A 72,089-nucleotide genomic window follows, 5' to 3' on the forward strand; every position below is an offset into this window, starting at 1 on the left:
ATTTAGTTCCAGATTATGAGGATTTAAATACACTTATCCAAGTCTATTAGGTTCCTTTGTTCAACTAGGAAGGGTTTTGATAGCTAGGATTTATTCATTCTTTAAAAAAAGAAAACCTAAATTTACAGCTTCTCTAGCCTTTATTTCAGATAATAATCACCTAAATCAACTAAGAGCATTGTCCGACCTACTTAAAAACTTTACAGTAAGATTATGTCTTGCTAAAGAAACATCATGCAATAATTTATTCTCTGATTCCTTATTCTTAACCCAAGTCTCTCTCTTTTTTAAAGACAAAGCAAAGTTTCAAAGATTTCTTTCCCAAGTAGCACAAAATGACTCTAGGTCTTCTAACTTACATATTAAGAATTAGTGTTGGTTATTCATCAGTGGCATTCATCAGGGTCAATTTTTGTAGAAGTGTCTTGTATTGAGATAGATATTTTTATATGATAAAAGGAGCTGTGCATTCGTGCCTACTAAGTCACTTCAGTCGTATCCGACTCTGTGCAACCCTATGGATTGCAGCACACCAGGCTTCCCTGTCCTTCACCAACTCCCAAAGTTTGCTCAAACTCATGTCCATCAACCATCTCATCCATCTTGTCCTCTGTCATCCCCTTCTCCTCCTGCCTTCAATCTTTCCCAGCATCAGGGTCTTTTCAAATGAGTCAGTTCTTCGCATCAGGTGGCCAAAGTATTGAAGTTTTAGCCTCAGCATTGGTCCTTCCAATGAATATTCAGGACTGATTTCCTTTAGGATTGACTGGTTTGATCTCCTTGCAGTCCAATGGACTCTCAAGAGTCTTCTCCAACACCACAATTCAAAAGCATCAATCCTTTGATGCTTAGCTTTCTTTATGGCCCAACTCTCACATTCATACATGACTACTGGAAAAACCATAGCTTTGACCAGATGGACCTCTGTCGGCAAAGTAACATCTCTGCTTTTTAATATGCTGTCTAGGTTGGTCAATGGAGAAAGAAATGGCAACCCACTCCAGTATTCTTGCTTGGAGAATCCCATGGACAGAGGGGCCTGGCAGGCTACAGTCCATGGGGTCACAAGAGTCAGACACAACTTAGCGACTAAACCACCACCACCATGTTGGTCATAGCTTTTCTTCCAAGGAGCAAGTGTCCTTTAATTTCATGGCTGCAGTCACCATTTACAGTGATTTTGGAGCCCAGGAAAATAAAGTCTGTCACTGTTTCCATTGTTTCCCCATCTATTTTATGAAGTCTTATAATTATGATTTTTTTTAAATTATTTTATGCACTTGCTTGATGATTTTTCTGAAAGATTTTTACTACTAACTTGTCAAGTTGTATAAAATGTTCCATACAGGCTCTTAATAAATATTTACATTTAGTCTATGTTTACCTTAAATGCTATTTTCATGTTTACTATTTTTAATCTCTGAAACTATGAGTGTCTTCCTTTATTTTTCCTAATAAGCTTTTATTATAGTTCTTTAATAGATGTCATATGTTAAAAGATAAATGACTATCCATTAATGCAAAGCTTTTCTTGCTATGTTATTACACATTTTATTTTCTAACTCTGTTGTTACTACATATATGAAATCTATTTTTTGAAAATTACACAACTTAAAATTAAAATCTTGCAACTTTGGTGAACCTTCAATGTCCTTGGTTTTCTGTATATTATACAGTTAGTAAAAGATGACTTTCTAAAAAGATATCCAAGGACTTTATTTGAGGCTCTCCTTCAAATAACTTCTTATACAGATTTTTACAGTTTTTTTTTTAATCAAAACTACAATTTAATAGAAAAACCTGTAATCACTTTTTTTTCAATTTATTTTTATTAGTTGGAGGCTAATTACAATATTGTAGTGGTTTTTGCCATACATTGACATGAATCAGCCATGGATTTACATGTGTTTCCCATCCCGATCCCCCCTCCCGCCTCCCTCCCCATCCCATCCCTCTGGGTCTTCCCAGTGCACCAGCCCTGAGCACTTGTCTCATGGATCCAACCTGGGCTGGTGATCTGTTTCACCCTTGATAGTATACTTGTTTCAATGCTGTTCTCTCAGAACAACCCATCCTCACCTTCTCCCACAGAGTCTAAAAGTCTGTTCTGTACATTTGTGTCTCTTTTCTGTTTTGCATATAGGGTTATCATTATCATCTTTTTAAATTCCATATATATGTGTTAGTATACTGTATTGGTGTTTATCTTTCTGGCTTACTTCACTCTGTATAATGGGCTCCAGTTTCATCCATCTCATTAGAACTGATTCAAATGTATTGTTTTTAATGGCTGAGTAATATTCCATAGTGTATATGTACCACAGCTTCCTTATCCATTCATCTGCTGATGGGCATCTAGGTTGCTTCCATGTCCTGGCTATTATAAACAGTGCTGCAATGAACATTGGGGTGCACGTGTCTCTTTCAGATCTAGTTTCCTCGGTGTGTATGCCCAGGAGTGGGATTGCTGGGTCATATGGCAGTTCTATTTCCAGTTTTTTAAGAAATCTCCACACTGTTCTCCATAGCGGCTGTACTAGTTTGCATTCCCACCAACAGTGTAAGAGGGTTCCCTTTTCTCCACACCCTCTCCAGCATTTCTTGCTTGTAGACTTTTGGATAGCAACCATCCTGACTGGCGTGTAATGGTACCTCATTGTGGTTTTGATTTGCATTTCTCTAATAATGAGTGATGTTGAGCATCTTTTCATGTGTTTGTTAGCCATCTGTATGTCTTCTTTGGAGAAATGTCTGTTTAGTTCTTTGGCCCATTTTTTGATTGGGTCATTTATTTTTCTGGAATTGAACTGCAGGAATTGCTTGTATATTTTTGAGATTAATTCTTTTTTGCTTGGTTTGCTATTATTTTCTCCCATTCTGACGGCTGTCTTTTCACCTTGCTTATAGTTTCCTTTGTTGTGCAAAAGCTTCTAAGTTTCATTAGGTCCCATTTGTTTAGTTTTGCTTTTATTTCCAATATTCTGGGAGGTGGGTCATAGAGGATCTTGCTGTGATTTATGTCGGAGAGTGTTTTGCCTATGTTCTCCTCTAGGAGTTTTATAGTCTCTGGTCTTACATTTAGATCTTTAATCCATTTTGAGTTTATTTTTGTGTATGGTGCTAGAAGGTGTTCTAGTTTCATTCTTTTACAAGTGGTTGACCAGTTTTCCCAGCACCACTTGTTAAAGAGGTTGTCTTTTTTCCATTGTATATCCTTGCCTCCTTTGTTGAAGATAAGGTGTCCATAGGTTCGTGGATTTATCTCTGGGCTTTCTATTCTGTTCCATTGATCTATACTTCTGTCTTTGTGCCAGTACCATACTGTCTTGATGACTATGGCTTTGTAGTAGAGTCTGAAGTCAGGCAGGTTGATTCCTCCAGTTCCATTCTTCTTTCTCAAGATTGCTTTGGCTATTTGAGGTTTTTTGTATTCCCATACAAATTGAGAAATTCTTTGGTCTAGTTCTGTGAAAAATACCGTTGGTAGCTTGATAGGGATTGCATTGAATCTATAGATTGCTTTGGGTAGTATAGCCATTTTGACAATATTGATTCTTCCAATCCATGATCACGGTATATTTCTCCATCTATTTGTGTCCTCTTTGATTTCTTTCATCAGTGTTTTATATATAGGTCTTTCATTTCTTTACGTAGATAGATATACTCCTAAGTATTTTATTCTTTTTGCTGCAATGGTGAATGGTATTGTTTCCTTAATTTCTCTTTCTGTTTTCTCATTGTTAGCGTATAGGAATGCAAGGGATTTCTGTGTGTTAATTTTATATCCTGCAACATTACTGTATTCATTGATTAGTTGTAGTAATTTTCTGGTAGAGTCTTTAGAGTTTTCTATGTAGAGGATCATGTCGTCTGCAAACAGTGAGAGTTTTACTTCTTCTTTTCCTATCTGGATTCCTTTTATTTCTTTTTCTGCTCTGATTGCTGTGGCCAACACTTCCAAAACTATGTTGAATAGTAGTGGTGAGAGTGGACACCCTTGTCTTGTTCCTGATTTTAAGGGAAATGCTTTCAATTTTTCACCATCGAGGATAATGTTTGCTGTGGGTTTGTCATATATAGCTTTTATTATGTTGAGGTATGCTCTTTCTATGCCTGCTTTCTGGAGAGTTTTTGTCATAAATCAATGTTGAATTTTGTCAAAGGCTTTTTCTGCATCTATTGAGGTAATCATATGGTTTTTATCTTTCAGTTTGTTAATGTGGTGTATTACACTGATTGATTTGCAGATATTAAAGAATCCTTGCATTCCTGGGATAAAGCCCACTTGGTCATGGTGTATGATTTTTTTAATATGTTGTTGGATTCTGTTTGCTAGAATTTCGTTAAGGATTTTTGCATCTATGTTCATCAGTGATATTGGCCTGTAGTTTTCTTTTTTTGTGGCATCCTTGTCTGGTTTTCGTATTAGGGTGATGGTGGCCTCATAGAATGAGTTTGGAAGTTTGCCTTCTTCTGCAATTTTCTGGAAGAGTTTGAGTAAGATAGCTGTTAGCTCTTCTCTAAATTTTTGCTAGAATTCAGCTGTGAAGCCATCTGGTCCTGGGCTTTTGTTTGCTGGAAGATTTCTGATTACAGTTTCAATTTCCATGCTTGTGATGGGCCTGTTAAGATCTACTTCTTCCTGGTTCAGTTTTGGAAAGTTATACTTTTCTAAGAATTTGTTCCATTTGACACCATTTCTTCCAAGGTGTCCCTTTTATTGGCATAGAGCTACTGGTAGTAGTCTCTTATGATCCTTTGTATTTCAGAGTTGTCTGTTGTGATCTCTCCATTTTCATTGCTAATTTTGTTGATTTGGTTCTTCTCCCTTTGTTTCTTGATGAGTCTGGCTAACGGTTTGTCAATTTTATTTACCTTTTCAAAAAACCAACTTTTAGCTTTGTTGATTTTTGCTATGGTCTCTTTTGTTTCTTTTGCATTTATTTCTGCCTTAATTTTTAAGATTCTTTCCTTCTACTGACCCTGGGGTTCTTCATTTCTTCCTTCTCTAATTGGTTTAGGTGTAGAGTTAGGTTATTTAATTGGTTTTTTTTCCTGTTTCTTGATGTAAGCCTGTAATGCTATGAACCTTCCCCTTAGCACTGCTTTTACAGTGTCCCATAGGTTTTGGGTTGTTGTGTTTTCATTTTCATTCATTTCTAAGCATATTTTGATTTCTTTTTTGATTTCTTCTATGATTTGTTGGTTATTCAGAGTGTGTTATTTAGCCTCCATATGTTGGAATTTTTAATAGTTTTTTTTTTTTTTTTTTTTTTTTCCTGTAATTGAGATCTAATCTTACTGCATTGTGGTCAGAAAAGATGACTGGAATGATTTCAATTTTTTTGAATTTACCAAGGCTAGGCTTATGGCCTAGGATGTGATCTGTTCTGGAGAAGGTTCTGTGTCCACTTGAGAAAAAGGTGAAATTGATTGTTTTGGGGTGAAATGTCCTATAGATATCAATTAGGTCTAGCTGGACCATTGTGTCATTTAAAGTTTGTGTTTCCTTGTTAATTTTCTGTTTAGTTGATCTGTCCATAGGTGTGAGTGGGGTATTAAAGTCTCCCACTATTATTGTGTTATTGTTGATTTCCCCCTTCATTCTTGTTAGCATGTGCCTTACATATTGCGGTTCCCCTATGTTGGGTGCATATATAATTGTTATATCTTCTTCTTGGATTGATCCTTTGATCATTATGTAGTGTCCTTCTTTGTCTCTTTTCATAGCCTTTATTTTGAAGTCTATTTTATCTGATATAAGTATTACGATTTCTGCTTTCTTTTGGTCTCCATTTGCGTGGAATATTTTTTTCCAGCCCTTCACTTTTAGTCTGTATGTGTCCCTTGCTTTGAAGTGGGTCTCTTGTAGACAGCATATATAGGGGTCTTGCTTTTGTTTCCATTCAGCCAGTCTTTGTCTTTTGGTTGGGGCATTCAACCCATTTACATTTAAGGTAATTATTGATAAGAATGGTCCCGTTGTCATTTGGTTTTATGTTTTGGGTTCACGTTCATACAAACTTTCTGTGTTGCCTGTCTAGAGAAGATCCTTTGGCATTTGTTGAAGAGCTGGTTTGGTGGGGCTGAATTCTCTCAACTTTTGCTTGTCGGTGAAGCTTTTGAATTCTCCTTCATATCTGAATGAGATCCTTGCTGGGTACAGTAATCTGGGTTGTAGGTTATTCTCTTTCATTACTTTAAGTATGTCCTTCCATTCCCTTCTGGCCTGAAGAGTTTCTATTGAAAGATCAGCTGTTATCCTTATGGGAATCCCCATGTGTGTTATTTGTTGTTTCTCCCTTGCTGCTTTTAATATTTGTTCTTTGTGTTTGATCTTTGTTAATTTGACTAATATGTGTCTTGGGGTGTTTCACCTTGGGTTTATCCTGTTTGGGACTCTCTGGGTTTCTTGGACTTGGGTGGCTATTTCCTTCCCCATTTTAGGGAAGTTTTCAGCTATTATCTCCTCGCATATCTTCTCATGGCCTTTCTTTTTGTCTTCTTCTGGGACTCCTATGATTCAAATGTTGGGGCGTTTCACCTTGTCCCAGAGGTCCCTGAGGTTGTCCTCATTTCTTTTAATTCTTTTTTCCTCTCTGCTTCATTTATTTCCATCATTTTATCTTCTACCTCACTTATCCTATCTTCTGCCTCCGTTATTCTACTGTTGGTTCCCTCCAGAGTGTTTTTGATCTCATTTATTGCATTATTCATTTTTAATTGACTCTTTTTTCTTCTTCTAGGTCAGATTTTTACAGTTTTAGTAGGATAAACAAAGTTTAATCTGTATCCACTCTTAGTCTTCTAATTAAACAAATTGATTAATTAAAACTGAAACTATTTATAAAATTACCTGAATTAAAGAAATATAACAGATTGGAAATCATGTCTGAGGTAATTAGATTTGGAGTCTGATTTTATAGACATTAAAAGAACAAATTAACAATCAATTGATAGCATAAATGAATATATTGGGCTTCCCAGGTGGCTCAGTGGTAAAGAAACTACCTGCAATGCAGGAGACTTGGGTTCAATCCTTGGGTTGGGAAGATCCCCTGGAAAAGGAAACAGCAACCCACTCCAGTATTCTTGCCTGGGAAATCCCATGGATAGAGAAGCCTGACAGAGCTACAGTCCATGGGGTAGCAAAAGAGTTGGACATGACTAAACAACTAAAGTGAATATATTAAATGCAACATAATAAATTTAAAAATGCACTCTTTGTATATAACATTAAAATTTTACTACAATGGCAGAGAATATTTTTAAATATGAAATACTGACTCCTACAGGGAGAACTGCAGTTAGTTACTAGGTTAGTAACTATTTTGAATGTTATAATATCACCACCTACTGGAAAATTAAGGTAGGAACAATTTCTCATCTTGGAATTCCTCATCAATAACAATATTTACTGAATTTAGTCATGTTCAACTCTTTGTGACCCGGTGGACTCCAGCCCACCAGGCTTCTCTGCCCAAGGGGTTTCCCAAGCAAGAATACTGGAGTGGGTTGCCATGCCCTTCTCCAGGGGATCTTCTCAACACAGGGATCAAACCTGAGTCTCTACGTCTCCTGCATTGATTGGCAGGTGGGTTCTTTACCACTAGCGCCACTTGGGAAGCCCTACTTATTATTACTTATGTTAATCCCTTGCTGTGCCTAATTTTTAAACTAAACTTTACTATCAGCGTGTATACATAGGAAAAAACATAGTATATCCAGGGATACACTACCTGTGGTTTCAGAAGGTCTTGCAACACATCCACTGTGTATACCTGTACACAGGACTGTAACGGGACTCCTGTATCCATAAAAATTTTAAGTCACATAGACTTTGATGCCACAATTCCATTCCTAGGAATTTAGTCTACTGAGATTTCTACACAAATAATTACTGAAGCATTACTGGTGATAGCAAAAGTGAAATAAATTTGGAAACAACCTAAATGTTATTAATAGGAGACTGACAAAACATAGGGCATTGATGACAGCCATACCATATGGAACACTGTGCAGTCGTTTTTCAAAATAACAGAGTTCTAAGCATACTTATAAGAAAAGATAACTAAACTTTCTGTTTAAAGAAAAAGGGCCAGTTTTTGCATTATATGTGTACTATCAACCCATTTGCATAAACATATAGACTTTTATAAATGCTTACAATTTAAAAAACATTAATGTATGGTTTTACATAAATATAATTTTATAAATATATGTGATAAATGTGTGTATATATGTGTGTGCTAAGTATATAAACATGTATATATACATGCTGCTGCTGCTAAGTCCCTTCAGTCATGTCTGACTCTGTGCGACCCCATAAATGGCAGACCACTAGGCTCCTCTGTCCCTGGGATTCTCCCTGGGCAAGAATACTGGAGTGGGTTGCCATTTCCTTCTCCAATTCATGAAAATAAAAAGTGAAATTGAAGTCACTCAGTCATGCCCGACTCTTAACAACCCCATGGACTGCAGCCTACCAGGCTCCTCCGTCCATGGGGTTTTCCAGGCAGGAGTACTGGAGTGGGATGCCATTGCCTTCTCTGTATATATACATAGATGCACATTAATAAATACATGCATTTGCCTAATGCATAGAAAGTTCTGAAGGTGATGTGTTACATCTTTTTCAAGTTCTGACTCACATAGCAAAAACACTGTCCTATACTCTGAGAAAAACTAGAGGGGATTTAGAAGCATCTATGTACAACTTGATTTTAAAAAATCATGATTTTTTTTATAGCACAAAATTATTATAAAATCCATATAGTATCTGGAACACTTTTAAATACTAAATTTAAGCTTCAAGTATCATTTTTGAATATTTTATGTATTTCTAAGTTTTTTCTAATATAATTTTTTTAAATATGACTTTAAACTTGAAATGTCTACAGGCAATCGATGATCAAGACCTTTCAAAATGATTAAAGCTACTTCTTGATGACCACCATTGATGAAAAACTTATTTGCCCTTATACAACAAAAAAATTTTATTACTTTACAACTGTGCAAAAATTTTAACATCAATGAAAGTCTGTTTTCAATTTTAATGTCTTTTCTTTCATTGGTAAGTGTGATGAAAAAATTTCTTTGGTGACATGAATGGATTTCCAGTGATCAAACATTTCTATAACAAGTATTTCACCACCTAAATCTCGAATTTGCAAAAAGGTGTGTGCCTTGTTAAAGCAAGGATCCTCAAAGTGATCTGGATGCCCCTAAGAGGGCATGTCAGCCCCAAGCAGACAGAATTATTGTGCATGTGGTATACTGGGTGAATAATGTCCCCCCAAAATTCATGTCTACCCAGAACCCCAGAATATGACTTTATTAGGAATAAGGGTCTTTGCAGATGTAGTTAACATGAGGTTTAAATCATCCTGGATTCGGGGGGTCCCAAAATCCAGTAAGAGTATCCTCAGAAGAGACAGAAGAGGAGAGACTCGGACCCAGAGAAGAAGGTGATGCGAGTTCAGTGGCAGGGACTGAAGAGAGAGCATCTACAAGCCCAGGAGGAACGAGGGCCCGCAGGATGCTGGGAGCGAGGCAGGGAGTGGACTCTCCATCAGAAGCAATGGAAGGAACCACCCTGGGGACACTGTGATGTCAGACTTCCAGCCTCCAGAACAATGAGAATACATTTCTGTTATTGTAAGCCACTCCATTTGCAGAAACTTGTCATGGCAACCCTGGGCATGGATGTACATGGACGCCCACCCAGCGCCCCCACTGGGGTGGGATGGCGCTTGGCCAGGCTGCTCCCAGCTCTCTGCGCTCAGGGGGTGATGGGATGCAGAGAGCGGCAGCCTGGATGAGAGAGAGCTGGACTCCCCATGGGCTGGGGCTGTGGAGCAGGAAGCTCCCTTTCCTTGAGGTGAACCAAGACTGCAAACCATGATGGAAGGTCCATGGGACCTAGTTGTGACTCAGCACCGCACACCCCTGAGTGGATCCACCAGCCCCACACCAGGAGTTCAGAAGACACCCTGCCACAACATTGGAAATCAACTACACTCCAGTAACATGCATAAATAATAAATAAGTAAACAGGGAAAAGAGAAAACAGCATGTGAGTGAACACCATGAGGACCACTGAGGAAAACGAGGTCAGCCCTTCATTCTAGCTACAGTGGGGTAAAATGTCTTAGACTCAAGAGGTAAGAAAACAATCAGACCTTCTCAGAGAAATCAGTATCTTCAACAGAGAAAAGTGTGAATTTCAAGAAAATGTTAAACACAGTGCATTTGAAGAATGGAAATATTTGAAAAATACCTTCAAGACTATCAGTGCATGAGAATCTCAGTCACTTGAAACTGGGTCAGGCTGCGGTCTCCAATATTTGTGTGAGAATCTTCCCCAGCGAGGAGTAATTCATGAAGAACTGGAGATGCTGGTACATCATGAGTTGCAGTCGGGTATTCTGCCAGGGTCCAGCCCCAACAGGATCCAGGGGGTACCCTCAGGACAAACGGCGTCAGCAAGAGATAGAAGACACATGAGACCAGCCTTGATAGGACCAAGTCTGCGAGGGAGGGAGAGAGAGAGAATGACCAGACAGGGGTGCAGAGAGTCTGGCAGAGTCTGGCAATGCTTTATTTTTTACCATAGCTTTTATACCCTAAGTTAGTACATTTCTAAGGGGAAGATAGTTTAACGTTACATCAGCTTGTCCTTCACAAAACCAGGGTGTTTTCTGCATACTTCTTTGTTTATGAGGGTCTTGTACATTATCTTCTGGCCTTGGGGCCTATTAACATTTTTGCAGGTCAGGTGAATGTAAACCTATTTTCTGTTTTTATGGTGACCTTAACTGAAAGGTAACAGTGTCATAGGGAAATAGTACAGAGTAGAATTATATTCTTGTTAATACAAAAATTAATCTTTCTACAAAAGTTGTCAGTTGCATTTATCTAAGAAGTTTCCCCCCCACCCCCCCAAGCGCAGGTGGAGGCCAGCATGTCTTTGCAGAGGATTGTGCGCGTGTCCCTGGAACACCCCACCAGTGCCGTGTGCGTGGCTGGAGTCGAGACCCTGGTGGACATTTATGGCTCTGTTCCTGAGGGCACAGAGATGTTCGAGGTCTACGGAACCCCTGGTGTGGACGTCTACATCTGCCCCAATGTGGAGAGGGACCGGGAGCGTGCGGATACCCGGCATTGGCACTTTGGTGTGGGCTCACAGATCATCATGGTCATGAACTCTCCCAGCAACGAGCTCAACGACAGTCATATATATATAAAAAAAAAAAGAAGTTTACCCCATACTGACTCTGCGACTTTGGTGAGGCAGCTTCTGCCTAGCACTCCTGACTGACGATTAACAACCATCTCATTGTTACCACACTAGGGCTAAGTCCTTATTTCTCTAGATCTTTAACTATATTAACAATGGTTTCTATAACACAACCTTAGCACATTAAAAGCAAAAACACAACAAGCAAAACACAACAAGCAAAACATAGCAAATGTTAACCCAATAACCACCTATAGAATAATTTTTCTTATGTTTTCTAATAGGACTCCTTTACCCCTTAAAAAGGCTCTATGTCTATTAGGGCTTTTATATAACCAGGTTCTTTATGCTATTTTATGATTAGGATATTATAAGCAATCATGCATATTAGTACCAAGCACATAAATGCATTTGGCTAACAAACTACCAGCAAAGGAGTTTGAATTAAAACACTCCTTTCACCTTGAATAATCTCATAAAATACCACCACCTGGGAAACTTATTGATTAAAGTTCTAAATTGATTCTTATTTGGGAAGAGATTGGGGAAGGCCTTCCTGCCTGTGTCAGAGAAATTAGGGAGTAGTCCATTGAGGCAGGCATCAGAAAGACAGATATCATCTTTAAGGTGAGAGCCGGGGGCAGCTTTTCAAAATCCCTGAAAACCTGATCTGCCTTGCCTGCCAGGCTTTCTCTTCGTGACCTTGTCATGGGTGGGATCTCGTGAGCTGGCCTTTTCGAAAACCCCTGAAAACCTGATCTGCCTTGCCCATCAGGTTTTCTCCGTTATGGCCTTGTTAGGGGTAGGGTCTCGTGAGGTGACTTTTTTTGAAACCCCTGAAAACCTGATCCGCCTTGCCCGTCAGGTTCTCTCCGTTATGGCCTTGTTAGAGGTAGGGTCTCGTGTGTTGGCTCCCGGCAGTATTCTGAGAAAATAAGAAACTCAGCCTTTCCCACCTGATAGACCCTTTCAGGTTAGATGACAAACTGCTACATTATAGCAGACATAAAGATGGAGTTATAGGTGCTTAACTCACAATTTTTTCTCTAGAAGACCTTTGACAAAGACAATTTGATTTAAAGATACTTATATATTCTATGGAACTTCCCTGGCAGTCCAGTGGTTAAGACTTCACTTTCAAATGCAAGGGTTGATCCCTGGTCGGGGAGCTAAGAACTGGCATGCCTTGTAGCCAAAAAAACCAAAACATAAAACAACAGAAGTAATATCATAACAAATTCAATGAAGACTTTTGAACTAGTCCACATCAAAAAAGATCTAAAAAAATAAAAATACTTACAGATTTTAAATGGAAGATATAAACCTGGGGCTTAGAGGACAGTATCAGTTTAGGGCACTCTTATATAACTAGATTATAAAGTGAAACTTTGGTATTTTGGGTGAATTTGAAAGTGAAGTGAAAGTGTTAGTCACTCAGTTGTGTTTGACTTTTTGCGAGCCCATGGACTGTAGCCCTCCAGGCTCCTCTGTCCATGGGATTCTCCAGACAATACTGGAGTGAATAGCCATTCCCTTCTCCAGGGGATCTTCCCAACCCAGGGATCGAACCCAGATCTCCTGCATTGCAGGCAGACTCTTTATCATCTTGTCTCTCTCAAAATTGATACAGAAATGTAGGGGGAAATTATGTGTTAAAAAATAATTTGGAAAATTCTGGAAGTCAGTTTTCATAGATTGTTTTGTTCTTATGATAAAAAGTTGTATGTTAAATGTTTTAAAATAGTCCAATCTGGTGAATATCTAAACCTAAACTGGTCCACACATGTCTGCCTTGCTCCTATTTCCATCTGGATGGTTTAGCAGGTAAATAAACTCCTCTATCCAAAATTATAGTAGTTGTAGTAGAATAATCTACATGGAGACTAAATTTGGGGCCACAGCACCAGCCAGAAGCCTATGCCACCCCTGCTCCCCACGCTGCTGTCTCGCGTCACCTCCTTTAGAAACAACTGTTGCAAATTTCACATCAGCAGTTCTCCTTTTCTTTTACTAAATTCAATTTTACATTCTACATAAAAAATAACCACAAAAATATGTTTAACCCTCTCTCAGCGTGTGTTGTATGTAACACTGCATTCCTGAGAATTTCACCTTCTTTTGTTCAACAAAGATGGAGAGGAAGCTGGAGTCAGAAATCTCAATTTAGAGCTGGAATCTGTGGGCTAGTGCTCCCTCTGATGGACATTTTTCACATTACATATGCTTTTTTTATTGTTTGGGATATTTTTGTTGTTTGTTTTGTTTTTTAAATGCAGGAGTACTTCATTCACAGGAAAGAAACATCTCGTAAAGCCAAGAACAATCAGGAAGTCATCTCAAATGACCTCTGAATGATCCAAAACGCATGAGTCTTATTTAGCTGATTGTCTTCACCAGAATTCTTGTCAGGGAACTTGTTTAAAAGGGGTGGCTTGGGACTTTCTCTTCCAATTTAAGGGACAGGGGTTCAATCCCTGGTTGAGGAAGTAAGATCCCACATGTTGCTTGGTTGGGCCAAAAAATAAATAGAGTTAAAAAAAAAAACAAAGAGGTGGCTTGATAACAGCTCAGAGTGGCAGCTAAAACTGCAAAGGACTGATCAGCAGTAATTGATTTTTTAATTTTTTAATGTTTGTCCTGATTGATAAAGGACAGGGAGTTTGCCTTTGGGATGTGGGAAGAAAGAAATTTCACCCTCATCCTGGGGACAGGGTAGCATGGAAGAACAGAGGCCACAGAAAATATGTGCTAAATAAAGAGAGTTCATTTTGAACAACCTAAGATGCTAAGTCCTTCCCTGGACCCTTCAAATCTTCAGCATAGAGGAATCTGTCCATCTCTTGTGGAAAACAGTAAAGAAGCTGAATTCTGGGACCTGGGTGATCTGGGGGTGGGGGGTTGAGGAGGGCAGAGGGCTGTGAGACACAGACACAGAGTCTGAAGGGACAGCTGAATGCAGAAGCCCAGTGTTATCAGGAGAGGCACCGTGGCCCTTCACTGGAGCGATGTGTCAACTCATAAAGCCCGGACACCTCTGAGTCAACACCACAGCACATGGTTGAAAAGAGACCAAAGCAGAGCTATAGGCCAGCACCTCCCAGCCAGGCGAGCATGGGAACTGATGACAAGGATGCCGCTTGCTGAGGGGCTGGGCCAGGGCACCGCAGACCTTGGGCTGCTTCCCACGACCTCAGAGGTATCAGCATCTCCGCACCTGTGCAGCCTCCTGAGGGCACACGGGGAAGGTGTGCTGTAGGGAGACTGCCGATGGGCCAATGGAGCAGCCAGGACCTGCCCTTTAGCATGAGTGACAACTACCTCCAAACAAGACCGAGGTCTCAGGCCTGCACCTGGTCTTTCACCGCAGCTAAAATCGATCCCTCCGGTCCTGCTGTCCGGTGTCATCAGGTCATACTGGCATCTGGTCCTTTATTGAACACTCCCTGGCTGGCCACCACAGAGCTGCTAAATTCTGTGCATTTACTCAGCCGCCCCATTTTCAGGCACGGATGAACAGAACTTCAACTGCTGAAGTTCCAGTGGCTTTTACTCTTCTTTTATTCTTCTCCTTGCTCTACCTGGGGATGCTTTCTTGTCTGAATACTTCACTAACAGTTACGTGTGACACAGCTGAGAACCGGGAAGGAAGCATGAAGGGGGAAATGCCTGTGGAGAGCAGAGCTCATTTCTAAGAGTGATGCCATGCCCTCATAATTCTTTTCTACTATTTTGGTTGCCACTGCGCAACATGCAGAATCTTAGTTTCCCGACCAGGGGCCCACGCCCCTTGCATTGATAGCTCAGAGTCTTAACCACTGGACCTGCAGGGAAGTCCTTGTGTCATGCATGCATGTTGAGTTGCTCAGTCATGTCTTTGCAAGTCCATGGACTGTAGCCCACCAGGTTCCTCAGTCCATGGAATTCTCCAGGCAAGAACACTGGAGTGGGTTGCCTTTCCTCCTCCAGGCGATCTTCCTGATCCAAGGATCCAACCCAAATCTGTTGCATCTCCTGCAATGGTGGGCAGATTCTTTACCACTGTGCCACCTGGGAAGCCTTGCATAATTCTGAAGCCACTATCTGAGAACAATTCTAACTTTTCTAACTGTGATGACAGAGGGAAAACCTCGGTAGCTTCAGATATTAAAAGAGCAGCTTTCTGGGCATCATGTAGTGACTATTACAACACTATATTTCATAGTTACAGCTCCTAGTCCACTGTACAGTGTCTCTGTCACAATTTCAGAACAAGATGCAAGTGATTGTTTACTCCAGGACCAGGAATTCGGAACCAGTGCAGGAAAAGACTTGAATGCTCCCTGCTCTTAACCTGTGAATCACACTGAAATAGTCATTCCTGCTGTCCCATCTCCAGCTCCCCTCCTCAGACCACATGGTGGGACTTCATTCCCTCAAGTCCTGGACAGTCAGGCAGGACCGCTGGATTCACTTCGGCCAAGGACATGAGTGGGAACATCACGTGCCAGATCCAGGCAACAGCTTTAAGATCTGAGCATGATTTGCCAAATTTTCTCCCCCATTGCGTGACAGCAGAGATTGTTCCAGAGGGTGGAGGTGGTGATGTCAGTCGGGGTCTCTAAGTGAGACTAACATGAGACAGAGACATCGCCACTGACTCATCCTCACCCCATGGTCTATAAGCACCATGAAGACCTGTGGACTGTTACCAGAATATCACTTTTCCTGGCTGGCGTGTACACATACATTAATTGTACATTTAGAAGAATTCCCATATCAATGGGTATTTTATCTCACACATGGTCATAAGAAATTAGATTATCTAGTACTCAAGATTACAATAAAATAAAAGGTTGTTACTTCTATAGGTAGATCTAATGATTGTCTTTAAAAGGAACAGCTGGGGAGAATAAAGGAACAGCTGGTAAATAAACAGAATACCTTTGAACAACATGGGCCTGACCTGCACAGGACTGAACTTAGACGTGAATTTTTTTCAATAAATACATACTACAGTTAATTACATGATCTATGGGTTGATGCTCAAATCCAGAACCACCAATGTAAAATTATAGCACATTTTTGACTATGCAGACTATGCCCCCACATTGTTCAAGCATCAGTTATACACTTCAACTAGAAAAAGCAGAGGGGAGGCAATGATGCAATCGGGAGTTATTATCAGTCAGATTTCGGGGCTGGAAATTAAGAAGAGGAAACCTAGCAAGTATTATTAGCTCAGTTGTGTCCAACTCTTTGCGACCCCGTGGACTATAGCCCGCCAGGCTCATCTGACCATGGGATTTTCCAGGCAAGAATACAGGAGTGGGTTGCCATTCCCTTCTCCAGGGGATCTTCTCAACCCAGAAATCGAACACAGGTCTCCTGCATTGCGGGCAGATTCTTTACTGTCTGAGCTACCAGGAAGCCCAATGCTAGCAAAGAGGTTGCCAAAGAAAGAGAACCCCAAGTCATCTGCAAAACTCCTCTGCAATCCCTCAACAGCGCCTTAGCTGTGGGGACCTAAGGAAAAATCCAAGAAACAGAGCAGAAGGCAGGAAGGTAGCCTGAATGAGCTGGTCACATGCTGAAAGAATGTCTCTCTTTTTTTACCTCCTGTGCTATTCACAGTAACAGACACAGCACATTTTACGTCTTAACTGCCTTGTAAACATTTTCTCCACTATATTCTTAAATTTAAACAATGAACAAAACAATGAATCAATGTCTGATGTGCGGCATTTGTCAACTTCTGAGATGTAAATACTCCCACCTTGGTGAGTTTCAAGCTACCAACATGCTGTCACCACAGCAGACCATTATATGGTATTTCATCATGTAAATACAACAGATGTATGGATAATAATAAAGTGTATTTAAATAATTTGGAAACAATCTCTTGAGTATTGATTGCATTGGTTTTTAATATGATTTCATTAAGTTTATGTAATTTACTTGTTTTCTTTTTTTTTCCTTTTTTCATTGAAGCAGTTGATTTACAAGGTTGTGTTAGTTTGAGGTGTACAGCAAAGTTATTCAGTTATACATATATACATTTATATGTCTTTTCTCTAGTCTTTTCCATTATAGGTTATTACAAGATATTGAATATGGTTCCCTAGGCTATATTGTAAAATTCCTATTGTTTATCTACTTTATATATGGCAGTGCATGTCTGGGGCTTCTGTGAGCTTCCCACGTGGTGCTAGTGGTAAAGAATCTATAGGCCCATGCAGGAGACACAAGAGAAGCAGGTTCAATCCCTGGATCGGAAGATTCCCTGGAGAAGGGAATGGCAACCCACTCCAATATTGTTGTCTGAGAAATCCCATGGACAGATGAGCCTGGCAGGCTACAGTGTCTGTTAGTTCCCATACTCCTGATTTATCCCTTCCCCTTTGCCCTTAATTTTTAATAATGGCTGTGTTTAACAACTGCTTTTAAAATTCCTGAAAAATTAACCACAGGCTCTCCTGAGCCAGGAAAAACCACCTCCTGCACCTCAAAAACACAGTTTCAGTGTCCCGGCTGTCATTCTCAAACTGCTAAAATGTGGGTTTTCTTCTCTATGAAATTCATAATGACCTTGGTACCGCAAGGCTCACAGAAGCCCCAGACATGCACTGCCATATATAAAGTAGATAAACAATAGGAATTTTACAATATAGCCTAGGGAACCATATTCAATATCTTGTAATAACCTATAATGGAAAAGACTAGAGAAAAGACATATAAATGTATATATGTATAACTGAATAACTTTGCTGTACACCTCAAACTTTGCTGTACCTCTTCTCTTAATCCAGTGGACACATTCCAATTCTAATTTTTTTTTTTTTTGCCTTACTGAGAGACTCGTGGTATCTTAATTACCCGATCCAGGATTGAACCTGGGCCAAGGCAGTGAAAGCGCCAAATCCTAACCATAATCTTGATTATCTATAGGAAATGGCACTGTTGGTCTCCTGGAAACTGCATTCTCACTAGTCTGTCCAGCCTCTTGTCTTCATCCTTCTTCTCCGACTACTTCCAGCGTCTCCTCTGAATATTCTCCTTTTACCAGCTGAACCTTTCAGGGTTGTTTTTTTTCCAAGTATTCTTGGTCCTCGAATCTTATCACATTTCACACTTTTCCAAAAGCCTCACCTACCCTGTTATCACTCATGGGCAGTCAACACCAATTCTCTATCTTCAGACCAGAATCCTCTCCTCGCCTCCTAGTATCTAGACCCACATTTGCAGTTACTCCATGAGGTATTTTCCCCGTGTCCCACAAAAATTTCACGTTCAAAATGTCTGTAACACTCTCTTCCCTTGTAATTTTATAACTATGTTTAGTGTGATGTTTGGAGTCCTCCCTCTTTGTGTGTGTGGGTGTGTGTGTATCTATTGCAAATTTTAGGTACCGTGAGGTTTACATACAGCCACCTATTATACAAATTAAGACAGGATGATTTAAGCTGATGAGTTCCAAAGTGACCTTTTCCATTTTATATCTATGCAATTTGATAGATATTCACTAAACCTACTGGGGTAAACATTCCATGATGTATGTAAGTCATATCATTATGTACACCCCTTAAAGTTACACAGCACTAGGCATCAGTCCTATCTCAATAAAACTGGAAGAAAACAAAGCAAAACAAAGCCACAGTGTGTCCATAACAAACTTGTTCTTTTCTTTTGAAGTCTGCCTTTCCTTTTCAACTCAAAGATTTATAGGAGGCACTATGTGCCAAATCACCTAGCCAAAACCCTGAGTGTCATTCTTTACCCCTCCTTCTTTCCTATATTTCCCATGAAAGACTCCAGCACCAATTGGCCCAGGTCCCAAACCCCAAATCTCTACCAATTATTGCTTCTCTTTACCCACTGCCACTGATAAAACTTTAACCTTGGGAATCCCCTCACTGCCTTGGGCCCAGGTTCGATCCCTGATCAGGGAACTAAGATCACACAAGCCACACAGCCAAAAAAGAAAAGTTCTTTAATCCTGCTCATCCCTCACTGTTGTAATAACCTGCTAATTTTGTGATTTTTATTCATCTTAGGAGTAAGACGAATTAATTCATTAAGAATTAGGAAATCATCATGAATTCTTATTCATTCTTATACATCTTCATTCTTATTCAACTGAGGCTTCTGTTATCTTTTTAAATCACAAATCACTTAATGGCTCCCAACTGCCTTAGACCAGTGGTTCTCAACCATGGCTGTGCAACAGAATTATCTAGGGTGGGGGTTAAACCAATTGTATAAATGTATGATTTACATATAATAAGGTACACTCACTTTAAGTATATAGTTCAATATGTTTTTGACAAAAACACACACATATATGTAACTATCACTACCAATAAAGATATAAAATATTTTCATCACCTCAAATAGTTACCATATATCCTTTGTCGGTCAAATTCCCCACGTTTATCATTTCCCAAACAGTTGACCCCAGGCAATTTACTGCCAGCTTTCCGTCAATAAAGCTAAGTTTTGCCTGCTCTAGAATCTCATAAACATTGAATCAGACAATATTTACTTTTTTGCATCTGACTTCTTTTACTCAAGATCATGGCTTTGAGATTCAGTCATGGTGTATGAATCAGTAATTTCCTTTTTACTGTTGAGTAGTAGTCTGTGCTATGAAATTTCTCAAAATGTTATTCATTCATTTGTTGATGGACATTTGAATAGTTTCCACTTTGCAGCTATTATGAGTAAAGCTTCTATGAACATTTGGGTACAAATATTTTTGTCAACATGTGCTTTCATTCCTCTTGGGTCAATACTTGGGAGTGTCAATGCTGGGTCTTAAGATAACTGAATATTTAACTTTAGAAGAAACTATTTTCCAAAGTAGCTGCACCATTCTCCATTTTCACCAGCATTGTAGGAGAGTTCCAGGCAGAAAGCCAGGACAAACATAGCTCATCTCACTTGTTTCCCTTCTCTGGCACAGCACAGATCTGTACTGCCTGTGGTTCAGTGTCTGAAAATAATCGTTTCATATATTTTCTCTAGTGTTTTCATTGTTGGGTGGGGAAGGCAAATCCAGTATCAGGAACACTGTCATGGCCAGAAACAAAGTCCACATGGGGAGCATCTTAAAAAATATGCCTGACTGGAATCCCATACTAATTAAATCTGAGTTCCTGCATTGGGAATGGGAGGGGAGTTCTTTGTGCATGAGCCTGGAGAATCATTGGCCCAGGGCATAATATTTGATCTCTTCACTAAGGCAAGACCCCTCAGCACCAGTCCTGCATCTCCAGGCTAGATGGCAATCACGCGCCCCAACCCCAACCATCTGTTATCACTTCTCCTAAGGTTCAGCCATGTGGTATTTTACCAGCATGAACATGGTATTTCAAACCCATGCCTTTCCCTGTGGTCCTTTTAGGTTCAAAGTTTATCAGGAGTACTTATCCTCCAAGACTGGGACAAAATGCCATTGGTTTTATGGGATATAAGGAAGATCCAGGGATTTCTAAAGCAGAATGTTGTACTAATTGAACAAGATGGTTGTACTAATTGGACAAGATGTCGGACGAGATGGTTGGATGGCATCACCGACTCAATGGACACGAGTTTGAGCAAACTCCTGGAGACGGTCAAGGACAGGGAAGCCTGGTGTGCTGCAGTCCATGGGGTTGCAGAGTGCGACACGACAGAGCGGCTGAACAACAAATATTGTACTAAAAAGAACATTGGGATAACCAGCAAATGCAAGGCTTAGTATCCGCTACCGCCATTCACAACAGGGTGAATTTAGTGGTTACTTGTCATCAGTTTTCCTCGGGTATAACACGGAATAACAATACTCACCTCCTACAGCGGTCGACAGGAGAACGCACCCAGGATGGTGCAGGCAGCCGGTGCCAACAGAATATTTCCCTTCACACCCATATTCCACTCCTAACATTTCCTGCAAAGTTCTACTGCAAATGGCATTTACTCTGTTTATATCTCTTTTCCTCCGCTAGACTGTGAGGTTTATAATGACCAGGACTACTTTCTTTTTACCTTTGCGTCCGGGGTCATAAAAAGAAAACCTGGGATAAGACAGGAGTCTGAACAAATTTCAGATGAATGAAGAGAATTTAGGAGTCTCTAGCTCTAATCGCTGGAGAAGGCAATGGCAACCCACTCCAGTACTCTTGCCTGGAAAATCCCGTGGACGGAGGTGCCTGGTAGGATGCAGTCCATGGGGTCGCTTTGAGTTGGACATGATTGAGCGACTTCACTTTCCCTTTTCACTTTCATGAATTGGAGAAGGAAATGGCAACCCACTCCAGTGTTCTTGCCTGGAGAATCTCAGGGACCGGGGAGCCTGGTGGGCTGCCGTCTGTGGGGTCGCACAGGGTCGGACACGACTGAAGTGACTTAGCAGCAGCAGCAGCTCTAATCGCAAAGAGAGTTTACGGGGTTCTTCCTCAACACTTCACGCTTTGGGGACGACGCACCACCCAATTCTTGGCAGGGAAACGAGAGAATGCAACCGAGATTGGAAAAGTAAGGTGGCACTTTCCATCAGATGAATTCTCCAGAAGACATTGTCACCATGCGGTAAAGAAATTCGCAAGTCCGTGCTGCCCTCTTGGGGGGGTCACCATCCCTGGAACCTCCGAGTTTATGCAAAAACTTCCCGGAAGGGAAACTCTGAGCCAACTTCCTTTAAGGAAAGGAGAGGGACCGGACAGGTGGGCGGGCGCCGGAAGAGGGGCGCTCGGGGGCAGGGGAGGTGGGGGCGCACAGGGACCGCCCCGCCCCGCCGTTGCCAGGCAACCGGCCCCGGAAGTCGCGGGAGGCGCGTCGGCGGCGGCGGCGCTAGGAGCGGTGAAAGATGGCGGAGGGCGGCGGCGGAGAGGCGGGCGAGGAGGAGCCGAGGGCGGCGGGGCCGCGGCCCCCAAGCGCGCGGGACTTGCAGGTGCGGCGGGGGAATGTGTGGGGCCGTCCGGGTCGCGGCCGAGCTTCCTCAGACCCGCCCGGGGACCGAACTCGGATTCCGTGGTCTCTCCCGGGCTGCACTCCGGGCAGGGGCGTCGGGAGAAACGAGTGTCGGCGCCCCGCGCTCTCGGGTGTCCTGGCGGCGTTTCCCCTCCACCCCTCTTGCGGTTTAAGAAGCAGCTGTTGATTCTGAATGGCTTCTTTGAGGGGCTAGTTGAATGCTTCACTGGTTGACGCTCCGGTCAGACTTATGCAGAAGGAAGCTCTGAGGTGGCCGTGGGGAAGTCGAGTCACAAGGAAGCCGGTTTGGTCTTGTTTCTCTCGAATGCTGTTTCTGGCTTATTTAAATATAAAAATAGTTCCTTTTTATCAGAGAGCTTTTCCCTTTCAGAGTGAACTAAAAAAGTATTTCACCCTACGGCTCGCACCATAGTCGTAACTGCTATAGTCTAGAAAATGTTGCACGTAAGAAATAGGGATGTAAAACTTTGTAATGCTACAGGACATTGACATTAATGGCCTCAGTACCGGCGCCCCGAATCTTGCTCTGCCAGGTGCTTCACGCTACTCATTTTAGGGTTTTTTGTGTTTTTTTTTAACTATCCCTTTGTAAGATGATTGATAAAATTCAAAAAGTAAAGATCTGTGTGTGCTCAGTCGCTCAGTCGTGGTTTGCGACCCTATGGACTGTAGCCCGCCAGGCTCCTCTGTCCATGGGATTCTCCAGGCAAGAATGCTGGAGTGGATTGCCATTTCCTTCTCCAGGGGATCTTCCCAACCCAGGGATCGAACCACCATCTCCTTCATTGGCAAGTGGATTCTTTACCACTGAGACGGCTGGGAAACCCCAAACGCCTATAGGGACTATAATTAAACATGAATGTCATTCCATCTGCAAGGCTTGGTAGAAAAGGTCTGTTGTAATTCTTTATCGTCACACCTTCATTCTGCTTCTTTAAACGAATGTATATTGACCGTATGCCCTGTATGCTCTGTAACATACTACTAAGCTCTGGGAATGCAGAGGTAAATAGTACATCAAATCCGCAGTTGGTGCTGGGACACTGGAAGTGCCTAGAAGCGTGAAAGGCATTTCTACCCATTGTTTGCCTAAATAAGATACACATGTATTTAACATAACATTTTTAAGATGGAGGATGATTGAGTGCCAAGATAAGCAGTGCATACAGTGATGAATTTGAAGAATGGAGTAATCAGTATCAGCTTAGGAAAGGAACTCAGTGTATTGATAAAACATTTGCACTGTTTATGACTCAATTTAGTAGTAGTAAGCAGAGTCTAGGAGTAGGAAGGTTTCATCTACCTCATCTTGTCTATTAAAGACCAGCATCACTAACAGGCAACATGTGCTGTTGGGGGAAAAATGGTGTTTCTGGTCAGAACTTCAGCTTGCTTCTTGACCTTGCTGCTTAGTGGTTACCTGAGTATAGGAGAAATGTCCTAACTTCTCTGATCCTGTGTCTTTATTCATAAACTCAGGGTTATGTTGATCACAGGTGTCAAGGATGAAATAAAGGAATGTCTATAAAGTGCCTCTTCAGTCTGGTATTACCCTGGCTCAGACTTGCTCACTAAATATTTGGTTCTTTTTCCCTTAATGGAGAAAAATACTGTAACTTTCACTGGTTAGTCCATCTAATGCCATTAAGTTAAAACTATGTGACCTCATATCCTTTGTCTAATTTAAATCTATTTCTTCTTCTTATGTGAAAAATGAGAACAGGTTGGTTGATGATCACCTGATACTTGTCAAATTTAGACTGAGTCCACTAGATTAAGATATGATTACTTGTTGGAGATGTTGGAGATGTCCCTAATTGTGAGAATGCCTTCCCACCATAACTTAGAAAATAAACTTTTTTTCCAGTCTCCTATCTACTTTTTGGTAGGTAGGTAACTGATTTTTTTATGAATGTGATTTGGTATTTCAAATACATTAAGTATTAATAATGTTTCTTTCAGAATTTAATAAGAATGTGAAGATTTTGCAAAGAAACCCCAGAACAACCAAAGTAATGACATATGAAGAAATAGAGTGTATATCAAAGGTTTAAAAGAATTGGATAATGTTCTTCTCCCCAGCTGGTTTCTTAGATAGTAAATATTTTTGGATTATCTTTTTATTGTTTAATCTAGCTGTGCTTATTTTAAGCATTACCCAGTTAGCTCAGTTTTCAGTAGATACTTCTTACTTTCCTGACAACTTGCTCTAAGAGTCTTTCACAGTATTATTGAGGAGAAGGGTGATGTGTTACTAATTGGAACAAGCGGAAGTACTGCTCAGTGCCTATTTCTTAGCTGCCGTGCAGAGTAGCGTTTGTCAGCCTCTAAATTAGGAGAGATTTCCTCATTTACCACACCAGGAAAGATGTATGGTTGTCCCCCAAAAGCCTCCCAGCACAGTGAGCCTCTGACTCTCTAAAAGCAGAAATTTCCTGTGGGTCCCACCTTGAGAGTAGATTTTATCTTCTTTCCTCCTCCAGAAGTGGGAACATTTAAGGCGGAAGCTTGGGACAGGAGTGTTGGTGACAGTATGTAGGTACTCAGTCGTGTCCGACTCTTGAAGAGCCCATAGACTGCAGCCCAACAGGTTTCTCTGTCCATGGGATTCTCCAGGCAGAAATACTGCAGTGGGTTGCCATTTCCTACTGCAGGGGATCTTCCCTACCCAGAGATCTAACCCGAGTCTCTTCTATCTCCTGCACTGGCAGGTGGGTTCTTTTCCTCTGCACCACCTGGGAAGCCCCTGTTAAGTGACACTTGTTCAGTCACTCGGTTGTGTCCAATTCTTTGTGACCCCATGGACCACAGGACGCCAGGCTTCCCTGTCCTTCACCAACTCCTGGAACTTACTCAAGCTCGTGTGCATTGAATCGGTGGTGCCATCCAACCATCTCATCCTCTGTTGTCCTTTTCTCCTCCTGCCTTCCATCTTTCCCAGCATCAGGGTCTTTTCCAATGAGTCGGCTCTTTGCATCAGGTGGTCAAAGTATTGGAGTTTGAGCTTCAGCATCAGTCCTTCCGATGAGTATTCAGGGTTGATTTCCGTTAGGATTGACTGGTTTGATCTCCTTGCAGTCCAGGGGATTCTCAAGAGTCTTCTCCAACACCACAGTTCAAAAGCATCAATTCTTTGGCGCTCAGCCTTCTTTATGGTCCAACTCTCACATCCATGCATGACTACTGGAAAAACCATAGCTTTGACTATTCAGATCTTTGTTTGCAAAGTAATGACAAAGTGACAGTACTCACCCCCAAAACCTCAGTGTTCATTAGTAGTTCTGAACATCTTCAGAGCCCTTTGTCTCTTGTCCTGCCCTTCCCTCTATCCACACACATGGAGTTAACAGATTAGGTACACTCTGTTCCAGGTTTCCTCCAGAATGATATCAAAAGAAAAAGATTTCTGTTTTTATTTCTTTCTTTCCATATAGGTTGGAGTTTGGGAGAAATTGGGGTAACTTAAATACTTACCAGGGTTTGGAATAGGCTTTGGGCGGGGCAGAGAAGAGAGTTCCATCAGTGAGAAAAGAGTAGTCTGGGCCCTTCATCCGCTTGGTGTCAGCGTCCCTTATCCTTGGTTCTCAGCTTTCACTTGCACCAGAGTCGCTTGAAAGGTTTGCTTGAGCACGGGTTCCTGAGCCCCACCCTGAGTTTCTGATTCTTTTGGTCCAGGGCGGGGCTTGAGCACCTGCAGTTTTAAAGGGCCCCCAGGTGATGCTGATGTTGCTCTTCTAGAATTAAGTCTGTTAAATCTTCCCAGGTGGCTCAGGGGTAAAGAATCTGCCTGCCAGTGCAGGAGATGCAGGTTCAGCCCCTGGGTTGGGAAGATCCCCTGGAGGAGGGCATGGCAACCCACCCCTGTATTCTTGCCTGGAAAATCCCGTGGACAGAGGAACCTGGCAGGCTGAGGTCCACCGGCTCACAAAGAACAGGACTGAGGAACTAAACAATAACATTATACCTTCTGGCAGTTGTCTCTCTAAGACTGGGAGTTCCAGTACTTTCAGTCTTTTGCTATGTTGTTGATATTCTTACGCACAGTTTCAGGTCCTTTTCACACATTCGTTACATTTCCACTTCTGGAGAAAAAATTATCAGTGCTTACATACTTTATTCTCTCTGGGTAATTGGAATATCACATAATTTAGTTGTTTAGCTCATGGAAATCTGTCCTGATAATTCACAGTGCATAATTATTTCACAATGCATATATTTTTATCCCTTTATTTGACTGAGATTTTTCTGTCGTTTTCTACTGGTTTTAACCAGTACATCAGTTTATATTCTCTTCAGATGTGGTGTCATTTGCTATGTCAAATAGCATTAATTAGCTAATGAATTTATACCATATGATGCTATAGGGACATCATGGATCCTGGCATTAATTCCCTTTAAATATCATTCATTTTCTTCTAAGCTAATGATGTGCCAATAATGACTAGGACCTTTCAGCTAGTTGGACTCCCTGGTCTGATGTAATTTTCTCCATATTCTTATTTTATTAATATATGTTCCACATTTCATGGAGTCAGAAGGCATTGTTTGCATTATTCATTTATTTTATAGATTATTTGATTGACAGGGTTTGTTCAAATCTTCAAGCAAAAAACAAGGTACAAAACTATAGGAAATTTTGAATTTGCCAAAAAGTTCATTCAGATTTTTCCATAACAGCGTATGAAAAAAACCCAAACAAACTTTTGGCCAACTCAGTATCTCAGTTTTTAAATCTGTAGCATAATTTATCTACCCATGTCTCTCTATGATTCCTGTTGTGTTGTAGTCTACATAATTTAACAAAAATATTTTGGGTGCCTGGCCAGTTCTGCATTAGAAACAATTTGAGAAGCCTAAATTATAGTAGGGGGGATAAAATAGTAAGAAAAGTACACAAGTGATGAGAATGTAATATTTAATATTTGTCAATAATAGAATGCCATATGCTATAAGGATTTAGAAAAGATATATCACTTTAGTTAAGGAAACTAGAAAAGGCTTTGTAAAGAATGGCTATAATGGACCTTTGACATACATAAACCATTTCCATTGATGGAGGAATAGCATAAAAATAATTCATAGAACAATATTATCATCTCATGAGGAAATCCATAAAGGAATATGGTTTTGAAGAAAATTTTTGAAGGTAAAAATTTCTGAAAACCTTGGTTCCAGGTAATTAGAGTGTCTGTCTCTGTCCATCTCATTTATTCTTTGTGCGTGGTGGGGGTGGTTGGTTTGTTTCTCCCTTTTGGAGAAGATATAGTAGGAAAAGATCATAGAAGATGTATAGATAATAAATACTGCAGGAAGAAAGATCTTGGGGAAAATGAAACAGTGATAGAAATCATTGTTGAGCAGTTTTTAATACTACCTTCTGGGAATGGAGCATTTGCCTTGTGCTTCACATACATTATGTAATCCCTTTATTGTGGACATTAGAAGATGAGGGAACTAAAGCTCAGAGAAGTTAAATAATTTGCTTAAGCTCACACAGTAAAAACCTAAGTTAGGATTTTAATAAGATTCTTTTAGGCTACACTACACTTTTATAATTAAGGTTTCCTGCAAAATTAACATGATAGAAATATGAAAGTTGACATGTGTATGGAGTGGTGGTCAAAAGTTAGGTGGGAAAAATAAAGCCTTTCAGTTTTGTTTTCTTGTTTCTTGCATATTTTAAAGGTTGATTAATAGAATCTTCAGAAAATTTAACTTTGCCCCAGTTCTCTGTTTTTCTTTTCCTACTGAGGACAGAATCCCTGGAAATTGTTTCATATTTCTCCTGTTTCTAGGAGTATTTCATCTGAGTTTTGCAGGAGAGTTGTTTCTTGGTTTTTTTAATTTTCCAAAGATTAAGGTCATGCCAGTTTTAATTGAATAGCCACAAGGGCCATTAAGGAAAGTCTTTGAGTTGTCCAAGGATGTCAAAAGTGGGAACAATATAACTTATACAATAATGAAATATTTTGATAATTTCTTTAAATTCCAGTTTCAAAAAGTATGCTTTGTTGATTTCATTTTGAAGAAGATATCCAGCCATATATCTATAAAGCATAATTTGGTAATACTGCTTTCTAACAGTTATATAAACTGTATATATATATATATATATATATATATTTCATTGTTTTTTATTTTTTAGAAGCTTACTTTCCTAAACTGTAGAAGTTTATATGTCTGGTAAACTCTTAAATAATTTTGAAATTGCTTTATGTACTCAGATTTTGAAAACTTGAAGAATGAAATAAAATATTTTTATGGGGTCTAATGAGAGCAAGCTGACATTAGTGTAAAACATCTTCAAGTATTTTTAAAATAATTATAGGTCCAACTTTGAAAATAATCTGTTACCACATTGTTTTTGAAACTGTTGAATAGTTCATTGAAAGTAATTAAGCTATTGTTGTAACTTTAATTTATGCTACTATGTGTGACATTTTAGTGAGAGTTGCAGTGGTTTTATTTTGGAAGGAAGTCATCTTCTGAAATAGCAGCCTTCATTTTTCATTAAAAATCTTGACTACTCAATTACAAGTTAATTTTCTACTCCTAACTTTTTGTATGGAGAGTTTATTTCTAGTGTTTTTATACTTTATAACAAATCTGTTGTTCTGTAGTTGGCCTTGGCAGAATTATATGAAGATGAAGTGAAGTGCAAAGCTTCCAAATCTGATAGACCTAAAGCTACAGCCTTTAAAAGCCCACAGACAGCACCTCAAAGGTAAGTTTTGTTTTGTTTTTCAAACTTGTATCCGTTTTTAGTTCACTAATCCCACATTATTTTAAATGGCCTTGGGAATTTTTTAACTATAATTTCTTAAATATTTTTAGATACTATTTCTGAAACTAGAATAGAAAGCGAGAAGAAAATTGTGGGAAAATTGTCTTAAATACTTAATGTTTTTTTAGACATCACATAGCATAATACACTGAGTAGTATTTTTCTTGGGCACTGTGGTTCTATTTTGAGTCATAGGACTCATTGAGGATCTCATGAAAGCTACACCCTCTTTCCCCTAGAACAACATTTATGTACAGCTTTGTCAGTCATTTTTAAAGGTTTATGTGTTTCTTAAAGCCCAGGCTTAGAACCCCTCTATGTGTTTTGTTCTCCATTTAAGAATCTGTGACTTCAGGACTCTGTCTTTCCTTCCATTGGATGATGACACATCTAATAGTGATAGATAGTATTTGCTGTTGTTAAAATCCCTGAACTATAAAAAGAACCAACAGTGAAGATTTAAGAGATGGAAACCAGGTATATTTTATTGTCATGAGTTTTCTTATTTCCATGTATATGTTCATTAATGTCTTTTTAGTACACAAATCTCATTACTAGGGAGAAACTTGAATTTCCCCATTACATCTCATTCTCAGAAAGTCTTTTACTTTTCCAGAAGTTGAAAAATTCACTGGAAATCACTTTTTTTGTTTGTCACTATTCTGCCTTCCTTCTTTCTGTAGGGGAGATAAAATGACCTATCTTTCCTTCCAGACCTGAATGGAAAGAATAACACTTATAATTTATAATTTTCACCCCAACTTTTTATTTCGCAATTTTTCAAATACATAGATAATCAAAAGATTAGGGTAATGAACATATGCTGTGTCTGCTCCAATATTCACCAGTTGTTTATATGCTGTAACAGTTCATTGGTGCACACACACTCTGTTACTCAACCACTTGAAAATAAATTGCAGCCATGATAGCACTTCATCTCTAGAGGCTGCAGTCCGCACCCAATAAGACGCAAACACTCCTTGATAACGTCTCACACCTTAGAAAATGAGTGCTAACTGCATGTTATTTAATACATAGTCCATAATCAGATACTCTTTCTTAGAGGCTTTGAGGATTTAGGAGCCATACATTTCACTGATGATGCCTGTTTTAAATCGGAATCCAGAGCATTCTTCCTACCTTTCCATTGTCTGCTTTTAGCTCATCTGTTTAATCTAAAGCTTACTACGTTGACATTGAAGAGCTGGGCCCAGATGTCTTGTAAAGTGTCCCACATTCAAGGTCACTGTTTCCTCACAATTAGATTCTCGTTAAACATGCTTGTCAAGAGTACCACTTAGTGATATTTTCTGCTGTGTATTATGTTACACCAGGAGCCATATGGTTTCAGGTTCCCCCACTCTTGGTGCCCTGTTCACTCTGTTAGGGTGCTGACCGCCACCATCACTCCACCAGAAGGTACAGTCTTTCCTTTATTGTCTGCAGATTGGTCATCTTGGCATAGTCTGAATATCCTTCCCTTTCACTGTAGTTTATCTGATATATATATACACACACAGATATATGTGTAATATATGTATTATATATGTATGTATGTATATATATGTGTAATATATATACACAGAAATTTATGTAATATGTATGTATTATGCACATTTATATAATATATATTATATATAGACATTTATATATGTATTGTGTATACACATTTATATAATATATATGTATTATATATACACAGACATGTATATATTTTAGCTGCTTCCTTAATTTGTACAGTATCCGAAACTTTGAAAGTGCTTAAAATATTAATGTACCAAAGTTTTACTCGTGAGTTATTTGACCATTCTTCCCCAATTTGAACCAGTTTTTGAATGACTTGATTTGCTGGTATAAAAAATCAAAATATTTGACTTCTTAAAATAAGATTACTACATCAATGTTTTCCTTAAAGATTCAGATATAATCCTTAAAATATTTCAATGAATCATTTTTTATTTTATGCTGACGCAGTGTTGCCATTAATGTTTACAATTTGATAATGCAATTTTTAAGGACTTAGTGCCTCAGATATGATTTCTAGAATTACTTACATGTCCAATAGGAGGAGCTGTGTTAAATATATTGAGGCTTATGCTGTGTTTGATCCACTTAAAATACAATTGCAAACCAGATTATTGGCCATCTTTTCTTTTTGCTAAGTGTGATATTTTTTGAATAGAAAGTATGCAGTTCTGTTGGCTTCACATTTGGCATTGACACCTGCCTGATTTCATTGCCTGTCTGCTGCTTTGTCTGGTACAGAAATGGTCCACTTACTTCATGGTCCACCTTCTTGGGCAACTTTAAATATCAAAACATTCATCTGTTCATTGTTGTTTTAAGCCAGTATGTTTTCAGTGTGACCATCATGTGAAGTTTCTGTAGTCTAGACATAACTTGATCTGTTTTAAACAAAAGGAGGGACAGGATCTACAGAAAAGTTCACAGAAGACAGCCTGACACCTGCTTTTACATATTCATCCACAAAAGGTTCTCTGTCACAAATAGGACTTTAAAAATGTAGCTCTTCTTCTTCAAAAATATAAGAACTTAAAAAAATGTTCCCTGCAAGTCATTAGATCCTAGTATGGTTTTACGAATTTAGTTAGACAGGTGTTCACAATATCTGGCACAGTGTGGGTACCTGGCTGGGCCTTTAAAGATGACTAGAAGACAAGGGGCAGAATAGGCCTAGAAGAAAAAGGTAATAGAAGTGACAGGAGGGAGCTGAAGAGGAGCAGCAGAACTTTGGTAGCCTCGTGGCCGGTGAGGATGGACAGGCGGGGTGCTACCAGGGCCTACTTCAAAGATGTGGGGCCTCTGTGTGCATCCAGAGAACCTACTGGGAAGGGCCTCGAGCTTGCTTTAATGCTTTGCTCTTCAGTTCAGTTCAGTCGCTCAGTTGTGTCCAACTCTTTGCAACCCCATGTACTGTAACACGCCAGGCTTCCCTCTCCATCACCAACTCCCAGAGCTTGCTCAAACTCATGTCCATCTAGTCAGTGATGCCATCCAACCATCTCATCCTCTGTCATCCCTTTCTTCTCCTGCCTTCAATCTTTCCCAGCATCAGGGTCTTTTTCCAGTGAGTCAGTTCTTCGCATCAGGTGGCCAAAGTACTGGAGTTTCAACTTCAGTATCAGTCCTTCCAATGAATATTCAGGACTGATTTCCTTTAGGATTGACTGGTTTGATCTCGCTGTCCAAGAGACTCTCAAGAGTCTTCTCCAACACCACAGTTCAAAAGCATCGATTCTTTGGTGCTCAGCTTTCTTTATGGCCAACTCTCACATCCATATGTGACTACTGGAAAAACTGCAACTTTGACTATACAGACCTTTCTTGGTAAAGTAATGTCTCTGCTTTTTAAATATGCTGTCTATGTTGGTCATAGCTTTTCTTCCAAGGAGCAAGTGTCTTTTACTTTCATGGCTGCAGTCACCAACTGCAGTGATTTTGGAATGCAAGAAATTAAAGTCTATCACTGTTTTCACTGTTGCCCCATCTGTTTGCAATGAAGTGATGGGAGCAGATGCCATGATCTTAGTTTTTTGAATGTTAAGTTTTAAGTCAGCATTTTCACGCTCCTCTTTCACTTTTCATCAAGAGACTCTTTAGTTCTTCTTTGCTTTCTGCCATAAAAGTGGTGTCGTCTCATATCTGAGGTTATTGATATTTCTCCCAGCAATCCTGCTTATAGCTTGTGCTCTATCCAGCCCAGCATTTTGCTAGCTGTACACTGCATATAAGTTAAATAAGCAAGGTGACAACATACAACCCTGACGTACTCCTTTCCCAATTTGGAACCAGTTATTGTTCCAAGTCCAGTTTTAACTGTTGCTTCTTGTCCTGCATACAGATTTCTCAGGAGGCAGGTAGGGTGACCTGGTGTTTCCATCTCTTTAAGGATTTTCCACAGTTTGTTGTGATCCACACAGTTAAAAACTTTAGTGTCGTCAGTGAAGCAGAAGTAGATGTCTTTCTGAAATTCTCTTGCTTTTTCTATGATCCATTGGATTTGGCAGTTTGATCTCTGGTTCCTCTGCCTTTTCTTAATCCAGCTTGAAGATCTGGAAGTTCTTGGTTCACATACTGTTGAAGCCTTGCTTGGAGAATCTTGAGCATTACTTTGCTAGCATGTGAGATGAGTGCAATTGTGTGCTAATTTGAACATTATTTGGCATTGCCTTTCTTTGGGATTGGAATGCAAACTGACCTTTTCTGGTTTTCATTTGCTGGAAAACTTTGCTCTTACTGCCTTGAAATTCTTAACACATTTTGAACAAGGAGACTCCCACTTTCATTTTGGTGCTGGGCCCACAGATTACATGTCCAGTCCTGGATGTAGCCACAGCACAGCCAGCCTGGAAGGCCAGGGAAAGCTGTGCTTATGTGGAAAGGGGAAAGCCAGTATATGGTTATACTGTAAATTTTACAATAAAATTTATAGTGATAAAAACTTTGTTTCTAGTCATAGACGCACCTCAGCTGTTTTTCTCCTCTCTGTTCTAATAAGATTTTGGCAGTGGACAAGTCTTTTAATTCCCTAAACTTCAGTATTTCTTATTTGTAAAGTGGAGTTAATGCCATTTTTATGAGGATTAAATGAGCACTTGATAAATGTTAGTTATTATTATAATACCTTTAGAAAAATAAGACTGGCAGGACCATATAAAATAAAGAGTAATGGGGAAAACAGGATAAGAAGACATCAAGAAAAAAACAACTGCAGTAATCCAAATTTATGCTGGTAAAATTTAGAACTAGGATTAGAGTGGTGTCAGTGGAATGGAGGAGAAAGGGTGATATTGGTGTGGATACTTTCTAAAGAATTTATTGTAGAAACATAATGATGTGGAATAGAAATGTGATGACATGGAAAAGAGAGTAAGTGGGAGAGAACTCTGAAAAGTTCTTAATCCTAGTACCTAAGGAAATGTGATCATTCATGGGAAGAGATAAACTGGATTCAAGTAGGTGCTTTTCAGTGCAGCAGTGGATCATAAGGAAGAGGCTCTAAAAACCTATATTTGAGAGTCATCTCTACGGAGGAAGTTGTTATCTCTGGGCAGGGACAAACGATGATCAGATGAGTTGAAATAGAGCAAGAGAGAAGTAAGTATATAGGCATACTTATGAAAGAGGCGAAAGATGGATTGTGGATCTAAATATAAAAGGGAAACAATAAAATTTCTAGAAGAAAATAGACCTCAAGGCAGGCAGAGATTTCTTACACCAGTAATAAAAATTCAGAGACCGTAAAGAAGTTAGTAAATCTTTCCCTGTGCCCGGTTTTTCCTGTAAGGTCTTTCTCAGCGAGACTGAGAGGAAGGAGCTTTGTGACTGGGCTCTTGAGATCAGGGACCGGGGACAACAGGGAGAGCCTGCAGCAGAAGCTCCCCACTCCCTCCCTCCCCCTTTCCTTCTCGTACTGCCATTTAAGGCATATCTGTCAGGCTCTTTCTTGCCCTGTTGTTCAGTCGCCATGTCCGACTCTTTGCAACCCCATCAGTTGCAGCATGCCAGGCCTCCCTGACCTTCACCATCTACCGGAGTCTGCTCAAACTCATGTCCATTGAGTCGGTGATGCCATCCAACCATCTCATCCTTTGTCACCCCCTTCTCCTCCTGCCTTCAGTCTCTCCCAGCATTTTCCAATGAGTCAGCTGTTCACATCCGGTGGCCAAAGTATTTGAGCTTCAGCATCAGTCCTTCCAATGAGTATTCAGAGTTGATTTCCTTTAGGGTTGACTGGTTTGATCTCCTTGATGTCCAGCGAACTCTTAAGAGTCTTCTCCAGCACCGTAGTTTGAAAGTATCAATTCTTTGGCACTCAGCATTCTTTATAGCTCTCACATCCCTACATGACTACTGGCTTCTTGCACTGACCCTAGTCTTAAAGCCAGCCATGGCAGTGCCTGGCCTTGCTTTGTTGCACGGGGACCTCTGAGGGTCAGCTTGGCAGGAGGGCTTCAGTTGGCTCCTGTTCTGGGTAAACTTGGGCCTTAGGTCCCTCCCCAGGGCACTAGGAGCTTGGAGTCCGCTCAGCCGCCCCAGCTGTGAACCAGCCTTGTTAGTGGGGGTCTGCTGGTGTCCACTGTTCTCCTCTTGGATCTTTCCTTCACAGACAGTGAGTTGAGAGCAGAGCTTCCCTTCCTTTTCCTGTTTCGTTTTGCATGTATTCATTTGGAGAAAGCCTTGAAGGTGATTCTGTCCCTGGTCTTCAGTGCTGATAGAATTTCCCCCCTCTATTTCATTTTCTGAGTCTGAGTTCAGTGTAGATGGGGAACTGGACTGGAGGGTATGGGTAGTTCAGGAAATGAGCTTTGATTTTCATCTTATTCTGAAAGCCACCATGTTTATATTTCATTGGTTATATTTTCTGACATTCTTGGTTGGAAGAAATCTTGAAAGATAAAATAGTGTGCTAATTTATGTGAAGGAAGCTTTTATGAGGAGATTGAAAAGAGAGGAGAAATGATTCACTGCATAGTTAACACATTGAGAAAATTGTGGTCTGAATTATTTACCTTTAACATAGTGAAAAAGTGTGAAAGTGTTAGTCATTCAGTCATGTCCGACTCTTTGTGACCCCATGGACTGTAGCTCACCAGGTGCCTCTGTCCATGGAATTCTCCAGGCAAGAATACTGGAGTGGGTTGCCATGCCCTTCTTCAGGGATCTAACCCAGGCTTCCTGCATTGCAAGCATGTTCTTTATCATCGAGCCACCAAGGAAACCCTTTAACACCGGGAAATTACAACCTTTAACATGAGGGGGAGGTTAATTTTTCAGTCAGAGCTCTCTGAGGAATAAACTATGTGTAGACCTGTGAATTTAGATGTTCACATTGTCTAAATCTAGAGGGCTCTTCACTAACCAAGTCCTATGAAATGTGGGTTCCTCTGGGGAAGAGACTTAGCTTCTGGCTGTCAGCAGTGCTTTCCCAGGTTCACACTGATAGATCAGCAGTCACAGAGGAGGAGGGAGGAAGAAGCAAGCTAGTTCTCAGGTGGGATGCTGAGCCTGCTACCAGCATTTCTGCAAACTCCATGAGAAAGTAGATGAATGAACTCTTTACTTCTTAATTCCTTGATCCTGACTTTAAAATTAAGTACTTCCACAAAAGCCACAGAAATGGCTCTTTTTAAATAAAAGTCATTTCCTAAGACTGTGTAGTCTTTTGCTTTAAAGTAGTGTATGCTCACATTCTGTTTTTATTCATGAACTTTACAATGTTTAAAGGTTCTATTCAAGTGAACATGAATGCAGTGGATTACATATAATTCAACCTTCAACTGGGAAAATTGTGAATGAACTTTTCAGAGAGGCAAGGGAACATGGGGCCGTCCCTCTAAATGAAGCCACAAGAGCCTCGGGTGATGACAAATCTAAGGTAAGGGCTGAAGCTTTAAAACTAAATATGCTATCAGTATACTTGATCTGCTGTAGATTTTTATATTATTTGCAAACACTGTTTCTCTAACTGTATATTTCTGTTTCAGATATTTCCATTATTTTTCAAAGTCTATAATCTTTCTATTAATCAAAAGTTAAAGCAGTTTCTTAACATTTCTGTGAATGTGGTGATTAAAAACCCATATATGATGTGAATAATAATTAAAAGGAATGGCGTTTTTATTTCATAAGCTACCTCACCTGAAAAATAGAAGAGCTTGTAATTAATGTAACAAAAAGTGCAGTTCAGTTGATTCCTTATAGTTGAATCAAAGCTGCTTATAAAATAAGTATGGAGCTTTTCTTCAGGGTAATTTATACTCACTTTATTAAATTCTTCCTTTCTCTATGAAGCTGTTAATGCTTTGTCAAATATGATTCAAGAATTATAATTTTATTATAAGACTTGTTATAAAATATTAATGGTGAGTTTTAAAAGTCTGTTTCTACTTAAAAATATTATTTCAGTGTATGAATATATTTCCTAATTTAAGATTGGCATAAGTTATTTCAGCTTTTGAGTCACTAATGTTTTTATGGGAAGAAAGCAATTTACTAGAGTATACATCTCTGTAACATAGAACGTTTATTTTAATGTAAAAATTTCCTGGAAAGTATAAACCAGTGTGGCTAATTATAATTGATGTAGTTTTAAAATACGTATCATACATTATCATACATTTTGCTTTAATAAGACTGAATTTTTAACCCACTTGCTGTGTGCTTTTAGTCTTTTACAGGTGGAGGATACAGATTGGGTAATTCCTTTTGTAAGCAGTCTGAATACATCTATGGAGAAAATCAGTTGCAAGATGTAGGTACAATAATAAAAATGAAAAATTGTCCATTTTTGCCGCAAGTTACCACTGTTTGTTATAAAATTAAAAATTGAAAACCTCTTTTTCTGTTATTTTTGAAGTATTGATTAAAAAGACTAATGTGTAAGTTTTCAGATTCAGATTTTGTGTTTTGTATCTCAGGTGTGCCTTGCACTTAGAGATATATAACCATTTGTGAAAGAATGTATCATTCACTGTCAAAATGAGTTACATAAATGTCATAACAATTATTATAAATGGCATACCATCATGGTATAGAATTAGCTGAGTTATATACATAGAAACATTGGGCTTCCCAGGTGGCCCAAGTCATAAACAATCACCTGCCAATACGAGACACAAGAGACGTGGGTTCGATCCCTGGATTGGGAAGATCCCCTGGAGACGGAAATGGCAGTCCGCTCCAGTGTTGTTGCCTAGAGAATCCCATGGACAGAGGAACCTGGCAGGCTACAGTCCACATGGTCAGAAAGAGTTGGACACAACACACAACGCACAAACATAGAAATGCCTAAAGTCAGTCTTTGTTTTTGCTTTTTGAAATTTTGGAGTTAACCATCTCATTATCAACATGATGAATAGTTTTACTTTGGAGGGTTACTGGAGATTCCACTGTGCTCCCTGGCTTGAAGCAGAGAAGAATATGAGTACAGATGAAGGGGAAGAGTGGATGTGGTGTGGCAGTGGCTTCTCTCACAACTTTGGTCTTCTCAGTGAATTAGAAATAATTGTACTTCAAGGCCAGGCTCCAGCAGTGGCACCTTTGATTTTTTAGCCATTGTCAGTTTGTTAAGCCAAATACAAATCTCAGGAAGCACGCGTGGTTCCATTTATGTCCTCATTTGACCTGAATAAAGTAAAGGATAGTACAAAAAGCTTTGTATATTTTTTAAATATTTGTTTGTTTTTTGTTGTTTTTAATTTATTTTTGGCTGCATTGGTCTTCATTTCTGTAGTTGAAGCGAATGGGGGCTACACTCTAGTTGCGGTGTTCAGGCTTCTCATTGCAGTGGATTCTCTTGCTGTGGAGCACAGGCTTTAGAGCTTGGACTTGGTAGTTGTGGCACATGGTCTTAATTGCCCCACAGCACGTGGGATCTTAGCTCCCCAACCAGGAATCGAACCCATTTCCTTGGCATTGGCAGGCAGATTCTTAACCGCTGGACCGCCAGGGAAGTATGTACTTCATACTGTAAATAAGTAGTAAATAACATGTTTGAAAATTAAAATTGTTTAATGCAGACGCATTCTTGTATTTCTTTTTTCTATGCTCAAAAGGTTCAAATTTTGCTTAAACTGTGGAGCAATGGTTTCAGCTTGGATGATGGAGAATTGAGACCTTACAGTGACCCAACAAATGCCCAGTTTCTGGAGTCTGTTAAGAGAGGGTAAGATATGTTACTTAGATTTTGTCTGTTACTGAGGGTAGAAGTTTTTTGTTTGTTTGTTTGTTTTTTTAAACAGGCCACCAGTCAGTAGTGCTCCACTGGTTTTTAAGAGTGAAATACGGGAATATATTCTGTAAGTGGTTGCTTCGGGGAAGGGTATTTTTAAGTATATAAAGGACACATTTCTATCTGTAAGTCACTGGTTCTTAACTTGGTGGGGGGAGCAGTAGACGTTGGTTCCTTTTAAAATCTGATGAAGCTATGGTCCCAGTTCTGAGAAGCAGCATCATGGTGTCATAAATTTGTGAATTGATCAGTAGGTGTCTGCCCATCTGCTAAGCCACTGTCCTGCTTACTGTTGACAGGGTGACTCACTGCATGTATGCCTGAAAGCCGCTTATATTAGAAATCTTTTTAAATGGCATTACTGCTGGCAGAAGAATTCAGAAGGTTAGTTTGAAGTTAAAATTTTTGAAACCAGATTTACAGTGCCCTGACCCATCTAAAGAACGTTGTAACTCACCAGCCCTTGTGGCTGAAGGACAAAGACTCGAGTGATTTTGCTACAAGAGCTGTTTATTTTCACTAGCTGATAAGTGATCATCCCTAAGTAGGAACGCAGCGAATGAAAGACATCAGGCTGGTTATGAGCTGGGAAATGTGAGTAGCAGTGAAGGGCCCAGAACAAGAGGCTACCCTCCATCCAGGAGTTGAAGGTGGGGCTTTTCCAGGCGGTGAAATTTATCCTAGCAGAGTGATAGGAGGGGAGTGGAGGTGGAACTCTGAAGGAAAGGCATTTTAGGACATTAATTTGCTTGGATTTTGAAGTTGAATTCTCCCAGATGATGTCAGAATACCGAAAAAGGTTTCTTAAGACACGCTGTAATTGGTAAGGAAGTCGTTGAGAAAGATGGGAGGCTGTTACAGCAGGCGGTGTGTGCTGGTGGTAAATACAAGGTCAAGAGGTGAAGTCAGGGCCACGGGCTTGGGAGCTTGCAGAGTCAGTGAGCAGACTGGGAGCAGCTGGGGCCGGGGGGAGTGCTCTTCTGCCTGGTGCAGACCAACAGGACTGTTGAAATGACGCTTACTTCAGGATGGGAGAAGGAAGGACCATGTCGGTGATGAGTGTGCTGTCATAAAGATCCAAACTAATTTATTATTAAATGAAAATACTCCATGAACTTTGTAGGCTAACGTTCAGTCTTGGAATACCAAGGGAATGTTTTCATTTGAGCCACACTGTATCCTCAAGTTCAAATTATGATCAAGAACAATTTTAGAAAAGGTGCCTTGAAAAAAATGATTGATGGTCAGATAGTGTTTGTCAGCTGTATAATCATTGCCCCCTGCTTTATGACATATTTTATAACACCATCTTCACTATCCTCAAGGAAGTGTTTATGGATAAAATAATCAGTCTATGCATATTATGTTTACAAGTTTCATGTAACATTTATCTTAAATATGGTGAAAAAGTAAAGGAAGGTAATTTATCATGAAATTATACATATTTCATAACATAACCAAAATATAACAAAGTAGATAGCTTGGTTCCCAGGTAGCTCAGTGGTGAAGAATCCACCTGTCAATGCAGGAGACTCGGGTTAGATCCCTGGGTTGGGAAAATCCCTTGGAGGAGGAAATGGCAACCGACTCTAGTATTTTTGCCTGGAAAATCCCATGGACAGAGGAGCCAGGAGAGCTATAGTCTATGGGGTTTCAAAGAGTTGGATACGACTGAGGAACTGAGCATGCATACACACAGACTGCACACCTGTTTGCAGCCTCGTACTTATCATGTAGATATGACAAATGAGAATAATGGAGTAGTGAGGTGTGTGAAGTTAGCAACTTAATTACTATACATATACTATAGTATATGTATATATTCTATACTATACTATACTATACTATACTTGACTAAACAGACAAAACAAAGTACAATCTTTTTTGGTTTATATGGCAGGTGAGTTCCTGAAAAGTTCAAAGCATATTAATACGATACAAAAAAAACAACAGTTGCCTACAGGAGGGTGGCACACACGAATCAGACGATAATCAAAACCACCCCTGTCAAACCTCCAGCCTTACACCAGGGTGTTAGAAAGAAATACCACATTACCTGTTAGGTCCTCGTGGGGATTTTCTGTTGCTGACTGAGGTATAAATGCCATCTCACAGTTTAGTGCTCTAACTGTCAGAAGCACTCCACCAACAGGATACAGGTTTTCTTTTCTCTACATCCTTGCCAGCACTTGTTATTTGTGCTCTATTTGATGAACGCCATTCCGACAGATGTGCGGTCATATCTCATTGTGGGTTTTCTTTTTTAAGAGAGATTCCCCTGGAGCTTCAGCGACTGGTTCATGGAGGACACTTGAATTTGGACATGGAGGACCATCAGGATCAAGAATACGTAAAGCCTCGGTTGAGGTTCAAGGCTTTTAGTGGAGAAGGACAGAAACTTGGAAGGTAAAATCATAGTGAGAAAGACACTTGTCTTTGTTCAACATGAATTTTCTTTGAGAATGAGAGCAAAATAACCTAGAAAGTAAAAACTAAGATACGAATTGTGAAGATTCCTCGCTGATGGAATCAGATGTGCAATTCTGGTGATAGTGTTAGTAGGTAATACTTAGACAGCAGTTATTTGCATATCCCTGACTCTGTCAGCACCTTTACAGACATGAACCCATTTCATCTTCACAGCAACTCCTTGACATAGCGCCTGTCACCACTCCATTTGCAAGTGTAGTAGTTCTTTCAGAGTAGTTAAGCCAGGAAGTGGTTAGAGTGTGAGTTTCAAACCAGGCACTCTGTCTCCAGAGTGCATGATTTTTACCACTGTTCCATCCTGCCTGATTATGATTATGTGGGTTCACAGGGGGAAATTATTGATTAGATAAAACAGTAAATATCTTAGATCATAGCTTTAAGCATCTCTCTGCTGTAAGTAATTCTTAAGCTCTTAACAGCCAAAGCAGTGTCCTTAAGTTGGTTATTTTCAGTATATTTTAAGCAGCCAAACTCTTCAGGTTATGGAAACACATATAGAACTCTGATTGCAGAAAGAGGGGATTGTCTTGGATATCTCCAGACAGTGAACCCCAGGACTTTGCTGAGCACAATTTAGAAACCAGTGAGTATGGCATGGTGTATGATGAACTCCTTTATAGTATCCATGACTGGACTATTCGTAAACGTAATAATGTGTCCTGGTAAACGTGACCTTCCATTGTCCACGCGTCGTTGCAGGTGGTATGTTGAGTTGGGCCTTGGCTGTGTCGCCACCACGCCCTCTAGGGTGCCCTGTATTCCTGTCCATGTGCCTCCTTCCTTTCCACGTTCTTCTCAGTTGCCTTGTGCACAGTGGTTCTCTCTTCCCCTTTCGTTTCTCAGCATAGGGAAGAATTCAGTGTCAGTTCCTTATACCTGTCTTTCACTGTTATTCCATGTAATTTCACTTTGACACACACACACACATCATACAAAGAAATGCATGAAAGCTTTTCTTCTTAGAGTTCCCACCCTGCACTTTATTCTCGTGTTTTGGGAAGTAGCTTAGCTGGTCTGAATCTTTCTAAACAGAAAGCATTAAAGCACAGAAGGAGCACTGCGAGGCAGCTTGGCATCATGGAGAGAAGCCCAGACCCGTCTGCCCGCGGGGTGACAGGCACCTTTTCTTCCCCTGGTTGTTATTAGGACAGTAGTTAAAACATTAATAGCCAACTATATAGAAGCACTGACGTGCTTAAAGATCTAATTAATTTCATCTTTGCAATAGTGCAGCTGTTTCTGTTTTACAACTGAGGGAATTTGGGCACAGAGAGGTGAAGCGACTTGCTGCCGGTCACATGTCTGACAGGTGGCAAAATCAGCCCTGGAGTCAGGCTCCTGGATCCATGCTGTTAGCCACGGCGCCTCCCTCACTCCAGAAATTGAATGTGCTACTGGTGGTGAAGACAGCGTGGAGACCTGGGAATAGGGACGCAGAGGGAGAGGGAAGAGGCCCCTTGGTTCATTGCCTTCCGCCCTCCTGTGGGCACAGTAACCCACCTTGGTGGTACAGCTCTTTCAACCCTGAGTTACAAACTTGACAGGAAATTCCTTAATACTGCCTCAGCAGTGACTGCAGATCATCATTTTCTCCTTTTCCATATCTTTATCATATACGTTCTGAAATTGGTTCTGTAATATGTGTCAGGAGGTAGCTAAGGAAAGGCAAACTGTAGCAGGAAGTGCCAATTACTTGTCCCACTTGGATGTATAGGTTGAGAAAGCTTTTGGGTGGGAAGAAGAGCCATAATGAGCTCGATTTGTACTAGAATAAAGCACAAATGCTCATGGGGCCTCTATACTAACAGATATATGGGTTGTTTTTTTTTTTTTCTTTCCAAAAGTAAGATTGGGACCCATCTAAGTCTCAATATTTGAAAGAATAAACATCAAGATTGTCAAAAGATCCCTTAAAAGATAACTGAGATAAGACTAAGATGTGATGTCTTTAACGAACTTGGCTGCATTTGTTTTAATTGCTTAACCAAAAAGAGCACTCTGTTTTTGACGTTCACTCTCAGCTTACAGTTACGGGTCATCCTGCTAGCATTAGAAGGCACTGTGGTCACTTGTAACCATGGTCCACTGGTAAGAGATCATATCACACAAGGCTTATTTTATACTCATCACCATATATTAAGTCGATAAAGTAAGATCTTTAGTTAAAGTTTCAATAACAAACTCTCAAAAATTAATAGAAAGAATATACAGAGAAGGAGAATTATGTAGTAGACCTGAAAAGCACTATGAACCAACTCAGTGTAATAAAGTTTTATACAGTTTTCATATAACAGTAGGATACAAATTTTATTCCGGTTCCCCATAGACTGTAAACTAGGAGACACTGGAACATATATCCAGGGTTATAAAACAAGATGCAAAAATTTCATGGTCTAAAGGTATTGAAATCATACAGAGTCTGTTTATGTATCACTGTCATCACCATATATTAAATTTCTCATTACCTCTTTTTTGTAAAACAGTAACTACTTAAATCAGATTTTTAAAGTAGTATCAACTAAGTTTAAATTAATAGCTAGTATTGATGATATGTACACATATAGCTGATACCTCTTGAAACACTGTTTCAAGCACTGTATTACTAGAACAGACTTTCATAACATTATTATTTCCATTTTATAAATGATAGAACTGGGATTCAAAGATTAATTTACACACTCGAGTTCACACAAATTGACAAAGCTGGGATCTGAAATCTCTCTGTGCTCATGGTCAGTCTTGGACATAAACTCCAAGTTGCTTGGGTTTCCGACTAAAGACTATTGTGCCCAACAGTTTCATGAAATTTCAAAGGGATGAAGGAGGAAGAAATCCAGAGTTAGGCTTTCAAAAGAAGTTGGATAAACTAAATTAGAATTGTAGGACCCAGAATAATTTTAATAAAAGAGTTTGCAAGAAAAATAGGATATCCCAAAGGAAGCTGTGTTCTTGCTGGTGCAGATGTGATGGCAGGACAACTAGAGAGTCAGCTGTAGGTCTGAGTGGTGCTTCTACTGTCTGCAGTGTGTCGTGTGTCTTACGTGTTCATATTTACGTTCTGACTCTTTAATTCTTCTTTCTTAGCCTCACACCTGAAATAGTCAGTACACCTTCCTCCCCAGAAGAGGAGGAGAAGTCACTATTCAGTGCAGTGGTTCTTATTGACGATTCCATGCCAACCACCAAAATCCAGATCAGGTTAGCAGACGGGAGCCGTTTGATACAGAGATTCAACAGTACACACAGGTAAGCTCAGGGTGACTTATCTTTGTAAATCTGGGTGCAGCTTGAGTCAGGAAAATTATGAAATTGCTTAGGTTTCCTTTCGAAGTAATTTTTTGACAGAAGAACTTGAAATAAGTCAAACAATTAGTACTTAAACATCCTCTGTAAACTGTCCAAATACTAATGCAGATACCACTTAGAAATAAAGAAAATTGTTAAAAGCTGTCATTTTGCGCTGTTGCTAAAACCAGGAAAAGTTTAATCAGATTTGATTTACTTTAGTAAAACCTTATTTGGACTTTACTCCTTTAAAAATTTATGATAACCCTGATTGGAAGTGAAAGTCGCAGTCATGTCAGATTCTTTGCGACCCATTGACTATACAGAAGTCCATGGACTTTTCCAGGCCAGAATGCTGGAGTGGATAACCTTCCCTTCTCCAGGGGATCTTGCCAACCTAGGGATCAAATCCATGTCTCCTGCATTGCAGGCGGATTCTTTACCAACTGAGCTATCAGGGAAGCCCTAACCCTGTAGGATTAATAATCTACATAGAGATTTGTAGTGTAAATAAAGTTTAATTGTGCTGTTATCAAGTATTTCAAATAAAGTTTTAAATGTCATTTTAGCATTCATTTGTTATGCTAATAAGATACTATTTTTATTGTTCACTGTGTCCCACTAAGAGATACATTTATGATCTTAGTTGAGTTACTGTGTCTACATGAAAGTAATTTTTTTTAACACTTTTCGTAGGTACAGACTCATGTTGACGTAGGCTCATCTGAGGTACCTTTTTCTGGATCATGTGCTACTAAGATATTTTATACTCTGAAAAAATCAGCCCTGTAGTTCAGTGTAGTAGCATTGTTGATGTTTCTTTGATAGAACGACTCACCTGGAGATTGTGTGTATTTACAATGAAAGTAACTGTTATGTACTCTTCAGAGTTAATCCTCACATTTTACCTGAAAGTCAAGATAAATGCATCCATTGAAACTAAAGAAGGTTATAGCACATTTAAATAAGGATTAGACTGTGTGATTTATTTTAATTATTATCTAAATCTTAGCTAAAAAGCTTAAATGACAATAAAACTTTCATATCACAAATTATTTTCATCTTATTTCTTCAGGATCCTGGATGTCCGGGACTTTATCGTACAGTCTCGTCCTGAATTTGCAACTCTTGACTTTATTCTCGTGACTTCGTTTCCAAACAAAGTGTTAACAGATGAAAGCCTGACACTACAAGAAGCAGATATTCTTAACACTGTGATACTCCAGCAGCTAAAATGATACTGTCCTACCAATGCAGTAGCATGTAGGAACGGTAATGTGCCATATTAGTGAGGAAAATACTTAAGAGTGTAAAAAATTATTTTTATTATTTATACAGATAAATTTTGGTTTAATTCTTCAATCTTCCAGCTTTAGGATAGACAAATTTGGACTAGGAATAGATCTTAAGGTAACATATGTTTGAAGTTTTAGCCAAAAGGGCTGGCTTCCATTGATAGCTTTTAAATATTCAGACAAACCAATTTGATACATGCTCAGAGTTAATGTAACAGCACTTGTTTGCAGAGAAAATGAACAAAATCCCATTTTTGACAAATGCATTTGATAAAATTTGCACTAAAGTTTCTTGATGCTGCATTGATCAGCAGCCATTAAGAAAACTTCTGATCAAACACTTTGAAATTTTTTCTGTAATGTATACTGGGAAGTGTGTCTGTATTCTGATATTTAAATATTGGATCATATAATAGTCATTTCTCCTATTAAGATACAAAACTCCTTTTTACTTGCTGATTTAGCTATTTTAGTCATGTCAGAAAATACAGTTTTGCCTTGTGTTTTATGACCATCATAAACCAGAAGCAAAGACATAAAGGTCAGCAGTTCTTGAGGAGTGTGTTCAACTGCACTTTAAAGGAGAGTAACTACAGTCCCTGGCAGCGCCTGTCTTGATCACCCCCATTTATTCATTCAGCAAGTGTTTCTGGGGGACCCACTATGTAAACTAAACACTGTTGTAAGTGCTCAACCCAGAATGTATTGTACTGCAAGACCAAACAAGGGTAGAAATGGAAGCGTGAATTCCATCAGAGAGACTGAACTGGAAGAGTCACCAGCATAAATGTCCACGTTTCTGCTGGAGCCAGATGTTTGCTGAGTGAGGGAAGGTGCAGCAGGAGTGAGAGAAAAGCTTATTCTTCTTCCCCAACACCATTTCACCTTTGGTCACCTCTCCCGGCTTGTCTTTTATCGCTGCTGTTACAAATCACTACAGACATGGTGGCTCACAGTAGCCCAGGTTTCTTGTGCTTCTCTGGGTCTCACGTGGGTCTCTCTGGGCTACAGTCAGGTGTCAGCAGGGCACCGTTCCTCTTGGGAGGTTCTCGGGGAGATGTGTGTCCTTGCCTCACCAGCTTCGAGCAGCCACCTGCATGCCTGGGCCTGTGACCCCCTCTCTGCGTCTCCATAACCAGCAACACTATCCCTCTGACTCCTCTGTCATCACATCTCTTGGAAGACAGCCAGGAAAGATTCTGTTTGTTGGGTCTACCAGGTGATCCTGGATACTCTCCCCACGTAAGGTCCATAGTAACTGGATCCTTGAGGTCCCTTTGATTGTGAAAGGTGGTGGATCACAGGTTCCTTCCAGTGCACCAGGGCTCGTCTCATGCCTCTTCAGCTGGCATCCATCCCTTCACTGTGGCCAAGCCCCTCATCTTGTCATCCTTACGGCCTTTGCCTCCAGCTTTGATTCTCGTTTCTTCTTCTAAGGGCCCTGGCGATTACATTTGCTTCACCTGGATACTCTAGGATAATCTCCTCGCCTCAGGTGTGTGACTTAACCCCATCTGCAGGATCTCTTCTACTATATAGGCTGACAAATTCATTGGCTTCGGGATTAGAACATGAACATTTTGGGAGGTCATTCTGTCTATTGCAGTCCACTCCTGTCCCGAAGATCCACATTCCACCCTGAAAGGTGCTCAAGAGCTTCGACCCACTGCAGCACCAGCTTAAAAGGGCAGTTTTACCTGGATCTCATGAACTCAGATGTCCCGAATCTCATTTAAATCATGTAAACCAAGTATGAGTGAACATCTGGTATGAGTGATTCCTGGGACACAGTTTCTCTCCATCTGTGAACCTAGAAAACCAGTTATATAATCGCAACAGGCATAGAATAACTGTTAAAAAACATTCCTGTTTAAGAAAATTAGAAAATGGGGTGGAAACAGGAGCTGCCAGTGCCAAGCACTTTATAAGATCAGCCAGCTACTCTCGGCTTCAAGGCCTGGAAACAGCCTTCTGTGACTCACAGCAGCCTTTCTAGGTGTGTGACTTTCTCTCAGAGACTTTTTTTTCCTTTCTCATGAAAGGTAGCAGGTATTTGCAGCTGAGTAGTTCTATCAGCTTGTAATGTCTGTGTAATTGTAGGAGGCTCAGCCATCTTTTTTCGTTTCATGTTGTCTCTGTCCCCTTTGAGAAAGCAGTGTCTACTGATGGAACATTCTTGAGACTCCTGTGGATCTTCTGTGTATGTTACAGAGATTCACTCCATTAGACCACAGGCTCCTTCCAGAGCTTTCCTAGGTAACCCAGCTGTTTCTGGTTCTCTGTGACCTTCTCTATCTTTCTCAGGTATAAGCAGAAGGTAGTAGGCCACAGTCTCATCTCTCCCTAGAGCAGGCCTACTTGACAGTAAATCTTTGAATTTTAATATCTTTTCCACAAGCTAAAGATTTCCAAGTCATCAAGTCCTGTTTCCTTTTTTTTTAACAGTCCTTCCCTCAACTTATTTATTTTTTCTCACATTAGACTATAATCAGTAAGAAGAAAGCAGGCTGCCCCTGCCACACCACTTAGAAATCTCTTCAGCTGAGAGTCTTGAGTTTCTCTCACGCCCCTTTCTTTCTACACAGCTGCGGTCACAGTGCTAAGCTTCCTGCCACTGATTTGCTGGAATCTGTCTCCCTTCACTTTCCCTCAGCACAGGCCTCATTTCCTCTTGAACTTTTTAAAAGGTCTTTTTATCCAGGAACCATGTCATCACAGCCACATAGCTGTTCTCTGCCACACCCCTCACCTCCTTGGAGCCCTCGCTGCCACTCCCATCCATGGCCCCACTCCTTTGGCTCTCCGCCACACTCCTTTGAATTCTTCCAGCCTCTTTCCAAGGCCACTCGTGCACTTCTGTGTCTTTGTTAACGGCAGTACTCACTTCTTGGTCTATGGAAAACTGCACTCTGCCAGTTGACCAGAATGTGCCAGTAGGAGCTTTGGATGTCACGTTTCACTGGGGGCTCTTCAAGGAGCTGAATTTGCCTATGTGAGGCGGACAGTGGGAGGGCTCCCACACCCACCCACCTGCAAGTGTTGGCCTCACCACTGCAGAGAAAACTTGTGCTCAGTGTCATAAAAGAAGCAGCATATTCCTGAGACTTCTCAGAATAGGAAGCTCTGTTCCTTCCCGCTGGTTGAAAACAACCTGGAGAATGCAGAAGTGACAGTTCAAAAAGTCAGTCTCCGTACAGAAGGATTACCAGGTATAAGCTACGTTTTCAAGGAGCAGAGTCATATCCATATGGAAATAATCTCCTGAAACAGGTGAACATTTTAAATAAGGGCATTGCCCTGTTTGGGATTAACAAAGTGGAGAAAACCTGTAAAATTATTTGAAGTTTTATTCTTGTAGTTCCTTTTTAATCAGGTGGAGTGCCTATAGATGCACATACATGAATGACTGCCGTTCTTGTATATAACAGTTTTCCAAAATAGATTCTCGTTGGGAGGGAGAATTAAACAGCCAGAGGGATGAACATTACTTTCACGTGTTCTCCGAAGTGTTTGATTCCTTCAGAGTTCTCCTGAATTCTTTTTACTGTTGCAGTCACTGTAACTTTTTAAAATTTATAATCCAGTCAGAAGAGATTGTTACAATAAACAAACAACCATTTGTGACATCAGTTTTGCATGATGTGTGTAATCAAGAAAGTTTCAAGTGTGTGCTTACCAATAAAGAATGTTTTCACTGGAAGTCATTGAGAAGCCTTTTCACAATTTCCTTGATGTACAGTTTTGTTCAGGTGACTTAATGGAGTATTTTAAATGTCAGTAACGTTTCCCAAGTGCATCTTTTTGATGAGCAGGAGGTTCTGAGTTGTAGCAGTGTTATCTCTGTGTCCCATCACTGATTCAGTTTTCATTCCACCAAAAAAAAGTGCAGATTTTTCTTCGCTTTCACCACAGTGGACCTCTGAAAACATTGTCATGATATCTGTTGATAAAGTGCCTCAGGATTTCTCCTTAAGAGTTTTTGTCCCTGGCCAGTGATGCAAATGAATGTGTCCAATGTTGTCATAAAGGCTAAGAAACATTTTCTGTAATCCTCTAATTTTAAAGTATCTTTTAACTCCAAGTAAACATTAACATAAAAGGAGTCCTGTTGCATACGTGTGTGTATGTGTGTGTACAGTACGTACAAATTACTCATGTAGCCCATAAGTAACAACTAGCTATAATTTACTTATACTTAACAATTGGGCCTCTTTAGAATTTATAGCTGTGATAGCTCTGAAGAAAAGGGGAGGATGGCTTTTTTTAGAAAGTTTGAACTTGATGGTTTATTTTCTTTGAGACAAGTATTTCCATGTTGTTAAAAACAAGAGTATAGTCCATAATGGAACCCCTAAATGCTAATGTCACCAAATGTTGACTTGACTTAATTACAGCAGAGGCCATCCCAGAAATGGAATCTTAAATGAGTCTTTCGATAATCTGATCAACACTAAATGGGGCATCTGTCTGATAAACCCTGCTGGCCCCTCAAGAAAATGACCTTGCCATAACTTTTTTGCCTAGTGTTAGCTTCCTGTTCCCTCCCTCTTCTGCCTAAAAAACATCTGTCAGTTTCAACAGCTTCTAGGAGCTCCTTTCTGTTTGCTAGATTAGATGGTGCCCATTCGTGAATTGTTTAGTAAAACCTACAAGATTTTTGAAATTATTCATTTGAATTTTTGTTTTTTCACAAAATGTGTAGCAGAGACCTTCAGAGTCATTCTGAAGAGCTACAACCTTAAAATTTCCTGAGTCCTGACTAGGTGGTTTCAGATGACTTCTTAGGCCACTCAGAGAAGAGCTACAGGAAAGATGGAAGTAAGTGTGGATCACAGCATTTCTTGCTTTCTTTGGAAATAACCAACTTATTAGCATGGACTTAAGAGACATGACACGGGCTTCCTTGATGGCTTGGTAAGTAAAGAATCCGCCTGCAATGCAGACGGTGCAGGAGATGCGGGTTCAATCCCTGGGTCAGGAAGAACCCCTGGAGGAGGAAATGGACCCACTCCAGTAAGTTTGCTTGGAGAATCCCATGGACAGAGGAGTCTGCGGGGCTACTGTTGATGGGGTCACAAGAGTCAGACATGACTGAGCACCCGCACAAGAGACATCACAGTCGGCAATGTGATAGGCTTTCAATTGACTTCTGTCAACTGAAAAAAAACGCACGGCGTGAGAGTTACATGCTTAGGGCAAAATGACTATAGCTGGGAGGCAGCACCTCAGCTCTGAGGAATGTGTCCATGTGATTTTGGTGTATACGTGGTGTATATATATGGTGTATATGTAAGGTCGGTGTATATGTGATTTTGGTGAAGGGGGTTAAGGTCTGTATATGGTTTTAGTGGAGGGGGTTAAGGTCAGTGTGTGTATGGTTTTAGCAGATAGACTTAAAGTCAGTGTATGTATGGTTTTAGTGGAGGGGCTTAAGGTGAGTGTATGTATGGTTTTAGTGGAGGGGCTTAAGGTGAGTGTATGTATGGTTTTAGTGGAGGGGCTTAAGGTCAGTGTGTGTATGGTTTTGGGGGTTATGTACAGTGAAGCATGCATTTTGGCAGAGGCTTGCTGCTAGTCATGGGCAGGTGTCACTGTTTATGAATTTTAGTGCTTTTCCAGATAGGAAGAGATGCGAGCCTTTGGGCTCCTAAAATGTTATTTTGAAAATAACTATCCGAAGGCCTTTCTGCCAGTTTTTCCTGGACCGCAGATGTCTCACTCCTGATCTCCCTAACTCCTTTCAGCGGCTGCTAAAGGTCAGTGGCTGCAGTGACCATTGACTTTATCCTTGTAAAGCCAGGTAGCCAGCGACAGTTTTTAGTTGGCACTTCTCTTGAGTGAAGGTATGTGTGTGAGTTAGGCAACAATAAAAGAGGCCCACGAGATTAAAGATGTGGGGCAGCTGGGTTTTTTTTCCTCCAGAAATTCTCTTCTGCCTGTTCCTTCCTTGGGTGTAAATTTGCTCAGCCCTGCTGTTTATCTGTGTAGATGTCAACACCATCGTATCTGCATCAGTGACTTTCCTTACTGAACGTTGGGGATAAAAGAGTTCTTAAAATGAGTGAATGTCCTTTGACTTTATGCCTTCATGTCTGCTTTTTGTTTGTATTTTCTTTGTCCGCACAGGGCACCTTTCAATGTCCTTTTCAGAACTTTGTTAATTATAAAAGTTTCTACATGGTAGTTTGTGTATTTAATGTCTTTGCTGCTTTGTTTTTCATTTTTTCATCTGTAGGAAAGGCTAGTTTCTTATATTGTTAACAGATTTTATCATTTTTAATCATAGAATCAAGAATGGTAGGAAGTAGGTTTTAGTTTCCTATCAGAGTCTATGTTGATTAGGAAGTAGCAAGTATGTATACTACAAATATTCACAACATCTGTAGGCTTGGAAGTGAAAACATGAACATAGTTAAATACAAGTGGGGGTCCTGCCCCCAGCCTGGAATTTTTAACTGAGTCGGCTTTTGAACCCAGGAGGGAGCAAGGTGAAGTAACATTCTTTAGAAAGAAATGTTCATCGTTCCTATGAATCAGATTTAACATTGCCTGAGGTGAAGTGGTCACTTTTATTCATGTAGTGAAATTATATTCAAATAAAAGTTTTATGTTGGTATGTTGTAAATACATGATAAAAACACCAAGTCTGAGAGGCTTTTTTTCCTTTGAAGACCTATCATAAATGTTGATAATGTCAGTAAATCAGTAGATGTTACTGTTTGAAGTATTGTGTCCATCGGTGTCCTATAACTAGTCTGATTTTATAGTCTTTTTTTTTTTTTAATTTGACTGCATTGGGTCTTAGTTGCAGCATGTGAGCTCTTAGTTGCAGCATATGGGATCAAGTTCCCTGACCAGGGATCGAACCCAGGCCCCATGCATTGGGAGCGCAGAGTCTTAGCCACTGGACCACTAGGGAAGTCCCTGACTTTATATTCTTTAACACGAAGCATGTGTGTGAGTCATTGGCGATAAGGCTGCATATGTGGGAGATAACTACTTGGGTTTAACACTTACTGAGGGCTCACTCAGAGCAGAATTCTGTGCTTGGAAGGCGGCATGCTGCTTATGGTCTGTCAGTGTCACTCTATTACAGTATCCCTCAGTTGTTGCTCAGTCACTAAGTCATGTCCGACTCTTGGCAACCTCATAAGAGTGCAGCGTGCCACTATCTCAAGTTTGCTTAAATTCATGCTCTCTAACCATCTCATCATCTGCCACCCCCTTCTCCTTTTGCCCTTGATCTTTCCCAGCATAAGGGTGTTTCCCAGTGAGTCAACACTTCCCATCAGGTGGCCAAAGTACTGGAGCTTCAGCATCAGCCTTTCCAATGAATATTCAGGGTTGATTCCCTTTAGGATTGACTGCTTTGATCTCCTTGCAATCCAAGAGACTCTCAAGAGTCTTTACCAGCACCGAGTTCAAAGGCATCAATTCTTTGGCCTTCAGCCTTTATGGTCCAACTCTCACATCTGTACATGACTACTGGAAAAACCATAGCTTTGACTATATGGACTCAGACTTCAGCTTAAACATGACTTTTCTCCAGCAAGCCCCACACCCGCACTTCAGCTTCAACCTAAAATCATCCCCTTGTCTCTCTCACTCCTGCTGCCCTGTTACTATTAGCATTGTGTCTGCTCATGCTCAATCGAATCCAACTCTTTGCAACTCCATGGACTGTAGCCCACCAGGCTCCTCTGTCCATGGGATTCTCCAGGCAGGAATACTGGAGTGGGCTGCCATCTCCTCCAGGGATCGAACCTGAGGCTTATGTGCCCCCTGCCTTGGCAGGTGGATTCTTTACTACAGTACCACCTGGGAAGCCAATACCAGTGATTTGTGTCCATTTTATTTTATTTTTACCCCCAACTTATAAGATTCAGACAATCTTTCCTGTTCATTCCCTCTATCAAATTATAAAACCAAAACAACTTAGTGATGAGTGTGATGTCTGTTATCCAAGAGAAAACGATTCATGTTGGGGAGTACAGGGCCCCACAAACAGTGAGGGGGAATTGGGGGCAAACAAGAGTTTACAAAGTTTAAGAGATGCCACCCAGAAGCAGGGCCTGGCTGGTTAGGAGCTGGGGGCTTCCTTACAAGGCTGGCAGATCCCATTTTCTAGGGTGAGGTGAGCTCATTGAAGCTGAATTGAGGATTGTGGTTGGTGTACGGCAAGATTCCTTCTCAAGTGTTTCCCATAAGAGCAAGCTGGTTGAGGTTTAGATTTGTGACATTGGCTATCCCTGGGGTGGCCTCCATTTCATGGGTCTCCCTGAATGAGTTAACTTTATCACCGTGGATTCTCAGAATGTGAGTTTGTGAGCAGCAGGAGTTTTTCTTATCTACTGCTGTGTCCTTAAAACCTAGAGCAGTAATTTAAATGTAGGAGTCACATAGGAGGTGGTTCATAAGTAATAAATCAGTGAATTAAGAATGGGACTTTCTGAACATGGGAAAAGCATGCATTCATGTTTTCAAAAGCAGAAATTCCTAATAGTGCCAACTGAGTCGATACTGGTGATAGAAAACATTTGTACATTTTGTTTGGGTTTAAAGGAAGAAGAAAGTGTTAGCTGCTTTGTCGTGTCCAGCTCTGTGATATCATGGACTGTAGCCCGCCAGTCTCTGTCCATGGGATTCTCCAGGCAAGAATACTGGAGTGGGCTGCCGTTTTCTGAAATGGTGGCCTTGACTCCACTCATACTAGAGTCGGAGCACCTATACCTGTGAGCGAGTGGTCTGGGCGGTTCCCTAGGTCAAACTGGGCTGAAGAATTCACTTCTGAGAATCCTGTAGGAGGTGAGGTGCCTTACCTCACCTTGTCTGAATCTAAGTAACAGGCTGTGATTCTAGAAGTCTTGAGATAAGGAAAAACACTGCTCTGTTAACACTTGGTGGGACTCCCTCAACGGGCTCAGTTCTGTTTGCTTACAGCTGCGCTGGTCACTCGTCATATCAGAATTAAAATGTTGCTAGCCTTATAATAGCTATTTATTTTACTAACGTCACAAAATTTATTTAAAATGTTTAGCCATTGACATTTTATTTTTGATGTAATACCCCATCCTCATGTGTTACTTTAATACTGATACCCCCAAAACATGAAAGTTGTTGTAATGAAATTTAATCACAATAAATTAGGAATGGGCTAAAATATGTGGCAACACTCGAATTAACTGAAAAGCTGCCAAAAATCAGATGACACCAGAGACTTTAACCACACATCACTTGTGCCTTTGAAATCAACCTGGTTTGAGGACTTTGGCTATGCTCTCAATTTGGCTGAACTTACAAAGAAAACTCACTAGTCATTATACATCGTGCTTGTTCTCCAAATTAACCCCATTACCCAATCTTCCACGCAAGCAAAGAAGGCAGAAATGACCCAGAGTTACAGATTTCCAAATTACCTTTATAAACAGACAAGGGTGATCTCTGCAAACGTGTATGAGTTTCAATGTTCTTGAAACTTTCTCAGAAGGAATGATGTTATAAAAGTCTCTTAATTGAGACACAGAAGTACAGAACAGACTTTTGAACTCTGTGGGAGAAGGTGAGGGTGGGATATTTCGAAAGAACAGCATGTATACTATCTATGGTGAAACAGATCACCAGCCCAGGTGGGATGCATGAGACAAGTGCTCGGGCCTGGTGCACTGGGAAGACCCAGAGGAATCGGGTGGAGAGGGAGGTGGGAGGGGGGATTGGGAGAGGGGATTGGGATGGGGAATACATGTAACTCTATGGCTGATTCATATCAATGTATGACAAAACCCACTGAAAAAATAAATAAAGGAGGAAAAAAAAAAAAGGAAAAAGTCTCTTAATTTTAATATTCCTAAATAGCAACCTTTTATGTAAGTTGAAATGCTCAACAAGTGCTTATCTAATTTGCCTAAGTTTCTCTTTTTTTTAACCTAAATACAAAATCTTAAGTATATTTGACATGAGAAATAGCACTAAAGCTTATAATTGTAAGGCAAGTGGGTTCTTTGTGTGCAGTTTTAGCAATAAGAAATTACTTTTAACACAACAGTATCCATAGGCATCTTAATCCTTTGGTTTCAGATGTAATGAAAACATCAAAAAGGCTATATTTGATTTCAAGTCACAGCCATGCCTTGGTGAGTATGTGGCACATAATTCATTTGGTTTCATCTCCCCAGGTACAAAGGGCCACTGGGTTGTTCACAAACTAATTTTTCTTCCTGTAAATTATTCTTTAAAATAAGATCTCCCTTAATCTATTAATGAAGGTAAAATCACAAGTGATGTTTACATTTCTAGAGATTTTTATATTTTATGACAAGCCTGTTGTTTCATACTTAACGAATAGGACCCCTAACTCCACTTTTAAATGGATGGTTGTCCAATCAAGGCTAAGATTTTACCTAAATAATTGCATTTCAGTGTATGCAAAAGTGCAAGTACCTAGCACTTAATCCTCAGCATCTGAAGCAATAGTCTAAAGAATATTCAGCTAACATGATAACTCGTATTTAGTTTTACCACCAGAAACATCCTCAGGTGAAATGTTAATTTATGACAATTTGGCAATTTTGATTCCATTTAATTTCTTGTGTGAAGTATTCTAATGAAGTTCAGTGCTTTGTTTTCCTCAATGTTTGCCATCTTCCTAGCAGTTTTATCACATCAAGAATAACAGAAAAAGCAGGCAATTTAAAAGCGTCTGATACTATTTCTAGAAAAATATTATGTTGTGTTTTAAACTGTAAATATAAATATCAAATTCTTTTTCACATTGATCTAGTACAAGAATCTAGTATTCTTATACAACTATAACCCAGACTATCTTGAAAGAGCGAAAAAGATGACTAAATCTAGAACCCTGAAAAGTTCTTGATGCAGCCTTTTAAAAATCTAGTGTATGAGAACATGGGGCAAAGACGCAGTATTTGCTACAGTAGGTATCACTGACTGACAACATTCAACAATATCAAAAATGCTCTTGTTGATTCCAGTTTTAACTTCTTTCATGAGATGACTCCAGTCTTAAAATTAGCAGCCCTGGATGTCAGAGGAGGAAGCCCGGCATTTCTTCCTCTGTGTACGTACAGAAAGAAGCCACGAAGGGTTCAAACAGTGAGTGAAGAAAAAATTTTTTTTCATATGTCATCATCTGGCATAAATATCTAAGGCCACAGGCCCTGTTAATCTTTACTTGCTGATAGTAAAATCTCCTAGTTACCTTTGACAAGGTAACATTAGGACATCTCTGTGGGAATCTGGTTACTTACTATTATCTTCACCAGGGGGCGTGTGGGCCCTGGGAAAGAATCATTGTTATCTTTGCCTTAGCTGGTTGGTTCTTGGTTTATTTATTGAAGTATAATTGACTTACAACAGATACTAGTTTCAGGTGTGTAACAGTGATTTGACTTTTTAATAAAGAGAGGATGAAAGTTAGTTGTTTAAGAACTAGAAATTACCCAAACATGAATATCATTTAGTGCTTTTTTCTGACTTTCACGTTATAGAGGAGGAATGTATGCTAGTCACTCAGTCGTGTCCAACTCTTTGAGACCCTGTGGACTATAGCCTGCCAGGCTCCTCTGTCCATAGAATTTTCCAGGCAAGAATACTAGAGTGGGTTGCCCTTCTTCAGGGGATCTTCCTGATCCAGGGACTGAACCTGGGTCTCCCACATTGCAGGCAGATTCTTTACCATCTGAGCCACCAGGGAAGCCCCATAGATCAGGAATACTTGGCTAGAGATAATTAGTGTTTTTAGAGATGTGACAATGTTAAATCATAAAAATGCTGCTAGTGTCAAAATATATTAGGCCTTGGGGCTTTTTAGTGCAATATTGCCCATTAAACATGACCTAGATCAATGGCACCCCACTCCAGCACTCTCGCCTGGAAAATCCCATGGACAGAGGAGCCTGATAGGCTGCAGTCCAAGGGGTCACGAAGAATTGGACACGACTGAGTGACTTCGCTTTCACTTTTCACTTTCGTGCATTGGAGAAAGAAATGGCAACCTGCTCCAGTGTTCTTGCCTGGAGAATCCCAGGGACGGCGGAGCCTGGTGGGCTGCTGTCTATGGGGTCACACAGAGTCGGACACGACTGAAGCGACTCAGCAGCAGCAGCAGCAGCAGGAGTCCATTACTGGCGTCTTGCCCACCGACTGTTCTCTGTGGAAAGCATTTAAAATGCCCCACTAAGGATCTCAACATTCAAACTTAACATTCAAACAACTAAGATCATGGCATCCAGTTGCATCACTTCATGGCAAATAGATGGGGAAACAATGGAAACATTGAGAGGCTTCATTTTATTTGGGCTCCCAAATCACTGCAGATGGTGACTGCAGCTGTGAAATTAAAAAACGCTTGCTCCTTGGAAGAAAAGCCATAACCAACCTAGACAGCATATTAAAAAGCAGAGACATTACTTTGCTGACAAAGGTCCATCTAGCCAAAGCTGTGGTTTTTCCAGTAGTCCTGTATGGATGTGAGAGTTGGACTATAAAGAAAACTGAGTGCCAAAGAATTGATGCTTTTGAACTCTGGAGTTGGAGAAGACTCTTGAGAGTCCCTTGGATTGCAAGGAGATCAAACCAGTCAATCCTAAAAGAAATCAGTCCTGAATATTCATTGAAAGAACTGATGCTGTAGCTGAAACTCCAATACTTTGGCCACCTGATGCTAACAACTAACTCATTGGAAAAGACCCTGATGCTGGGAAAGATTAAAGGCAGGAGGAGAAGGGGACGACAGAGGATAAGATGATTGTATGGTATTACCAACTCGATAGACATAAGTCTGAGTAAGCTGTGTTAGTTGGTGATGGATGGGGAAGCCTGGCATGCTGCAATGCATGGGGTTGCATAGTCAGACAAGACTGAGCAACTGAACTGAATTGAACTGAAGCGTCTCAACTCTCCCACCAAGACATTCTCTGTTGTAATGCACTGCCATAAACTTTCTTAACTCTTTTTCCTGTTGTTGTTGTTGTTTTTTAACCCATGCCATCGCCCCTCCTGTTTTTCTGTAACTAAATTCTGATTACTCGAATTTCAGTTCTTGATTCTTTTCTATTTGCAGTCACCAGTTCTCACCATGGTGAATTCTATTTTGATCTTTCCCGCTTACAAAACTGTGCATGCCCATTTACAAAACACAAGGCCACTAACAGAGACATGAGTGGCAGAATTGTAAATCATGATGTGAAAAAACTTATGGTAAGAAAAAGGTCAAGTTAGAAAAGATTTGCCCTAGGATTACAGTTTAGTTGGGAGGGGCAAAACTGCTCACCATTTCTAGCCCAAACTTTGATCTCTCATATTATTCCAGAGCCCCTTGAAGAAATGACTGACTGCAGTTGAGGCAAAGGGAAGTACAGTTTATCTCGGGGCAAAAAGTGAAGAAGCTTTAAAAGACTGACGGCATCCTGTCAAAAGGGCACAAAAGCCAGGTTGCTGTAATTCTCTCCAGCCTAGTTTGGGCCCATTTGAGCCAAATTATTAAGATCATAGTTAACTGAAAAACACTGAGCTCATGAAAATCCATAAATCTTCTGCAGTTATCAAATGAGTCACTAAAATCCCTTTGTCACCATTTGGTGTAGCCGTTAAACCAACCCCTTGCCTTGAAAACTTTACGCATTTATTCTGCATTTCCAGGAAGACTGTTGTATCTCAAAACCAGTAGCCCTAGTTGATAGTGAAAGCTGTACCTAAAGAAGAATATCAGCTAATAGTGGTCGATGGTGACAAATAGAAAAGTAAAATCATCATTTCACAGTCCCCTATGAAATCACTGACTCAGACAAGGATTATCAATTGGTATTAAAATTATTAGATGATGGGTGGATGGCAAAGTGAATTTTGTGTGTGCTTTGCCCGAGTAACATCAAAAAAGATTACATTCATCAAAGGAAGAGATCTTAACTGTACAACAGAGAAAAAACAGTGAGGCTAAAATCATACAATATGAAGAATAAGGTCAGGATTTCCCTGGTGATCCAGTGGTTGGGAATCTGCCTGCCAATGCAAGGGACACTGGTTCAATCTCTGATCTGGGAAGATGCCACATGCCATGAGGCAACTAAGTCCACGCACCACAGCTGCTAAGCCCATGTGGCAAGAGCCTGTGCTCCGTAACAAGAGAGGCCACCAGTGAGAAGCTCACGCACCACAGTGAAGAGTGACCCCTGCTTGCCGCAACTCAGTAAAGCCCGGCCCAGTAACGAAGACCCAGCTCAGTCAAAAAAAATAAAATAAGATTTAGAATAATAATAATAAAATAACAAAAATTTTAAAAGATTACAGCAATCTGTACACTAATTCAGTGGCCAGACTTGGCACCTGTCATGGTGGATAGCCAGGTACTGTGCATCCCCTGGTGGACTGCCTGCAGTCTGCACATCTCCTGGTATGTATTCTCAACTGAAAGATTTACCTGGAATCTGTCAAGCCTTCAGATGTAACTTTCAGTCTACAGGAAGTACATAGAAGAAGTTAAAACCTACCACAGAGAAGTAATCAGACAAGCCCAGATGAAACATTTTACACGGCAAAAAAAGACTCTTCTAGATTATAAGGGAGGAAAGGAATACAGCTAGGTTGGTGTAACTCAGACTGGATTCTGATTTGGATAGACCAGACCTATCATATTTTGATGGCAACTTGTGAAATATGGACTGGGTATGTTGAAATGATAATTTTGTGGTATGAGATCATGTTTTTAGCTATGTAAAAAAATATATATTTAATGTGTGCTGAAGTCATCCAAAAATGTTCATGCTCATTAATACAAAAGCTGAGGGTGGTGAAGTTCAGGTTTGGAGATAGGCCTGGGTATGACCCCTGACCTCAGCATTCACCAGGTGGCCAAGGCATTCAGACTCCACACCTTGGTTAGCTTGTATGCTATACCTACTTTTGATGGATGACGGGAATTATGTGGGATCATGCACCATTTAAGATGAATTTGATCAGACTCCAGGAGACAGTGAAGGACAGAGGAGCCTGGCATGCTGCAGTCCATGGGGTCACAAAGCGGCAGACACAACTTACCAACTTAACAACAACAGTTTAACAACGAGCTACTATGCCACCTCCTTCCTGATGCTCGACCTATTTTTTTTTTCTATTTTACATTTTTTAAAAAATCTCTTCATTGTTCCTTGCTTTTTTTAGCTTTCACTTGATTTCATCATTTTCACCCTTTATTCTTTCATTTTCTTTGTGCTAGGAATACTCAGCGTGAAATTATCCCTTGTCATCTCTCTCTCTGTGCCACTGAGTACTTCGATTACATAACGATCCACTTCTCTTAGCTTTTTTGTCACTGAAATAGTCAGTAACCCCTGCCACTTGGTCACTTTGTGACTCTTAGGTTAGTATCATTTTATTATTGACAATTTATAACCTCCTTCAGCTGTTTATTTCCTAAGATAATCCATCCATCCTTCCTTTCTTACTTTCTTTCCACTCTTCCTTCTCTTTCCTTCCTTCCTCCCTTTCCTCCCACTCTTCCCTCTTTGCCTCTCTCTTGCTCTCTCATCAAAGAGATAAAAGGGAAGCCACTTTCTCCTCGATGTCCCCACACCTCTATCTCTGTGCCTCCTGTATCTCACTCCTCCGTGGAATCTGAGCCCACTTTGCCCCTGATGTACTCTGCTGACCCCAAATTGCTTCTGTGTCCACCGTCCAGTTCTCCAATTCCAGCTCTGACTTTGTCACCTCCAGTTGTCAGAAACAGCTGTGATAAGGTCTCCTTTAACCTCTTCTTTCTAAACCCCAAATCCTCTTTGTGATCACCAGTGCTCACGTTCTTCAGCTGCCCATGCTTAGCGTCTGGTCTCACCTGTAAAAATTTACATTCAACTGGCTTTCTTAGTTTCCAGTAACTTACTGAACTCTCTCATTTGATCACAACCTTGTTGTTTAGTCGCTCAGTCATGTCCAACTCTGCAACCCCATGGATTGTATCCCACCAGGCTCCTCTGCCCATGGGATTCTCCAGGCCAGAATACTAAGAGTGGGTTGCCATTTCCTTCTCTAGGGGATCTTCCCGACCCAGGGATCAAACTCCCATCTCCTGCGTTGCAAGAGGATTCTTTACCACTGAGCCACCTGGGAAGCCCTTGATCACAACCTACTTGTCCCTTATTTGCACATAATGAATTCTTTTCCACGTTTTCATCACATTTGCTTTCCAATTCCTACAATTTCTATTAAAAGAACCAGAAGCGTTCTATTTTCTGGAGGCAATTCAACCCAAGAAGACTGACTCTTGTTGACAGATAAAATGAAAATGACAACAGGGCAAAGGTCATTCGTTCCTTTTAAATCTCCTACCTATTGCCTTAGGGATCCGAATATACAGATCAATACATAGTCACTAATACATGGCAAACCAAGCTTTTTAGAGTGTAAGTCAGCAGAGGTTCTCCCTGCCCCCAGTGTGAGTAAGCATGCTTTACGGCAGTTCTGGGGGTCCACGTCACTTGCATGAGCCTGGTGGAATAAACATCACTCTGGAACCAGATCTCAGTTCAACCCCTAAGTGACTAGTATTCTTGCCTGGAAAATGCCACGGACAGAGAAGCCTGCTGGGCTACAGTCCATGGGGTCACAAAGAGTCTGACACTGAGCACGCATACATGGCCCTGGAAAAGTGACTCAGTTTAATCCCTAAGTGGCCCTGGAAAAGTGACTCTGAGCTCTTGTGTATTCATCTATAAATTTAAATATAATCTGATAACATCTCCCAAGGGTGAGAAATTAAAAGTTGTGTCAAGATAATTTGTCATTGTTCTTCAGTTGCTAAGTTGTGTCCAATTCTCTGGGACCCCATGAACAGCACACCAGGCTTCCTTGTCTTTTCACTATCTTCATAAGCAGTTTGCTCAAACTCATGTTCATTAAGTCAGTGATGCCATCCAACCACCTCATCCTCTGTCGCCCCCTTCTCCTGCCCTCAGTCTTTTCCAGCATCAGGGGCTTTTCCCATGAGTCAGCTCTTTGCATCAGGTGGACAAAGTATTGGAGCTTCAGCTTCAGCATCAGTCCTTCCAGTGAATATTCAGGGTTGATTTCCTTTAGGATTGACTGGTTTGATCTCCTTGCTATCCAAGGGACTCTCAAGAGTCTTCTTACTTTCATTTAACTGGTTGGATTGATGAACAGACACCCCGCCACCCCACGCTTGACATTTCTGTCCCATACTGCATTGATGCAGATGTCAGATTAGACAGTGGTTTCCTCACCCACCCAAGCCTCCCAGAAAATCAAAGCTCAGCAAAAACAAAACTGCCCACACAAGGTCTTCTTTCTGCAGCAGCCAGCACCAGTAAAAGGAGACTGCAGGGAAAGGAGAATGAAATCTTACAGCCACACAAACAACCTCAGTTGAACATTCAACAACTATTTTCAAAACTCTTTTTTCCCCGTCCATCCCTAGGGGTTTTTCTTTGGCCACCTCGCTCCATGTCTCACTTTCCGGCTCAGGCCATCAGGCCAGCTCTGTGCTCCCTGTTTGGAGGTCAGTGCTCCCTGGAACCCCAAATTCTCTAGTAAGTGGAGCAGATCACCTCTTTTCTGTCTCTAATCCTAAACTTAGCCCCTCAGCTGGACCTGTGGAAGCCCTCGGTGAAAATCAGTAGACAGTTAATTCAGTCAGATTTGCCTTCCTTAGAGGTCAGGAAAAGCATGCTGCCCATCATTACATAATGATTTGGATGATCATGAAAGTGTGGTCATAGTATCTCAGTTAATTTTTAATGGCATTTACCTAGAGTTCATAGACCTAAGAATAGAGGACTCCCTCAGCATAAACATAAGAAGAGGAGTACACACAGGGTCAAGGCTACATGCAAATGCGGCTTGGTTTTGGTGTACCCAAATAGCTGTAGTGCTTAAAAAAAAAGAAAAAAAGAGTGGGGGGTGCTTAATAAATACTGTTCAAGGTCTCCTCTTATCAGTAAATGGCCTTGATCTTGGCTGTTGGGTTCAGAGTTGAGTAGGTTCTGTCTGTAACCTCCTGTGGCTTCTGTTGATTTTGGAGGTTTTATGATCCTTTGGGGCCAGTTCTTGCCATCTCTGAGCTTTCTGACATATACACAAGTGCACATTTCACCTCTACTGAGATTTCCTTGTCCTTCATAGATATAGTTAGGAGTTTACCTCTTTGTGTCAGCCTATTATTTATAGGCTTTGAAAAGTGTGCCATGTCAAAGTGAACCAAGACAAAGAGAATAAAATAATACTAAATCAATGAACACAATCTCAATAGAAATAACTTTGGATCCTCCTGTTTTATTTGAGATAGGTGTTTTTTAAACACCTATAGAACCTAGTATGTGTCCCATATAAGATGAACTGGGTGTGAACTGGAGTCTGGCACATGGAGAAAGTTCTTGCTTTCTCTGCACTTCAGCTAAGCAGCCAACAAAAACAGTATCCCGCATGATTTCAGATGATGCAATCAGCTTTCCAGTTAAGTTCTGTAGGTTAATGTGTGGCAGTGGGCTCACTGGATTACATGTTTGATGTGGTGTATTTCTCAAATGTACATGTCTCCTGTGTGTTTCCATAGGAGTTGTGTGGTCTGCAGTTTTATGACTGTAACCTGAATCCTAGTCTTTATTCGCCACTAAGAGACCTTAGACAAACCACCCAATCATGTAAAATGTTATACAACATAATAAATTATAGCGCATCTACCATCGTTGATTTAAGGTCACCTTGCTTTGCTCACTACTATCTATGAAGTAAGGATTATTCCTTTTAATTTTGCTAAAATTTGTTTACATCTTAAGGAGTCTGTACTTTTTAAATGATTTGGAATTTGATGAAAAATAAAGTCACCCTCTTGGTTACTATCATGATCTTATAGTCATCCCCCCAAACTCCTCTTATCATTTGATTATAATAACCACAAGCAGACTTAGAAGCCTACTTATTTCTCCCAAAACAGGAAATCAGTGTTGATCAGTTCTTTGAAGATTCTTTCAACTTTCAAATGCTTTAGAGATTTCTTGAGAACTGTGACCAGAATGGAAAGAAATAAAATATAAACGTAAGGTATTAATCATTTATGCTCTCAGTTTAAGTATTATTTGAACTTTCTTTGGATGAATTGTCTCATATTTAGCTCAGATTAACTCCATCTGTGCTATTGTCCCTGTTTGCCTAGCTTTTTCAGAAATATCTGAATGTTTGTTTGGTTTTGGGGTTTTTTTTGGTTTTAGTTTTGGACTAGACAGAATTGTCCAAACTCACAGATAGACTTAACTTAAACTGTGTACAGAAAGCAAGATTTCTATGTGAGCAAAGCTTCTTTGAACCAAGCCTTCTATAATGAGCATCACTTATAATGAAACAAATCCCAGAGTCCACGCAGGCCAAAGGGAGGGAGAATCAACCCGACTTCTCAAAGACCAATTATCACCTTTAGTCTGCCGCAATGTCACTTTCCAGAAAAACCATCTCAAACATTTTTACTTAAAGTGTCACTTCATAAAGCCAAGACGGATTCTAAGAGTGACAGAGGCAACCTTTGGTCTAAGATACAGAGAATTTTTTCTTTGTTTTGGAATTAAGTGGTAAAGAGCCCGCCTGCAATGCCTGACACACAGGGGAAACAGGTTCAACCCCTGGTCCAGGAAGATCCTGTGGAGGAGGAAATGGCAACCCACTCCAGTATTCTTGCTTGGTAAATCCCATGGGCAGAGGAGCCTGGAGGGCTACAGTCCATGGGGTCAGAAAGAGTCGGGCACAACTGAACAACTGAGCACACACACAAATGTAATGTAATATGTAATGGTATATAGCACAAAGGCAATGCCCTACTTGGAGCACGCATTTTCCTTGTTATTACAGCTTCAGAAAATACTCACTCCAGGCGAGAATAAGTTACTTCAATAGAATTTGTGGCTGGTTGGATAGGGAGAAGAAATAATTTTTCTGAAATCAACTAATATTTATATTTATATCCAAAAGTAATAGTGAACCCTAAAAATAATGTCTCAGGGCCTGCTAGTTGTGCTTTATCTACTTTAGTAAACAACTAACACTTGTTCTTATTTTCAGTCTAGTCTCTCCACTAACATCTGAGGATCCTCTAATAGCAGCTAGTCACTGCTATGAAGTACACATCGTGCGGTATTCAAGGCTTTGCTGGTAAAAGTCATCTACAAAACAACAACCCAAGCAAAACTGCTCCATCTTTTCAGGCTGCAGGTCATGCCACATGCTTTGTCAGCTTTGGAATCAAGCCACTGACCGAGGTAACAATCATGTGAACAGACCTAGTGGGTATGTGTGTGTGAAAGGGTGACTGGAGGGCAGAGAGGGCCGGCACCTGGTGAGCTGGTTGGGTTCTGGGACCCTGGGAACCCCCAGACCAACTGCCCTCAGCTCCAAGCAGGCCCTTCCGGTTACCCTCATGTGTACTGTGCTCACTCATCCTGTTATGTCTGACTCTGTGACCCCATTGACTGTAGCCAGCGCCCCCCGCCACCCCGCCCATGCTCCTCTTTCCATGGGATTTTTGAGGCAAGATTACTGGAATGGGTTGCCATTTCCTTCTCCAGGGGATCTTCCTGACCCAGGGATTGAACGGGAGTATCTTGCATTGGCAGGTGGATTCTTTACCGCTGTGACACCCGGGAAGCCTACCCCTATATGCCAAAACAGAATGATTTTCCATGTGTACCATGAATGGGAGAAAAATAGTGGATAATAGCTAGCATCAGATTCTTAAGCATCTGGGGTAAAAGGTCATCTAGTGTAACATCTAACTCATCAACAGTTAGATTTGTTTTCTAACAGCAAGGTTCCATAGCATTCAGTTTACCAGTTGATTTTTTTGTTGTGGTGGTGGTGGCAAATACACAAAAAATTTACCATCCTGACCATTTTTATGTGCACAGGTCAGTGGTATTAAGTACATTCGCATTGTCGTACAGTCAATCTCCAGCACTCTTCATGTGACAAAACTGAAATTCTGTACTCCTTAAACAATTTCCCAACCTCCTGTCCCAAGTCCCTGGCAACCACCAGTTTCCTTTCTATCTCTACAAATTTGACTACTCTGAGTACGTCATGTATGTGCGTGCTAGGTTGCTTCAGTTTTCTCTGATTCTTTGCGACCCCATGGACTGTAGCCCACCTGTCTCCTCTGTCCATGGGATTCTCCAGGCAAGAATACTAGAGTAGGTTGCCATTTCCTTCTTCAGGGGAATCTTCCTGACCTGGGGATCAAACCCAGGTCTCTTATGTCTCCTGCATTGGCAGACAGGTTCTTTACCACGAACTCCACCTGGGAAGCCCAAGAACCCCATGTAAGTGGGATCATACTGTATTTGTCTTTTTGTGACAGGCTCATTCACTTAGCAGTGTCCTCAAGGTGCTCTAGCAGCTATCAGAATTTCCTTCCTTTTCAAGACTTACTAGGGGAATTTCCTGGTGCTCCAGTGGTTTAGATTTCACCTTCCAACACAGAGGGAACAGGTTTGATCTCTGGGCAGGGAGCTAAGATCACACCTGCTTCTTGACCAAAACATCAAAACATAAAACAGAAGCAATATTGTAACAAATTCAGTAAATACTTTAAAAATGGTCTTTAAATACTTTAAAAAAAAATCTTGAAAAAAAACCTGACTAACATCCCACTGGGTGTACTTACCACTTTTTTTTAACCTATTGATGACTCTAGATGTTTTTTTTTGTCATTGATACAAACGTACTTGACCTTCTGGAGCAAGATCAGGGTATCTAGAAGCCATTCATGATCCATTTTCATTTACATCCCTCTTAATTAAATGTGGGCTCCCCAGGTGGCCCACTGGTAAAGAATCTGCCTGCCAATGCAGGAGACATGGGTTCATTCCCTGGGTTGGGAAGATCCCCTGGAGCAGGAAATGTTTACCCACTCCAGAATTCTTGCCTTGAAAATCCCATGGACAGAGGAGCCTGACAGGCTATAGTCAGTCCACAGGGCTGAAAAGAATTGGACATGACTGAGCGACTAAGCACAGCACAGCACTGCATGATTTACATATCCCTTTCTCTTGATGGATTGGGGGATGGAGAAGGATCCTAAAAATCTAGAATTCTCACCCTGCCATGACCTGAAGAAGACATGCTTTGGGAAATGGCCCCTGTGCCTCATGTGTGATCCTCACAGGGGCTGAAGGCTGGCCTCTGACCTGCCATCTCCCTGCCCTCTCCAGCCTGGCAGGCGCCTCCAGAGTGCCCTTCACATTTTCTACACTGGCAGTAGCATGTTTTCAGGCCTGGGGGGAGGCATAGCCTTGCTCAAAGGTCAGAAGCGACTGGCAGAGAGATGTTTACTTTGACTTTAGTTTAATTGGAATCTTGTAATCTTGGGCTCAAATGGACAGTTCTCAAGTATATCTTTTCTGAAGGGCAAACTCAAGAGGTTCCCCCATCTCCTCTTTTCTCCAGGAATATAGCTAAAAGGGACCGTCAGAAGCAGCTCAAAGATGCTGCTCTTTGGGTTCTGTCTTCTAGGACTTTTCATGATGAGATGTTGGCTTCTCCAGTCTAGCACTGCCTTTCATCTGAGGCCCTTTCCACAAGAAGGGGGTCTATTCTCTGTCATTCTTGACGTTGAACTATATTATCGTTCCCTTAGTCCCATCTCCTCCCTCATCCCAATACATTTCATGCACTTAAATGTATTGCCTACGATGTAAACTAATACAGAAAGTTCTCATTTTTACTCCCCAGAACATTCTGAAGCCAAGGGCAGTAAGCAAACCTTTGTAATAATAACTAGAACTTCTGTAAGGCTTCCTGAGTGCCATGCAGTGTTTTAGGCACTCATTCATTCCTCATAACAGCTCTATGAGGCTGGTGCTTTATATAGTCCCCTTTTTAAAGTAGTTCCATAGACAGAGGAGCCTGGTGGGCTACAGTCCATGGAGAAGCAATGTCAGACACAACGGAGCGACTAACACTTTCACCTTCACTTTTCACAGTTTGGGACATTTAGGAAGGTCCATATCATTTACTTGTTGCTGTTCAGTTGCTCAGGTGTGTCTAACTCTTTGTAACCCCATGGACTGCAGCACACCAGGCTTCCTGGTTCTTCACAATCACCTGGAGCTTGCTCAAACTTGAGTCCATTGAGTCAGTGGTGCCATCCAATCATCTCGTCCTCTGTTTCCCCCTTCTCCTTCTGCCCTCAGTCTTTCCCAGCATCAGGGTCTTTTCCACTGAGTCAGTTCTTCACATCAGGTGGCCAAAGAATTGGACCTTCAACATCAGTCCTTCCAATGAATATTCAGGGTTGATTTCCTTTAGGATTATCTGGTTTGATCTCCTTGCAATCCACGGGACTCTCAAGAGTCTTCTCCAACACCACAGCTCGAAAGCATCAATTCCTCAGCACTCAGCCTTCTTTATGGTCCAACTCTCATGTTCATACATGACTACTGGAAAAACCATAGCGTTAACTATACAAACCTTTGTTGACAAATTAATGTCTCTGCTTTTTAATATGCTATCTAGGTTTGTCATAGCTTTTCTTTCAAGGAGCAAGCATCCTTTAATTTCATGGCTGCAATCACCATCCTCAGTGATGTTGGAGCCCAAGAAAATAAAGTATCACTGTTTTCATTGATTCCCCCATTCCCTTTTCCAGGGGATCTTCCCACCCAGGGATCAAAGCTGTGTCTACTGCATTGAAGCAGATTCTTTACCATCTGAGCCATTGGGTAAGACCGTATGTCATTTAGTAACTTGTGGTTTTGCCAGCTGATATTTATGTACAGGAGTGAGGCACTTAACCTCATGAGTAGACACCTGATCATCAAACCAGCATCACCGTCTTAACTCTTGTGGAAGGTTATGTTTTATGGAGGAATTACATGTCACAATGGTATTTGTAAATTTGAAAGAAAGTATTAGTGAAAGTGTTAGTTCCTCATTTGTGCCCAGCTCTTTGTGACCCCGTGAACTGTAGCCTGCCAGGCTCCTCTGTCCATGGGAGTTCCTAGGCAAGAATACTGGAGTGGGCTGCTCTTCCCTTCTGTAGGGGATCTTCCCAACCCAGGGATCGAACCCAGGTATGCTGCATTGCAGGCAGATTCTTTACTGCCTGAGATACCAGGGAAGCCTGGTTTTGTAAATTTGTTAAGTTTGACTCGTCTTAAAAGTACATCTCTAAGTGCCAAGGAAGCACTTAATCTGTTTATTGTTATTCTTTCTTCTCAGAGTTCCTTGCCTTGCATCATTTTCAGTTTACCATCTAATTTCAAGATATTTTATTATTTAAAAATATTTTTCCTACCCTTATTTTATATGGATGCAAAGCACTAGTTAATTGCATGTGTGTGTGTGTGTGTGTGTGTACATGTGTGAGTGTGTGTGCACATGTGTTAGTGTGTGTGTATGTTCGTTTCAACCAGGCCATATTTGGGCAAGAGCTGGGTTTTCTACATTTACCCATCAGCCCTGCCCCTGCCCTTAAATGACTTTAGAGTTAAAGGGTACCTGATTTACCAAAGATACAGCAGTGTTTACATCATTTCACCTGAAGTAACTAAAGCAAGTACTTTGCAAACAACTACTGACCTCAGGTCCCTTGCCAGAATTTCACACACAGTGAGACAGCATTGGAAGAGAGCCAGTGAGAGTTCTCAGTTTGGAGCACTGAGCCCCAAAGTTGTTTTGCAGGATTTATACATCATACAGGTATTGTTAAGGGCACAGGAATTCTGATGAATAAAGCAAACAGCTTCCCAGAAAACAACCCCTGGTGTTTTGTAAGTGAGCAGTCAGACAGAAGCAGCCATCTTGTCCCTGAGACTGGGCCAGTGCCAAAGAGCGTTTGTTTCCAGGCCTGACAGCACCCTTCTAGAACAGCCTCACCCTTCTGTGCCTGCAGGTCCTCTCGCCTAGGATGAAGTCTGTTCATTCTGAAAGTAGAAGTGACACTTTAAATACCTCCCCACCCTGGGAAAAAAAGGATCATGTCATTTTAAATCCACCCTTAGGTTTGTGGGTGTTGAAATTAGACCCACTAGGGCTTCTGACATGATTGGACTAGACTCCAAGCTTCTTGCAGGCAGGAACTGAATCTTTTCTTTCCTATAAATCACCTTTCCTGACACCAGCAGCTCTTCATTCTCTCATGCATGAAAGATGGATGCCATGAGATGAGCAAGGGACCACCAAAGATACCCCTCACTCCATGCTTTCACTTTGCCTTGTTTTCAGGCATCAGACTCTGGGTTCGTCCAGAAGTTCAATGGGGGTCATTCTTGGCATGGTCTGAGTGCAGTTTGGAAAGGAATTTCCAGACACAGAATATTTCAGAAAGAAATGAGTCCATTAAGAATGAAAAGCAGAGGTACTGAAGGCATTGCAAGCACAGTGGGCCAACTTCCTGACAGACCAGGGAGAGCTGATCCCTTTTCATGGGTTATCAGCCAGTTTTTATAGCCTCAAACCAAAATTCCTGCTGGAAGGGTGGCATGAGGTGACTTGTTAGAGTGGGTATTTTTACCTAATATTGGGTCAGGTTGCTTCCCGATTTAGATCAGGGGGCTCATGGCAACAGTCGCTATGGGGCTCAGTCATTTCTGAGATGACCTTTCTGTAGGGCTCTGTATCTGTGGCCTTGGTTGAGGCCTTGCACCTGTGACCCTAGTCTAGAGCTCCACAGTTCCAGTTACATGAATGCTGTAGGCTCCGGGTAGTTGCAATATTTGTTATCTGCTAGCTCCTAAGGGATTGGAGGAGGAAATGGCAACCCACTCCAGTATTCTTGCCTGGAGAATCCCAGGGACGGGGGAGCCTGGTGGGCTACAGTCCATTGCCGGGAGCCAACACACGAAACCCTACCCCTAAAAAGGCCATAGGGGAGAAAACCTGACGGGCAAGGCGAATCAGGTTTTCAGGGGTTTTCAAAAAGGCCAGCTCACGAGATCCCACCCATGACAAGGTCACGAGGAGAAAGCCTGGCAGGCAAGGCAGATCAGGTTTTCAGGGATTTCGAAAAGCTGCCCCCGGCTCTCACCTTAAAGATGATATCTGTCTTTCTGATGCCTGCCTCAATGGACTACTCCCTAATTTCTCTGACACAGGCAGGAAGGCCTTCCCCAATCTCTTCCCAAATAAGAATCAATTTAGAAATTTAATCAATAAGTTTCCCAGGTGGTGGTATTTTATGAGATTATTTAGGGTGAAAGGAGTCTTTTAATTCAAACTCCTTTGCTGGTAGTTTGTTAGCCAAATGCATTTATGCGCTTGGTACTAATATGCATGATTGCTTATAATATC

The 72,089-nt window shown here is 40.8% G+C and overlaps 1 protein-coding gene across 1 annotated transcript; it reads left to right on the top strand.

Annotated features, from left to right (window-relative positions):
* The first annotated feature begins 22,042 nt into the window (after nucleotides 1-22,042).
* Nucleotides 22,043-49,498, top strand: UBXN2B (UBX domain protein 2B). Its single transcript, XM_061123351.1, has 8 exons — nucleotides 22,043-22,145; nucleotides 28,807-28,910; nucleotides 36,219-36,369; nucleotides 37,162-37,245; nucleotides 38,549-38,658; nucleotides 40,993-41,130; nucleotides 44,299-44,460; nucleotides 45,575-49,498. The coding sequence occupies exons 1-8, from the start codon at nucleotides 22,062-22,064 to the stop codon at nucleotides 45,735-45,737; spliced, it is 996 nt and encodes a 331-aa protein (XP_060979334.1). The 5' UTR covers nucleotides 22,043-22,061; the 3' UTR covers nucleotides 45,738-49,498.
* Nucleotides 49,499-72,089: the final 22,591 nt, after the last annotated feature.

The sequence above is a fragment of the Dama dama genome, chromosome 21, assembly GCF_033118175.1.
Source record: "Dama dama isolate Ldn47 chromosome 21, ASM3311817v1, whole genome shotgun sequence".
In the NCBI taxonomy this organism is placed as follows: Eukaryota; Metazoa; Chordata; class Mammalia; order Artiodactyla; family Cervidae; genus Dama; species Dama dama.

Excerpts from the sequence above, each read along its gene's own strand:
- UBXN2B (XM_061123351.1), top strand. The coding sequence starts at position 22,062 with ATGGCGGAGGGCGGCGGCGGAGAGGCGGGCGAGGAGGAGCCGAGGGCG. Across the intron at positions 28,911-36,218 it reads CCACAGACAGCACCTCAAAG|GTTCTATTCAAGTGAACATG; the intron begins GTAAGTTTTGTT and ends CAATGTTTAAAG. Across the intron at positions 44,461-45,574 it reads AGATTCAACAGTACACACAG|GATCCTGGATGTCCGGGACT; the intron begins GTAAGCTCAGGG and ends TTATTTCTTCAG.